The following is a 72,089-nucleotide window of genomic DNA, read 5'->3' on the forward strand; positions in this document are numbered from 1 at the left end:
GAACATCATTTGGCTATCGTTAGTCCATTTAAATAATATTTGGATAATTCTAAGTTAACTATTAAATACAGATGTGATTGAGACACTTAAATGTAACAGTACACAAAAGATTACAATTACTTCTGAAGCAGAAAAAAAACACAGCAATAACTTAACAAGTCAGATATGACATACATTTTAAAAATAAACTTCAGAACTAGACTTTGGGGTAGTCTTGATGTCCCCACAGCCCTGAGCCCCTCATTACTTTTCATGTCTCCTGGAGGACAGTGAGCTGCAGCTACAGCAATCTCATTTAAATTTAGGTAGTTGAATTTTTTTAGAATTAAATTTTATATGTTTTGAGCAATAAATTGTCTTAAGATATATATTTTAGGTCACTTCCAAGATGGCCGAATAGGAACAGCTCCAGTCTACAGCTCCTAGTGAGACTGACACAGAAGACAGGTGATTTCTGCATTTCCAACTGAGGTAACTGATTCATCTCATTGGGACTGGTTGGACAGTGGGTGCAGCCCATGGAGGGTGACCTGAAGCAAGGAGGGGCACTGCCTCACCTGGGAAGTGCAAGGGGTCGGGGAATTTCCCTTGCCTAGCCAAGGGAAGCCATGAGTGACTGTACCTAGGGGAATGGTACACTTCTGTTCAAATACTGCACTTTTCCCATGGTCTTTGCCACTGGCAGACCAGGAGATTCCCTCCCATGCCTGGTTTGGAGGGTCCCATGCCCACAAAGCCTTGCTCATTGCTATCTCAGCAGTCTGAAATCAACATGGGAAGCTAGAGCTTGGCAAGGGGAGGGGCATCCGCCATTGCTGAGGCTTGAGTAGGTGGTTCTTTGCTCACAGTGTAAACAAAGCCACAGGGAAGCCCAAACTGGGTGGAGCCCACTGCAGCTCAGCAAGGCCTACTGCCTTGCTAGATTCCACCTCTGGGGGTAGGGCATATCTGAACAAAATGCAGCACACAGCTTCTGCAGACTTAAACATCCCTGCCTGACAGCTCTGAAGAAAACAATGGTTCTCCCAGCACGGTATTCGAGCTCCAATAATAGACAGACTGCCTCCTCAAGTGGGTCCCTGACCCCTGTGTAGCCTGACTGGAAGATACCTCCCAGTAGGGACTGACAGACAGTTCATACACGTGGGTGCCCCTCTTGGTCAAAGCTTCTAGAGGAAGGATCAGGTAGCAATATTTGCTATTCTGCAGCCTCCACTGGTGATACCCAGGCAAACAGGGTCTGGAGTGGACCTCCAACAGACCTGCAGCTAAGGGGCCTGTCTGTTAGAAGGAAAAAGAACAAACATAAAGGAATAGCATCAACATCAACAAAAAGGACATCCACACCAAAAGCCCATCCATAGGTCAGCGACATCAAAGACCAAAGGTAGATAAAACCACAAAGATGGGGAGAAACCAGAGCAGAAAGGCTGAAAATTCCAAAAACCAGAATGCCTCTTCTCCTCCAGAGGATCACAACTCCTCACCAGCAAGGGAAAAAAAGTGGAGAATGAGTTTAACAAGTTGACAGAAGTAGGCTTTAGAAGGTCGGTAATAACAAACTTTTCTGAGCTAAAGGAGCATGTTCTAACCCATGGCAAGCAAACTAAAAACCTGGAAAAAAGGTTAGATGGATGGCTAACTAGAATAACCAGTGTAGAGAAGTGCTTAAATGACCTGATGGGGCTGAAAACCAGTTCGAGAACTTCATGAAGCATACACAAGCTTCAATAGCCGATTCAATCAAGTGGAAGAAAGGATATCAGTGATTGAAAATCAAATGAATGAAATAAAGTGAAAAGACAAGATTAGAGAAGAGTGAAAAGAACTAGACATTTTTTTAAGTTGAATGTCAGTTTTTCCTCTTATTTTAGAGAAAAGATGAGGGTACACTTTTCCACGAACAGTTTGAATCTCTGCTTCTCTGGGAGTATTGTGCTGTCATTTCAGCAGTGCCATTACCAACCCATTAATTGGTCTTTTGATTGAACTTCTGTACCTGAAAATTCCCAGTGCATCATCCAAAAATCAAAAGCCAGGATGATTTTATACCGCTGAAATATCTGGATTTTGTTAGCACAGAATATTTAAACATGGCCTCTGCTTGTCTCATTAGACATAGCCTTAAATGAGTAGTTTTTATCTGATAATCATAATGAATACTAAAACCTCAGCAAGTAATTATTATAAATACACCTATGTCTTTTTCTTCACATTTTCATCCAATATAATAGAAGGATTACCAAGAAAAATGCTGAAATCAACATTTAAAAATATCCTTTTCACAGCATTCCTGCTGTAGTCTAAAAATCACTGGGCAAGGACTCAAGGTTTAAATTCAAATCCTGACTGAATTCTTTCTAAATTCAGAAATCCTGAAATCCTGAAATCTAAATTCAGAAATCCTGTCTACATTCAGTCCTGACTGAATGCCATCTGGGTCAAGACGGAAGAATAGAAACAATAAATAGGCCAATAAATATTCCAAATCCTAATGTCCTCTGCAGAACTTTTTCCTGAATTAACTTTATTTTGACCAGAAGTGTCTTATCCTCTAGACACATGGCCAGGGCCCCTCAATTCATCCTGCTCAATTAACCAAGCATCTGCCTACAATAAGCACAATACAGATGACATTTATTTCAATACCTTGAATTATAGTTGAATCAACCATAATCTATGAATCTTTAGGGGCAAAAATTATGTTTGTTTCATCTTTGCATTCATGGCATATTGACTGACATATCATTGATCATCAAAAAAATGTTATTGGTTGAATGAATAAACGTATCAGCTCACCCATTCACACCAATAAGGACTATTTGACTGACTAATTCATGATTTGACTGAACCATCTAGCTGGCTTGATTATTTTTCCCTAATCAAGTCAGACAGAGTGTTTTGATCTGGTGTGCATATTTAGACAAAGACTCAGAAGATCTGAGTTAGTCTCTGGCCCATCCTAAGGAGTACTGGATCACGCCTAACACTGTGTCTGTTTCTCTCAAATTCATATTCCTTACCATTATTACAAAGTTAATAATGGGAATACAAAAACAGATCATTACATTTCTTGCAGGCATAATAAAGGTGCTTATTTTCATGCCTGTAGGAAAGTATCTAATTACTATTTCATTTTTCTTCTGAGTTCTTCAAATATATCATAGGCTTTACTTTATTGGTTTTTGGTTTCCTTGTTATAGACAAAGTGTTTCAGCAACATGGATGGAATGAAATTTGCCCAAGGACAGGCATTAGAACTCAGGTGTCCTGGTTTTCAATTCAATGTTTCTTCCTACTTAAAAAAAAATAGGAAAAATCTGCTTTTTCTACAACCAGAGATGCCTGAAATAAAACAGTGGATTTTTAAAAATTTTATTTAAACAATTGTGCTAAGCTGAGAAATTATTATACATGGAGGCTCATGATTCCTTTAAATTTCAAAATGATTTCAGGTTTCTCAGTAGTTATAAAACTGATATTATTATTCTCCTCTTGCTTTTGAAATAACAGGACAAACAAATCATAAGATTATCTCTCTCCATCAACAGAGTATATGACCCTTTCTAGGAAACATAAATCCATAATAATTAATGCTAATATTGTAATTTTGCATAGAGCTTTGTTTGTTATAAGTAAAACAAAAGTATTAAACATAAGGGTATAGTCACCATGGTTTATTTATACATGTGGCAAAAGAGAACCATATACATATAAATAAACCCCTGTGACCGAGACATAGCTGACATATGGTAGCTAAACCAAACCGCTATTTTGAGCCTTGTCTTTTTCTGACATAATCCAGGTTTGACAAATGACCGGATTTATTCACAGGACTTAGTTTTGTTTCAGGAAAGCAAAACATCTTCAAAATGGTATATTGGCATGTTTTCAGAAACTACAGACTAAAACTGAAATTTATACATTAACAACTGTTTTATAAATGTTACATTTTCCAAGAAATGATTTACCAGGATGTTGAGGATCTGGAATCCCTCACACAATGGCATTTTCATTGTCACATTTTAATCTCTAAAAACATATCTTATTTCAGCTATGCAGATTTGAAGATGGTCTCTTAGTATTCTGCCTTAATCTATAGAATAAGTTTCAGTAAGTTTCTTCAGGAATGCTAGCCATAAATATATACTTCAAAGTCATTGGTATTGATTAAGAAACATAATGTCTTATCCGAAAGAATAGTATGAGGCTGTCAGACAAGGAGAACTTCTCACAAGCTAGCATTCCACAAACATTGGAGCCAAACTATGAACCAACCACCTGGATCCACCTGGATTCAGCTTACAAAGTCACTGTTTGGCTCTTACTACCTTCTCAGCACTGTCTGCTTTCTGTTTCCTCCATATGGAGTTAGTAAGTGCTAGTTAGTAAATTCTGGATGCAAATCAGAGTAAGAGGAGATTGTTTTTCACCTTGAGCAGAAGCATATTCAGTAGAAAGCCAGTAGGTATTCTGACACACCAAGATATTACAACTTGTTCAACCTTTATTAGGGCACCCAGAGCATCCAGCTGTGACTGGAATTAGCTATGTGACCTTAGATTGGTCACATAATTTACCAAACAGTTTATCCATCTTTTTCTATGCATAATAATGCCTACTTTCTCACAGAATTGTGTTACTAATGCAGTGAGCTAATACAGATGTGATCTGAGATATCCCCTTATCAACTAAGACAGATCCGAAAGTTAGGGAAACAAAAGTTACTTACAGGTGGAGCGCTCAGGGCTCAGCTGGTGTGGTAAATTTCTAAATTCCTAAGGCCATAAGAAAAGTCACACTTTTGCTAAACTCCCCACAAATAGGAGCTTTCAGACCCCTCCTAGCTCTGATATACAACCCAGATTGCTACAATTATGATGCTTGGACAGAAAACTGGCCTTACAAACAGTCCTTTCTGATAAGCAACTAAAGATCTTAAGCCAGTTTCAGCCAACTTATTGAGGCTCTCCACGAACTGCACATTTTAGTGCTAAAACCCTGGCCCAAAGTGAACGTAGGACGTGTGTTACATATATGTTTACCCATTGCACATGCACTTGACTGCCCTCATGAACATGTATAGCTTTTCCCCAAAATCTACTGAATGTATGTGATTCTATTGCATGATACAGGCCCCGTGAGGCATGAAAACCCAAACTGCCCCTTCCCTCCTCAAAGAGAAATCACCTTCCAGCACACGCTGGAGATTGTCTCTCCCCAGTTTGCAAATGGTTATTGCCAAATAAAACTCTCTTTTCTACTATGTAGCCATCCTGGTGGTCTTTTGGACAACACAGGTAAAACTGCTGTACAAGGTGAAAGGTGTTATGCAAACATCTAGGTGATAGTTTCCTACAGAATACTGGTTTCAGTTTCCACATATACCCCTCAAACGAAAGTGAAAGAATACAGAAATTGAAAGCTCTGTGATAACTTTGACATTTTCTCATTTAATATATTTCTTTCATAAATAAAAAACAGAGACCCGGAGTGATTAAATCATTTATCTAAAAGTCACAGAACTATACAGTGGTATAACTGATACTAACATGTAAATCCTTTGATGCCCACATCAATGCTTAGTTAAGATAGCTCATCCTAGCCTCATATTCAAACATACTTTGTTTCCAAAATATTGACATATTTTTGTAAAAATAAACTATCCTTCACAGAGTTTATCTGATATTTGATAGGAATAAAGTCAACCTCATAAGCAAATTAAAATCAAGAAATGTGTTGTACATAATAAATAATACAATTTTATTTGTCAATTAAAAATTAATTTTAAAAGAGAAATGATGAAATTCGAGCACCAAAAGAAATGGGAGAGGTTAAAAAAGGGTATTTAAAAGTGTATCAGAACACAAATACTACTGCATCGCTTTTCAGAAACACAACAAAATACAAGATCAGTATAAAGAAATGCTCTTCTCTAAGTTGTAGCCAAAGGATGACTTACATAATTTGTTTTTCTTATACCCTTGTGGATCATAATAAAAATTTATTCATTCAGGTTGTAAAAAGAGAGATACCTAGTGTATATGAGGAAGGCAGTCATTATCTTTTTAATTCTGTGAGTGTCTGCCCAGAGGTACTCCCCACTCCTACATATACACATAGGAGTATAGTGAGGGGACTAAATGACATGGGGAGATTTTCAGTACAGCTATCCTGTTAGTCTCCCTTCCATCTCTCCCACAGTGCATAAAATACAAATGCTATTATGTTTCTTTATCAACACAAATATATCTAAAGCAACTAACAAAAATAGTCTGTAATACTGGAGACATTTTTTTCCTTTGGTGGCATGTGATCATTTTTAAATGTTCTTTTTTTTCCCTCACTTTTTCTTTTCCCTAGATAATACCTTCTGTTCAAGTATGTGATTCCATGTCTTAAAATACAGAGATTATACCATGTGATTCTTTAATTATTAATTTGCTTGTTATAGTGTTAATAATACCCAGGCCAGAGATATTCAAACAATTTCATGCTGCCAGTATAAGCATAGGAAGTGATAACATTCTCTAAATTGATTTATACCCAGAAACATAATGTGAGCAATTCAGTAAATCCCACCGGGAGTTCTGAAGCTAAGCTTTGGATTGTCAGTATGTCTTAGAAATAAGAGTTTTAATATCATCTATTAAAATATCATGTAAACATCAATGAAAGTAAATATTATACAGTCTAAATTTGTGCAAACAATAGAATGTGAGAATATTTTTGTAGACCTTTAAGTCATACTTCAATATTTTAGATAAGATTAAAATAGTCTATTTTAGCCAGAAATTTAAGCCACATAATTACAAATTTAGCATTTGCATATTAAACAAAGGAAGGGCTTAATATATTTGCTGTTTTATATTAAACATGCAACTTAATTCAAGTAAATTGAAAAATGTACATTTTAATGTCATCAGTCAATTTTTCTACGTCATTTCATTTCTAACATCCTTCTTAGTGACATTTGTGTTACTCTGTCTTGTTTGTCATCTACACATTTATCTCAAAGGTGATATTCTGGAATAGGAGAGAGTGTGCAGACTGTGGGAGGAAACATTTGAGTTTAAATCACAGACCTAACACTTACTTGGTTTTACCTTGCAATACAATGTTTCATAGGTGTTACCTATGAAATACAATGTTACTGTATTTCATAGAGTTTCAGTTTCACATCTTGAAATGGGTTAAACTACCAACTTCACAGATTTGTATGAACATGACATGAAACACTGACCACAGCATCTGACAAAACCTACATAAAGGTGCTCAGTAGGGGGAACCATAAAAACCTCACTGTGTCGTGTCATGGTTGTTAAAGGATGATACCTTGTTCCTTGTTGCACCAGCTACACTCATAGCATGTCACCTTTCTAAATAATGGTTAAATTGAATTCAATTAAGCTTCTCAGCTGAGAGAGTTGAAGTACTCAAGAGTTATATTGGTTAAGAAGAAAAGTGTTGGAACAAAATAGAGAAACACAAAAACATTAAAGAGAAAACACTACTTACCAGTAATACCAAAAGTAAAAGTACAAACTTGCTAAAGGCAAAAGAAAGTAAAATATGTAAACTCATGTATATCATTTTTGCCTATTACAATTAACAGAAATTTTCTAAAATTATAAAACACAAAATAAAGCTATGGCAAAGTATACACACACAGTGCTATGGACATATGATCAAGCATTCTAAAAAACAAGTTGAAGATTATATATATATATACACACACACACACACACACACAGAGAGAGAGAGAATGTGTGTGTATATACGTGTGTGTGTAGAGAGAATGTGTGTGTATGTATGTATATATACATATTTCACACACACAATATGACATAAATGCTGTGATAGCAAATTTTATGTGTAAACCTGTTTGAATCATGGGATGCCCAGATATCTGGTTAAACATTATTTCTGGGTGTGTCTATGAGGTTGTTTCTGGGAGATTAGCATTGAATTGGCAGACTAAATAAAGAGAATTGTCCTCCCCAGTGTGGTTAGGCACTATCCAGTCCACTGAAGACCTAAATGGAACAAAAAGGTAGAGGAAGGGAAGGTTTTCTAGTTTTCTGCCTGTCTACTTGAGCTTCAGCTGCCGCCAGTGCTTCAAGTTTGCCAGCCCTCAGATTCAGACCAGAATTTACACCATTGACTCTCGGGTTCTCATGCTTTCAAAGTACAACACTGACTTTTCTGTGTTTCCAGCTAGCAGATGGCAGATGGCAGATTGTGGCACTTCCCAGCTTCCATAAATCATGTGAACCAACACCTTATAATAAAGCGCGCGCTCTCTCTCTCTCTCTGTCTCTCTGTATTTGTGTGTGTGTCCCCTTGGTTGTGCTTCTCTGGAGAATCCTGACTGATACAAATATCTTCAGACTTTCAGACTTTTGACTTATTATCTAACATTCTGAATTATTCTCTAAGTTTTCTAACATTTTATTCCTAAAATTTAAAAACTGTCATATTAATGGAAAATCTCCTTCAATGCATAAATTATCATACAAAGGTGAAATAACTTATGCCCAACAATAGAAGAATGGTATAGTAAATTTTTCATTTTTCATTCATTGTATACTTACTGAAACTTACATTTTTCAGAAGCCATTTTAAGGGCTAGGAATACAATAGAAAACAAGACAGAGAAGTCCCTGCTGTCATGCAACTTATATTTTCAAAAAGGAAAGATAGAAATGATATAAGCAAAATTATTTACTATAGGACTAATTACTGTGAATGTCATTATTTTGTGAAGGATAATATGACAGAAATTTGGGGACAAGGAGGTAGGCTAATATAGATTAAATGATTTAGGAAGGTTATGTTTGATTTGAGACTTGAGTAACAGTCAACTAGGTTGCTCTGTGAAGTTCTCTGGAATACTACACAATCATAGAAAATCATAGAAAATATACAGCAAATGGCATAAGCACTTTTTAGAACTATAAAAAATTTATTCTTATGTAGGAAAAATGCATTAAAATGGCAAAAGTAGTGGTATCAATATGATGAAGGTGTGGGTATTTTTTCCTTTATCTACATTTTTTAGTCTAAAATTATATTATTTAATGTTAAAAATGGAAAAAATGAAAATATAATTAAACATGCCAACGAAAAAGTCATGAATCTCATCAACACTTTTCATATCAGAGTATCTCATATATAGCATTTTAGGCAAATACATATTTATTACACATTGTTTTTAATTATAGTATAGTAATTATAAATATATAAACAAACTGAACAAATAATAAATGGAATCATCAAATATCCTATTAGTCATTATTAATCCTTTTAAGATGTTGTTAGCTGATTTTCCTTCTCCTGCTATTCTACTCCAAATTTTGTACCATAATCATCCTCTGAGACACTAACAACAAATCCATCATAATATCCATCCTGTACTTGTTAATATTTCATCATCATCACCTTCTGGAAAGTAGGCATCTTGCAAGAAAGCAATAAGTGCACTTTCAAAATGATCTCTCCCACACATATGTCATTTCACATCTACTCCCTATTCCTTTCTTGCTGCTACACCAAAAATATTGGAAATAAAAATACCAGATTCTTAGGAACATTCATAAACCCACAGGGCATGTCTGTCAGAATATCCTCACATGTAGGTTACAGCCTGTCTAACGTCTGTTCAAAAAAAAATGCAATTAGTTTCTGGAGGTCCAAAGTCAAATACATTGTCTTAGAAAGTAGTTTTAGAGCAAGCCACAAAGCTCTCTACTTGGTAATTTAAATGACTGACCACTCAATTTATGAGCATTCCCAGCAATAAAATTCAGCCTGAACTTAATAATAGCACATTTTATGTGACAACGATGACAATTACAATCTATAGTTACTGCAGTCGCCCTTTGGTCTAGGGAAAAATGACAGTATTAATTATACACACTTGCCATTTATCAGACTTAACTTGGCAGGCGATTGAGCTCAGCACCATCTCTAACTTGACTTCTACATTTACCATTTTCTAATCCACTGAAACGAGGATAATTAGAATAAAGAAAAATGAGTGGCTCCTTCTTTCACTGCCTTTATCTCTGATTTCTTATACAGTATAGTTCTTGAATCATATTAAATTTATGCCACTTGGTTTAAAATCTTGCCATTGTTTACTTTCTAAACTCCATAGCAAAAGGCATAATATTTCATACTGTAGCAAGGTGTGCTGTGGCACACAAAATTTTAGCTGCATGCAACTTTCACATTTTTATTTTATAATTTATTTTTATGTTTTGTCTATTTGGGGATCTTGGGTCCTTGTTATTTTATTTTCTCTATTTTATGTTACCAGCACATTGAGAACTAAAATTATTTTAAAACACGGAAAGCTATCTAAAAGGCTTGCTGTCTGTTTTAGGACATAAAAATGTCTCTTAAACAGTTGCATTTTTATTCAAGCACGTTTTTATAATTTGTATTTAATCATGTATCTATCTTATCCAAGCTTCCTTTTTTTGGCCTCTATGGGTTTTTCAGATATACAGTTTTAATATTTATGACGATTATAAAATCATGCTTATCTGCTTCTGTGTTCAGGACTCTACAACCTCTTCTCAGAAGGCGTAAAGAATTCCTACTTACTGAACTCCTACTGTAGTTTTAGATGCATTCCTTCATGAATCTTCACAAAACTCTAAGAAATATTATCACTGTTTTTCAATAAGGAAAAATTGGGGCTTAGAAAGTTTAAGTAACAGTGACACCTGAAATTAGTCTAGACTAAGCAACCAGAAGGTGTGGTTAGAGGTGTCATAAAGGTATAGAGAGGCAGGGAGCCTCAACCACTACTATTTCTTTCTGACTCCATAATTACCAGTCCAAAGCACCTGATAGGATAATCCCAATCCAGAGAAAATCAAATAGGTAGATCTTACAGGAGATTTCCCACCTATAAAGGCAGTATGTTATACTGAAAAATTAATTATAAGTATAATGGAGAGTATGGTCTGATTTATATGTGGAATCTAAAAAAGTTGAATGCAGATACAGAGAATAAATAGAATGCTGGTTTCCATGGGCTAGGCAGTGGGAAGAAATGAGGAAATATTTGTCAAAGGACACTAACTTTCAGTTATGAGATGAATAAGCTCTAGGGATCTAATGTACAGCATGGTAACTACAGTTAACAACACACTGTATTGGGTACTTGAAATTTGCTAAGAAAGTTTAACTTAAATATTCTTACCACAAAAAAGGGTAACCATGTGAGGTGATAGATGTGTTAACTTACTTGATTGTGGTAATAATTTCTCTCTCTCTCTCTCTCTCTCTCTCTCTCTCTCTCTCTCTCTCTATATATATATATATATATATATATATATATATATATACACCAAGTCATCACATTGTACACCTGACATACCACATTATTTGTCATTTATGCCTCAATAAAGCTGTAAATGTTATATATATATAAATATATATATATATTTTTTTTCAAGAAAACTGGTACCAGAATTAATTCTATAGTTGCTTCCCACAAAATCTTTGGGAAGATTAACTTAACTTTCTTGTACCTTAATTTCTTCATTCACAAAAGTGATAGGATTGAATTATACATCCTATAAAGTCTCTTTATTTCTTCTGTTCTTAATGTGACTGTGAAATCCTATAGTGAACTATGCAGAAAGGGATATTTTCTAAAAACTTTAATCAGTAGGAGCCCTACTCCTATGTTAAAGTTGTCAGTGGCAGAGTTTTCACAATATAAGCAGCAGGACTTGTTCTTAGATTTTTAATAGTGTGAAAACTGCCGTGGGTGACAGAGGTGTGCTCCTAAACCATTCCTGCATTGTTGAGGTAGTTTGAATCTGTTTGGGGGACTGGTCTTGTCCTTTTTCTGGGAAGGACTAATTAGTTGAGCATTTTGGTTAGGCATAGGTAAGAAAGTCCTTATACAATTTTTTGAGGAAAATTTAAACCAGTGAATGTGGCAGACTGCCCCAGTTACTACTTGAGACCGTCATTATGACAGTTACTACTGTTACTACTTGAGACCATCATTACAAGACTGAATGAAGGGGGACTAATGCAGAAATGAAAACTTTAGACAAAAGAAACTGTTTTTAAAAAGGGGGCCAGGGAAAGAAGAAGAGAACTGCCTGCTTCTAGTGAGCAAAGGCAGCCACCTGAGCCTCTACAGCACCTCGTGTTTATTGGGTAGAAAGAGCAGGAAGGAGGAGGTAATGATTGGTCAGCTGCTTGATTGATCACAGGTTTACATTATTGCTAACAGACTTCAGATTTGCCTAATCACAAGAAACACTTGTGCCTGGGTTGTGACTACCCTCAGCATTCCTTCTGGGCAGCAGACACAGTTTGTCAGTTTGCCAACATCCTGCTTTCATGAGAACAGTTTGCTGTTTATTCATATAGCCTCCAGTGGTAAACTGAGTTGATCATGACCCTCACTCCTTTGAACTGCAACAAGTGAAGTAGCTAACTGTAGATGCTTCAGATTAAGATTTTGGGTATGTTCTCCTTAATGTAAACTCTGTATACACAAATATTCTCTTTTGTACGACTGTGACTTTAGATAAAATTGTCCCTGAAATGAACTTCCATTCACAATTGCTTCAAAGAGAATAAAATACCTAGGAATCCAACTTACAAGGGATGTAAAGGACCTCTTCAAGGAGAACTACAAACCACTGCTCAGTGAAATCAAAGAGGACACAAACAAATGGAAGAACATACCATGCTCATGGATAGGAAGAATCAATATGGTGAGAATGGCCATACTGCCCAAGGTAATTTATAGACTCAATGCCATCTCCATCAAGCTACCAATGACTTTCTTCACAGAATTGGAAAAAATCGCTTTAAAGTTCATATGGAACCAAAAAAGAGCCCGCAGTGCTAAGACAATCCTAAGTCAAAAGAACAAAGCTGGAGGCATCACACTACCTGACTTCAAACTATACTACAAGGCTACAGTAACCAAAACAGCATGGTACTGATACTAAAACAGAGATATAGACCTATGGAACAGAGCAGAATCCTCGAAAATAATTCCACACATCTACAGCCATCTGATCTTTGATAAACCTGAGAAAAACAAGAAATGGGGAAAGGATTCCCTATTTAATAAATGGTGCGGGGAAAATTGGCTAGCCATAAATAGAAAGCTAAAACTGGATCCTTTCCTTACTCCTTATACGAAAATTAATTCAAGATGGATTAGAGACTTAAATGTTAGACCTAATACCATAAAAACCCTAGAAGAAAATCTGGGTAATACCATTCAGGACATAGGCATGGGCAAGGACTTCATGTCTAAAACACCAAAAGCAATGGCAACAAAAGCCAAAATTGACAAATGGGATCTAATTAAACTAAAGAGCTTCTGCACAGCAAAAGAAACTATCATCAGAGTGAACAGGCAATCTACACAATCGGCGAAAACTTTTGCAATCTACTCATCTGACAAAGGGCTAATATCCAGAACCTACAAAGAACTCAAAACAAATTTACAAGAAAAAATCAAACAACCCCATCAAAAAGTGGGCAAAGGATATGAACAGACATTTCACAAAAGAAGACATTCATACAGCCAACAGACACATGAAAAAATGCTCATCATCACTGGCCATCAGAGAAATGCAAATCAAAACCACAATGAGATACCATCTCACACCAGTTAGAATGGCAATCATTAAAAAGTCAGGAAACAACAGGTGCTGGAGAGGATGTGGAGAAATAGGAACACTTTTACACTGTTGGTGGGATTGTAAACTAGTTCAACCATTATGGAAAACAGTATGGCGATTCCTCAAGGATCTAGAACTAGAAGTCCCATATGACCCAGCCATCCCATTACTGGGTATATACCCAAAGGATTACAAATCATGCTGCTATAAAGACACATGCACATGTATGTTTATTGCAGCACTATTCACAATAGCAAAGACTTGGAATCAACCCAAATATCCATCAGTGACAGACTGGATTAAGAAAATGTGGCACATATACACCACAGAATACTATGCAGCCATAAAAAAGGATGAGTTTGAGTCCTTTGTAGGGACATGGATGCAGCTGGAAACCATCATTCTCAGCAAACTATCACAAGAACAGAAAACCAAACACCGCATGTTCTCACTCATAGGTGGGAACTGAACAATGAGATCACTTGGACTCGGGAAGGGGAACATCACACACCAGGGCCTATCACGGTGAGGGGGGAGGTGGGAGGGATTGCATTGGGAATTATACCTGATGTAAATGACGAGTTGATGGGTGCTGACGAGTTGATGGGTGCAGCACACCAACATGGCACAAATATACATATGTAACAAACCTGCATGTTATGCACATGTACCCTAGAACTTAAAAGTATAATAAAAAAATAAAAATAAAAAAATAAAAAAATTTTCCCTGAAAATATTGTTTGTTCTGGGGACATGCATGCACAGAAGGCATGTATGTTGGTTCCCATGTTCTGTGCATACATAAACAGACACACACACAGAAGGCGTCTTTACAGAAGAACATACCTTCTTGGAACATATGGGCTTTCAAGGAGTTGTGAGATCAGAGCCAGAAGTGATTTCAAGGCTTCTTTTTGTCTTCACTTTACATCAAATGTAGACTAAGAGGTCAAGTTAATGCACTCTGTTTAGTAGATTTTGAGTGAAGAGCACAACCTTTTAGAAAGTCCTATTGATTCTGCCTAGAACTTGGAGAACAGAGTCTAATATCTCTATAATCCCGATGATAGGCAGAATAATGTCCCCCACAAAGATGTCTACTTATAACTCCTGAAAGCTGTGACTGTTGCATGGTAAAAGGGACTTTGCAGATATGATTAAGCTAAAAATCTTGAGTTGGAGAGCTTATCCTTGCTCTGAGATCAAAAATAGCAGAGCATAGGTACTGAAGTGAGACACTTCAAAATTAAGGGTTCCCTATCCTGGGAAAAATTCCTACCATATGGCATCCGACCAGAGGCTAAGTCACAATTTTTTTTTTTTTTCCTGTTCCACCAAGACTACAGCAAAGCTTTGGGAAATATCAGAGGGAATTGAGAGAGCAACAAACTGTAAATACATTGTGAGGTATATGAGAGTTATCCAGAGAAACAAAGACAATGGGATATATAGACATTGATACCGATACAGATAAAATGAGAAATCGGTTGACATAATTATGAAGGTTGAGGAGCCCTACATTCTGGTTGTCTGAAAGTTGGAGACCCAGGGAAGTTTGGTGGTGTAGTTCGGTCCCAGTCCAAAGGCATGAGAATGAGGAGAGTTGATGGCATATCAACTCTGAGTTCAAAGAACTCTGAGTTCAAAATCTGAGTTCAAAGAAGAAGAAGACCAATATCCCAACTCAAAAAGTCAGTCATAAAAGGGAAAATTTTCCCTTCCTTTGTCTTTTGGCTCTTGGCAAACTTTTAATGGATCGGATGATGCTCACCCATACTGGAGCAGGTTCAATTCAATAGTTATTTTGTCACCTGGTGGAAGCATTCCTCCCTATGGAACCAAAACCTCTAGGCCAACAGAGCATATAACAAAGTCATAAGAACAGAAAGCAAAAACTTTGCTAGTGAGTAACTAGGAATAATAGTTAGCAGTGCCACTCTCATTTCCACCCATTGATTCCTGGTTCAGTGAATTCTAGTTAGGGGAGAAATTGTACCATACACTGGATCTTGATTCAGAGCATATACAGCCTACTGGAGAAGCTTGCCCCAGCCCTGCAAAAATAACGTCACCCAGTGGGTGCTGTGAGTCTTCAAAAGGCTTTCTACTGCTCTGTCAAAGCAGCTTCTTTAGGATGGTGGGGAACACGTAAAGACCATTGAATTTCAATAACAAAGACATGGACTCAACATAGATGCCCATCAACAGTGAACTGGATAAAGAAAATGTGCCAATATGTTAGGGATAGAAGGTATCCAAGTCACATGGCACCAAAATGTTAGACGTGGTGAATATCAGTATGACTGATGGGTCTGAAGCAACCTCAATTCTTGCCTCCTCTGAAGAAACAATTCAATGAGGGGCATAACGCAGAAAAAGAGACTGAGGCAAGTTTCAGAGCAGGAGTGGAACTTTATTAAAAAGCTTTAGAGAAGGAAAGTACACTTGGAAGAGACCCACGTGGGTGACTTGAAGGACAAGTGCCCCATTTAACCTTGATCGTAGGACTTCATATGCTGGCCCACTTCTGGCATCTCATGCCCCTTTCCCTTCTTTCTTCCCTAAGAGTGAGCCACCCAAAATGAGCTCAGGAGGTGAGCATGCACAGTTCTATTTAGGAAGTTGTACACATACCCACGTGACGCTTTCTTCCCTTTTCTGGTGGAATGCCTCCAATAGGTCATAGTCCCCCATTTTGTCTCTTAATGTGTAAGCCAGAGCTCACTTGTCAAATTACTGAGATTTTTATTGAAAGTTGATTACCAATTTCAAGTGTTTTTATCTGTTTTCGAAATTGCTTCTCCCTGGTGCTCACAATTAATTATCACTTTAGTGTGACAACTGTGGACCATCAGGAAATTGCATCTCCCTGGTGCTGGCTGCCTATTATCATTTTTAGAGAGGCAGTGTGATAATTGTGGAAACATCATTGGTTGCCCGACATTGATGGTCACCTGACATTCCTGTTGGGTGTGTGCGGGGCCCTCTGCTCATGACTGACTAACTACCTGTAACACATATACACCATGGAATACTACCCAGTCATAAATAGCAACGAGATCATATCCTTCACAGCAATGACGGAGTAGAGGCCATTATTGTAAGTGAATTAATGCAGGAACAGAAAACATAATGAGCCTGAGTCTTTACCTCAGCCCTTTGGCATGTAAATAAAATCTCTCTAGGAGGCAGATACTCCCATTTGTCTCAGGTTTTGTGATCTGACAGTGTCTCCAAGGTCTGAAAGTTCATTTTTTCTGAAATGTAAATACCCATGAAGATAGTTTTTTAGTCCCTCAGGCACCCTGAGGCTTAACCTAGGGACCAGTCCCAGCTGTAACTATTTAGCCTGCATGAAAGATATAAAAAAACTATATTATAGTTTTTTGAGATCAGAACAGTGAACTAGACAAATGGCTACAATCTAATTATTATGGTATATGAAAAGTAAAATACTTCTGAAGGAAGTGAACACAAATACTCCCTATTTATATTATACATAGTTCCATGACTCAGGTAGCTAGGGTTTTTTGCAGAAGCACTGAGAAATCCAGGCAATTTTTATTTTTCCACCATTTTCTACCCCTAGCCTGCATCTATTTGTTTTTAATTTTAGGTTTGGGGGTACATGTGAAGATTTGTTACATATGTATAAACACGTCAGGGGTTGGGGTTGTTGTACATGTCATTATATCACCCAGGTATTAAGCTCAGTACCCAATAGTTATTTTTTCTGTTCGTCTCCTTCCTCCCACCTCCCATCCCCAGAGATCCCCAGTCTCTTATTTTCTTCTTTGTGTTCATAAGTTCTTATCATTTAGCTCTCACTTATAAGTGAGAACATACAGTATTTGGTTTCCTGTTCCTGTGTTAGTTTGCCAAGTATGATAGCCTCCAGCTCCATCGCTGTTTCCACAAAAGACATGATCACATTCTTTTTTATGGCTGCATAATATTCCACGATGTATATGCACCACATTTTCTTTATCCAATCCGTTATCGATGGGCATTTAGCTTGATTCCATGCCTTTTCTATTGTGAACAGTGCTGCAATGAACATTTACATGCATGTCTTTATGGCAGAATCCTAGCCTACATCTGAATCACCTGAAGGGCCTGTGAAAATTCAGATTGCTATTCCCTCCTGACCCCCAAACCTAATTCAGCAATCTGGAGGTGGTGCCTGAGAACCTGTATTTCTACTAAGTTGCCAGGTCATGCTGATGCTGCTTGTCAAGGACCACACTTTGAAAACTACTTATTTACACCAATCATAAGTGGCTTCAGGTTTCATGGGTACTGAAATTTGTAAAAACTTAACAGCCATATTTGTTTATAAATGCAAGGCTAGATTTAGGAACCGAAATGGGCCTTTGCACATTGGGAACCATTACTCCATAGTAAATGTTCTGACAGTGATGAAATACAAAAGAGGCTTTAAAACTTTAACTAATTTACATAAATTTAGTAGGTATACCTGAGATTCATTTTGACAACATAAATACGAAATAATAATATGCATGAAATAATCACTTGTTTACTTGAAGAATTTTAAAGAAATGATTAATGAGAATCATCTTGGTCTTTAGTAAACAAATGAGAGACAGATCTTTATCTTTGGTCAATGGAATTTTCCTGATTGTACAGTGTCTAAAAATATTTATACATCATTGGCTGGAAAACTGTTACACGGGCATAGGAGAAATAGCAGCAGCTAGTGGCTCAATTGAGGGCACTTGAATCTTATTCACAGTATCACCATGCCCAAAATATTGACCCTTTATGAAGTTATATTTCTTTTCACTATAACCAGGCTCAAATACTATTTTAGAATAACAACATTAAACAAGAAGTTTTGAGCTTTCAGTTTACCAGTGTGAGCTTCTAATATACCCCCATTTTCTAAAATTGAAAGATGAAAAAAACCTGTATATCATTTGCCCCAAAATGGTCTCTCTTATATAAGAAGGAAAGAACACAGAAATCATGCCTTAAATCATTTATGTTTTTAATTCTAGAGGCCAGTTAAAACAGAAAGAAAAATGTATTGAAATATGTGCTGGTATTTATATTATTTTCAAAAGCATGTTTAACACATCTTCTAATAAATCCCAACCATTCTACAGAAGGTCTCAAAATGTCTTTATACTTGTAAAAATATCAGCTGAAAAATCAGCTTTTTTTTTTTTTTTCTCGCCCAGTTCTCAGAAAAATGTCTTGCAAAAAACAAGCTAACCTCACTTCTTCAAATGTTTCCTGCCAATCCCATTGATTTCATGGAGGGTCTCTGGGTTTGGAGAATAAAAAGCAACCCAGATGGTTTTTAAAGGTATGGGATCTGACTTTTAAGTGTCTAAATTAGATGAGTGAGATGCATCCTACCCTCTACACTGAACAAAGAACAAATCAACACAACGATTTCATGAAACTTCAAAAGCCTGCAGCTTTCACTCAAGCTACAGGTTTTCCCACTACAGAATGAAAACTACATGTGTCCAGTTATGGCAGAGTTCTAGAATAAGAAATAGAACGGACAGAAAAGTCAATTTATTGAACACTCTGACCCAACTTTGAAGTGCAATGCAGCACAAGCATTTTAGTACAAACCTATAACAAAGGTCTCTGATCAGCCTATGGACTGTCTTTGGGTGTAATATGGAGCAAAAAGGAAAGGGATCAGGAATTAGTGGTTATCTGACTGGTTTGACCTATACAGATGTCGCAGATTTTAATCCAAGTCAGAGTTAAGCTGTTTGGGTTTTTATTTTTTATCTGAAAAATTTTCCACCATGAAAACAGAGGCAGATATATTCTTGTGATTATTTTCTGCCCACTAAGATTATGTGGTTTTAAAGTCCTTTCAAACAGTAATTGAACTGGTTGTCGCAGTAAACACACTCAGACTGTAAGTATTCCCATCAGACTTGAACTTCCTCGGAGGTTAGGATTATATTTTATTAATTTATCTAAAAGACTTAATATTACCTGGCACAGAAATGGGGGAGAGTAATTATTTAAAACGTGAATAAGTAAATACATAAAATATTGACTAAATTAGAATGAGAAGAGTAACTTATGCAAATAAAATTTTTAAATTCCAGGAATAGGTTTTTTGCAGAATGGTGGACAAATAAATGTTGTATCTACACACAATGGAATATTATTCATCCATTAAAAGAATGAAATGCTGTCATTTCCAACTATACAGATGGAAGTGAAAGATATAATGTTAAATAAGCCAGGCAAAGAAAAACAAATTTTGCATGTTCCCACTCATATGTAGGAAATAAGCTTTTTTGTAAAATTTGAACTCAAGGAGGTAAAGAGTAGAATGATGGTTACCAGGGACTGGGAAGGAGGGCAGGGAGAAAGGGGTAAAGTGGGGATGCTTAATAGGTACAAAAATATAGTTAGATAGAGTGAAAAAAATCTAGCATTCGATTGCACAATAGGGTGGCTATATTGATAACAATTTATTTTATATTTTAAAGGAACTAAAAGAGTGGAATTGGAATGCTCCTAACATGAAGAAATAATAAATGCTTGAGGCTTGAGGTGATGAATACCTCAATTACCCTTATTTGATTATTACACATTATATGCCTGTGTCAAAACACCACATGTAGCCCATATATATATATACACACACACACACACACACACATACACACACATATATATATACACACACACATATATATAAAACTATACATATCCTTTCAACCCTCTGCCATAAGTACTATTTTTATCCTCATTTTAAGAGGGGGAAAATGAAGCACTGAGAAGTTGAGAAACTTGCCTAAAATCGTATGTTTAGCAAGAGACAGAACTGAGACTTAAATACAGGCAGTTTGGCTTCAGAGTTTGTGCTTTTAACCTAGACTCTGATTTCCACAGCACAGTGGGTTATACCCTCTGAGAAGGCAGGAGGAAGGGCCCTCCATGAAATCAATGGGGTTGGCAGGAAACATTTGAAGAGGTGAGGTTAGTTTGTTTTTTGCAAGACATTTTTTCTGAGACCTGGGCAAGAAAAAAAAAGCTGATTTTTCAGCTGATATAAATATATACAACCATATATATATAACTATATATAACTATATGTATATATAAAACTATTATGTGCCAGAATAATTAAAAAGTAAAATTTTTAAAAAATAAAACATAAGTTCCAGAACAGTGGAGGATGATCAGGATAAGTTCTCTAGTCTCTGATTTTTATTATTCTAATAATCAATCTGAGGCCCCTTCAATTGCAGTCATAGGCCCGGGAAGAGCAAAAAGGGAGTAAGAGTTGAAACGCAACTGGGATGGAACAAAACAAGTTCATTTGTTTGCATGCTGGTTAAAATCCTTGTAAGCATTTCTCAACCCCAGACATTTCTATGGAATTATCTTTTAAAGTGAGTTTGCTGTATACTTTTTACCTCAGTATCTTGAACCCAAAAATATTTTTAAGATGTCCCAGTTGGGACTGACGAACTCATTTTCCATTCAAAAGGTATGCAGTTTTTATGTGTGCACGCACATATTTGCACATACATACACACACATACATACACACACATACATACACACACGCATAGTTGAGGTTAAGGAACAAACATGAGAGAGAAAAGGGAATAGAAATAAACAAATAGAATTTAAAAACAAGGGAATTTTGAAAGACTCATGGAGAAAAGATTCCATTATTATGTCTTAGGTTAATAATAACAAGGTAGTTGATTCCAAGGTTTATAATATTATAAATTTCAAAAAAACCTGAGGCTCTATAGTTGGATCCTAAAAAGCATCCTTACTATAAAAAGCATAATCAGTGTTCACTGCAGCAGTCTGTTATTAAAAATAATTTGAGACTTGTGTTTCTATGATCACTATGAAAAACAGATTAAAAACAAATATTAAGAAATACTTTATTGGTCTGACCTCAACTGATTTTCTTAATTGGTGCTTCTGAGAAGTATTTATTTATGTATTTAGCTATTTATTGCTTTGTATATTTGAACAAGGTATTTCCAAATATTTATGAAGAAAAGCAATTTAGATTTGTTTTGTTTTATTCTTTGGTAAATATAGATGTATCTTCATAATGAAGTATTAGAATATTAGTTGGCATAAAGAAATGTAATCAGCATTAACTAAGGATTTGATATTCTCATTGCTACCTAACCAAATGTTTACTGTCTGAGTTTGCATGTATTGGTGTGTGTTGATTCAGTAAGATTCTAGTGCCTTGGCAAGTAGAGAACTGTTGGAGACCACACAGTCTGTATGTCAGTCTTTTACAGTTGATACAAATAGGGTCTTCCTTACCCAAGAGAAAATTTAAGTATCCTTTGTGACACTTTATGATGTTCTCATAATATGCATGCAGTACTTTAATGGGATGAATTTAAGGGATTTGTTTTTAGTTTTACACTTATCTTGTGTTACAAAGTATGCATTTTCACAGAGATAATCATAATTAAAAGTTTAAGGCATAATCATGACCAAAAACATTTTTGGTATAAGAAGAATACTGGATACAAATTAAGAGAAAAATATGCAACTGAAAAAGTCTTTGTTTTCATAAACCCATACAGCTTTCTAAGGAGAGTTGGCCTTAGTAATGAAAAGATTATTTGTTTGTTGAACACGGAGCTGGATAAGAACATTTCATAAGGGGGATAAATTGTTCTCTATAATAAAAAAGCAGAATTTCTAACGCCCTGGAAAAATCCAGGAGGCAAAGATGCTGAAGCCCAGGGAGTCAAGATACCCTTCTCCCACATACTCTATCCCATCTCCTCCCCCAACACACCTCCCATATGATGGGTGGGAATTAAAAGAGATTTTGAAGAGCAAAACGATTTTAAGCCATTTTCTATGTGATATGTGATATAAGCCTCCTTGTCTATGTCATCATCAGAAAACAATACATTTCTCAATTCATGTTCCCATTTTATTGGTTTCTCTGGGGGTATCCCAGAGTGGAATGAGGTGACCTTTGACCTGTAAGTTTTATGTGTATTACAGAAATTCTTACTTGATTTTTTTACTAAAAGAAACTGGTTATAAATTACTAATAGCTATGTAACAGACGTAAACAAGCTTGAGCCTTACCTGACATTTAATTAAATATTGTGAACATGTATTAACATATTCAAGTGTACACATACCAAATTTTTTAAAAGACCAATGCAAAGTGATAAGCTTAATAATTCATGTCACCATGCACAAGTTCAATTATATGCATGGAAAGGGCAGGAGAAATTTCATTTCAAGGTCTGGGCAGTGTCAAAGTAACCTGTCAGACCTTCTTAATGCACTGATAGTTTCCAATGTATAAAACTGTGATATATCAATTTCAGGTATCTCGATTTTAAAATAATTTTTGAGACAATTCAGTTGTATCTGAAAATGTAACCCAAGACTTTTGTGGATTCCCTCAGACATGGACTTCCTGAGACCAGAATTTGAAACAACTTTGCTCAGTGATGCAGGCAATAAAGGGTATTGCAAGACATGCAAGTTCTCAGAGGCCAAAACCCACTGTGCTGTGGAAATCAGAGTCGAGGTTAAAAGCACGAACTCTGAAGCCAAAAACTACCTGTATTTAAGTCTCAGTTCTGTCTCTTGCTAAACATGTGATTTTAGGCAAGTTTCTCAACTTCTCAGTGCTTTATTTTCCCCTTCTTAAAATGAAGATAAAAATAGTACTTATGGCATAGGGTTGAAAGGATTCAATGAATTAACATGTATAACACATTTGGAGAAGAGCCTGGCACATTTTAAACACTAGATATACATTCTTACTTGATTAATAAGTCATAGTCACTAGCTTCAAGCTCTACAGGGACACTTATTCCCCTTCCTCTCTCCTTGGTATAGGATTAGGGTCTCCAGGGTAAACTCTTAATGTTTTTCAGTGCCATGGAGAGACAGGAGTTATAAGGACTACTATCACAAAAAGCAGAGGGCAAAAGACACTTTCAGAGAGCTCATCAACCTTAATCTTATGTAATTTACATTTAAACTATGATTTAGAGATAAAACTGTTTAATTTTAAAAGACAAGCAAATGAAATTACAATTTAGTTCACAAAGCTACTCCAGAGTCAATTCATTCTACTAGAGAATTACTAAGCACAGAACATTTTATTAGTATATCTCTCTAGTTTAATACGCATCCAAACTTACATATTTTCTGCCTCTTTGGAAATAAGCTATCTTCCACCTGGAGTTTACTTGGGGTGAGCACAGGACCCAGCCCTGACTAGTCAATAGTATAATCTCCCGGTCACAAAGGTAAATTCAGAGTTGGGCATATGACACAAGGCCTTTCAGAATCCTTTCTGGGGCCTTCGCAACCAGGACTATCAAGAAATCTCATCTATCTCCTAATTTTCCAGAATTTCCAGAAAACTGGAAAATTTTTCTGCAAAAGCTGAAATTATTTTTTAAAAATTCATTGATATATAAACAAAATGAAAATTATAATTGAGAATGTGTGAAAATTTTATAGCATTTATGCAGAGCAATTGTGATAAATTTTAGCAGTTTTCTCCACTTACAATGTAGTGTTAAAACTACTAACACAATATTCAGTCCAAAGCAAGGATCTAGAAATAGAAATCACCATATGCAGATTTTTGATGAACATGTAACACATTTAATATCCATTATATTGTGATGTGATGAGTTCATTATGTATTGGTGGAAAAGAAACTGTAGCCAGAGACAACGAATGGATCTCTTCAGTGAGTTGGAAATCTTACGACAAAATGTACACTGAAAACTTGTTCTACCCTCCTGAAATTCATAGAAATTAGCCATTCAGAAAGTACTGTGTAAAAAAACCAATTCAAATAAAAGAGTAGATTTCATAAAACAATCAGGACAATTGACCTAGACTTTATAAAATAGTAACACTAAGGTCACTAAATATAAGTAACTTTATCTACATCTTTTTATTAGAAGCATTCAAGACCAGCGTGGCCAACATGGCAAAAACCCGTCTCTACTAAAAGTATACAAATAAGTCAGGCATGGTGGCAGGTGCCTGTAATCCCAGCTACTCAGGAGGCTGAGGCAGCAGAATCGCTTGAACCCGGGAGGTGGAGGGTGCAATGAGCTGAGATCGCAACACTACACTCCAGCCTGGGGGACAGAGTGAGACTCTGTCTCTAAATAAATAAATAAAAATAAAGTAATTTGGACTGTAAGCAAATGTTGGTCTGAATATGCTGCTACGATGTTGAGGGAGAAAAGTTCCAGAGAGCTGATTTTGTTGGCTTTTTAATGCAGCACCCGTCATCCTGCTTCTCTGTACGCTCTGGCTTTCCCCTCAAACATCTGGGAAGTGGCAAGCAACAATGCCCCTGACAGTAAGTTTGAGTTCATGGAGCTCTCTCATGGACCTGCTTGCTCATATAAGAGTTCTCAGGCAGTTCCTCTGGAAATTTCCCAAGAAGATATGTATTTCACATCTACTTATTGTCTATCTACTAGATGTCAAGCCCTGTATTAAGTGAGAAGACAGACATGGAATGTGACATGGCACATGCTCAACTAACCAGTTTACTATAACGTGAAATAATAATCAGGGTTAATACTTACTAAGCACCTATTAAGCCAGTCATTTTGTTAAAGGTAGTTAGTTAGGCATGAGCAGGGCAGGAGAGGACTCTCCCCAAACCAATAAAAATGCGATGGTTTGGCAATTTTCGCACTGCCTCTCTAAAAATAATTCGGCCGCCAGGGAGAGAGAATCTCCTGACAGTCCACACCTGTTAACATTAGAAGTGTTAATTGAATACAAGCCCCAGGGAAGAAGTTGCTTCTTGGGCGTGCGTGTTAAGAGACATAATGACGAAGTATGACGTTCCAGGGGCACGCACCACTGGAAAAAGGGTAAAAAGCCTCTGATGGGCATGCCTATAACCCCCTAAACATACACGCGCTCAATTCCGAAGGGTAAAGAAAGCACTGCGCATGCGGGAAGCTCAACCTAAGGGAAGAATCATGGGAAAGAGGCGGGCCCTTGACTAGGATCAAGGTTAAAGACTCTCTTTTTCTCTGCTCTTTTTTGCTATCGTTTTTCTCTCTTTGATCTTAGGGCGCCCACTTGGACCTCTTATAAGGGTTCCTTTCTTTCTTTCCTGTTCTGAAGTCTTTTTAAATACACTTCCACTCCTGCTCTGAAACTTGCCTCTGTCTGAAAGTTGCCTCAGTCTCTTTTTCTGCTGAATGTCCCTCAGTTGAATTATTTCTTCTTGAGGAGGCAAGAACTGAAGTTGCTACAGACTCATATGGATAAGCCACCAGTAACTCTGGGTAACTTGGATCTCTTCCCCCCACCGGTAACAATTTTACCAAGATCTTTACATGCATTAACTTTTTCAATCCTTTGCAATAATCCGATGAAGTAGACACTATTATGATTCCCATCTTACAAATGAGAAAAACAAGGAGCAGAGGTGTAAACTACAAAGTTTTCCATATTTAGAAGGGGTTGGAGCTGTCATTTAAACCAGAGCATATACATTCTTAAACTCAGAAGCCTATGGAGTGTAACTATCTCTTCCTTAGGGCAATGTCCAACCTTGGTCCTCAAGGGATCTGGCCACAGAATACAATTCATCTACATGACCTCCATGGAACACAAAGGGATATATGCCAATCAAAAGAAAGGGAAGTAACATTTCAAGTACCTATTGAGAACTGTAGGTAAAACAATGGTCCAGGTTTGACATCATTTTCTCTATTTTACAAATCAATGAGCAGGGACTCAGACAAATTGGCCAATCTAATTCTAATAATCAGGTCTCTTACATCACAATGTGATGACATCTCTTTCAAAACCCCTCAGCAGTCATAAATAATGATGTAAATAAAACTCTTAATGAGAAAACTCCAGTTACCCATAGAAAAGAATTAATTATATTCCTCAAATTGCCGCTTTTACAGCAGAGCTCTGAGTTGAGTAGACATGCACTTACACCTTGGCACTTGAGGAACAAAGTATGTCACAAATGAGGGGCAAGTGAAAACTTTGATTTTGGTCATTTCTATAGCTTTGCTATTTTCTAAGTGTAAAGCTTCCCAAGGACTCTGGATATGCTTAAATAAGTCTACTAGCCTCTGGTACTGCTGCTTGCTCATTCTCTGTGTATTCTCAGGAGTGTGCCAAGCTTCAGCAAAGAAGCAGTCAAGCTTCCAAGACAAACTACCTCATACCAAAGATACTAATGCCCAATCTCTACAGGCTCTATACCACTCAGGGTTCCAGAAAAAGGCAGAATCCTACCCAAATTGTTCTATTAAAAAGGTTTTAATGAAGGATATTTACAAAAGTGTGGCCAAGATTAAAGAAACCCACAAGAGAGTTTGAAGTGCCCAGAAACTTGTAGCAGAAGAAAGAAATCAATAACATCCATTCTTGGGCCTAAAGGAATAAGAAATTGTTTTATATTAATAGGATCCCAGTGAGAGCTGGATAATGGAGCAAAGGCCCCAGTCAGACTGATGGAAGGACAGAACCACAGTCAGAGACATAGAACCAAAGAGAAAGACAGCAAGGAAAAATAAATTTCTTCTCTCTCTTCCAGTCCTCTCACCTGCCGTTACCTTCCATTGGCTGAAAAATAGCCACTTGGCATTAGAACCTGAGGAGAACATAAAATGTATAGGGCAGGAGAGCTGAGGAGGTTAACAGCATGGCTCCCTAAAAAGAGCCTGGTTATCAGAATACTCATAACCCAAATCCTGTTCCTTCAGTCTCAGGAAAATTAATCTCATCATCTGTAGTCTTCAGCTCCAGGCTGAAAATTCCATCTTTCTGACCTAGAGAGTGAAGCTAGCCTCTACCTTTAGGATCAATGTTTCTCTTCACCAAGAAGACGACCTTCTTGGTGGCTCTTAAAGCAACAATAAGTTGTAAATTCCCTGTGGCACAAGGAACCCCAGAACAGAAATACCTATTCATTTATCTTAGTGAGTAAGTATACAAGTGTAAGTGTGTTTAGATTGAGATGTGAATTAAATTTTTTAAAAATTTTCCTAGAGAAGTGAGAATAAGACAATTGTTATCTCTCAATATGTTAAAATTGTCCTGCAGAAGAAGTTTCACAGAGGCCACTATTTACATAAGGATAAACAGTTAAATCTATACATGAAGTTAGAAACCCATATGGTAGAATATAAAGAAACACACAAGGGAATGACTGCACAGTTCATATTCTCCACGAACTTTCTGAAGTTGTTAAAACATGAAAAGCCTATTCCTAGCACTCTCAGGCAAATGTCTTACATGGAGAGTTTTGTTGATTGACTTTCTTGAAATACTTACATTGTCGTGCAGAGTTGGCAACAACTTATCATTTTATGTGTTTTATTGTTTGACCAATTGGCTTTTACCAGTATTTTGAAAAGTATCAAACTCTGATCCAAGGAATTTTAAAATGTTTTTTTCTTGTTATTCTGTATTCTCTATAAAAATACACACAGACCTGAGATACTATGGTCAAAGCATAACTGGCATTTGTGACTAAAGTACTGAGTCCAAATCAGGAATGAATGCAAGAGAAAAAAACAAAGTTTCCATGGGCTGTCACCAATACCAGGGCTGAATTTCTCCAGAATTTTAAAAATTAATGACCTTGAATCATTGCAAAGATTTTATTTTCAAATAGATACTTAAGACTTAAAATTATAGATCATGTTTCTGTGAATAAAAAGTGACCTTTTATGGCTTCTTTTCCAAAACTTCACTACTTTATTATTCCAGTGGTCTCTCACCCCATGAGTAAAAAGTCTTTAACTGTGTGCGCCATTATATTTATAAATGATTTGTGAGTGATTAACACGCATAATCATTTGTTAATAATATACAAAGGAAAAATATTAATTTAGGGTGGGAGCTATTGTACACACATTCTAGTGATTTTAAATCATATAAAATAAGTACTAATTTTAATTAAGAGGGAGGCAAGTGTGTCAAATCCTATGAGATTGCTACTTATTTATTTCTTAATAAGAAGCTGCCTAATAGCTTATACCACAATTGAATTTGTGAGCTCTGCCTTTTTTCACGTTTTTGTTTACTTATGTTTCATTGCATTCTTTTTTTTTTTTTTTCTGTATAGGAATGTTTTCAAGTCATTGGCCCATACCTGTGAGGGTTAATTTAGTTAGTGATATACAATGATTTGTAAGTCCACTCAATCAGGCACACATGGGTTTCAATAGATCCCCAAATATTCACTGACTGAATATGAATATCACTACCTACCACAAACTCCCAAGCACACAAGCCAAAAAAAAAAAGAGAGAGAGAGAGAGCTTTTGTCATATTTCAAATATTAACATATTTTTAAGTATATATATAGCTGCTTCTTCTTATTTATGGTAGTTATGTCTTGTGAAGTCTGAATACTACATTAGCAAATACTGAACCATTGTTCTTATGGGAAACAAAAGGTTAGGTTCCTGTAAGTCTGTTTACAGTTTCACCAACTAATCAATACATAACCTTGTTTTATGTGTGTTTCATTTAAAGACACCTTATTTACTATATATTGTTGGTTCATGAACAATTGAATTCACAGTCAACTCACTGAATCCATGACAACACATCTGAAAGAAACTTATCTAACAAACAACAAATATTTTCTCTGTAAGGCATATCACAGCCTACTTACACTTAGGAACAACACACAGAACTTCAGCTTTTACATTCGGGGCCATTTTAAACAGCAATAACCAATAAGAAGCACAAAAATACAAAAACGTGGCACCAAAAAGACTGCATAAAGTACACTTGCTGACAGTATGACAGCTGAAATGAGAAGGCTAACCATTGCATTGTCTGACTTTAGCTGGGAATAGACATGTCGGGCAACTCAAAACTTTTGTGACTCTGTACATGTCTGCAAATAACCACAAAAGCACTTCAACTGTTGATTGTGGGGTCACAAATAAGAAGATATGATTCTATACCTAGAAAATCCTACAGTCTCTGCCCAAAAGCTCTAGATCTGATAAATGAATTCAGTGAAGCTTCAATACAAAATCAATGTAAAAAATCAGTAGCATTGCTATACACCAATGACATCCAAGCTGACAGCCAAATCAGGAACACAATCCCATTTACAATAACCACAAAAAGAATAAGATACTTAGGAATATACTTAACCAGGGAGGTGAAATAGCTCTACAATGAGAATTAAAAAACACTGCTCAAAGAAATCAGAGATGACACAAACAAATGAAAAAACATTCCATGCTCATGGATAGGAAGAATTAATATTCTTAAAATGGCCATATCACCCAAAGCAATTTATAGATTCAATGCTATTCCTACCAAACTACCAGTGACATTCTTCACAAAATTAGGAAAAAAACTATTTTAAAATTCATATAGAACCAAAAAAAAGAGCTTGAACAGACAAGGCAGCAATCCTCAGCAAAAAGAACAAAGCTGGAGGCATCACATTACCAGACTTCAAACTATACTATAATGCTACAGTATCAAAACAGCATGGCATTGGTACAAAAACAGACACATAGACCAACGGAACAGAATAGAGAGCCCAGAAATAAAGCTACACACCTACAACCATCTGGTCTTTGACAAAGTTAAAAAAAAAAAAAAAAAAAAAAAGAGCAATGGGGAAAAGGACTCCCTATTTGATAAATGGTGCTGGAATAAATGGCTAGCCATAAGCAGAAGTTTGAAACTGGATCCCTTCCCTACACCATATGCAAACTCAACTCAAGATGGATTAAAGACTTAAATACAAAACCTAAAACTATATAAACCCTAGAAGATAACCTAGGAAATGTCATTCTGACATAGGACCTGACAATGATTTAATGACAAATGCACCAAAAACAATTGAAATAAAATTTGACAAATGGGACCTAATTAAACTAACGAACTAACTTCTATACAGCAAAAGAAACTAACAACACAGTAAACACACAACTTACAGAATGGGAGAAAATACCTGTAAACTATGCATATGGCAAAGTTCTAATATCCAGAATCTATAAGGAACTTAATTCAACAAGCAAAAGACAAACAACTTCATTAAAAAGTGGACAAAGGACATGAACAGATGCTTTTCAAAAGAAGACATATATGTAGCCAACAAGCATTAAAAATGCTCAATATCACTAATCATTAGAGAAACACAAATCAAAACCACAATGAGAAACCATCTCATACAAGTCAGAATGACCATCATTAAAAAGTCAAAAATAACAGATGCTGGTTATGTTGCAGAGAAAAGAGAATGCTTATACACTGCTGATTGGAATGTAAATTAGTTCAGCCATTGTGGGAAGCAGTTTGGTGATTTCTGAAAGAACTCTAAGCAGAATTACCATTCGACCCATCAATCCTACTATTGGGTATATAGCCAAAGGAATATAAATCACTCCACCCTAAAGACACACACATGTATGTTTATTGCAGCACCATTCACAAGAGGAAAAATATGGAATCAAACTAAATGCTATCACAGATATACTATCACAGAATAAAGAAAATGTGATACACATACACCATAGAATACTATGCATCCATAAAAAAAAAAAAAAAAAGAATGAGAGGCCAGGTACGGTGGCTTACACCTGTAATCCCAGCACTTTGAGAGGCCAAGGCAGGAAGATCACAAGGTCAGGAGATCGAGACCATCCTGGCCAACACGGTGAAACCCCATCTCTACTAAAAAAAAAAAAAATACAAAAACTTAGCTGGGAGTGGTGGCAGGCGCCTGTAGTCCCAGCTACTCAGGAGGCTGAGGCAGGAGAATGGCATGAACCTGGGAGGCGGAGCTTGCAGGGAGCTGAGATCGCGCCACTGCACTCCAGTCTGGGCAACAGAGCAAGACTCTGTCTCAAAAAAAAAAAAAAAAAAAAAAAAAAAAGGAATGAGATCATGTCCTTTGCAACAACATGGATAGGGCTAGAGACCATTATCCTAAGTGAGCTAACATGAACACAAACCAAATACTGCATGTCCTTACTTATAAGTGGGAACTAAACGTTGAGTACATATTAAAACAAAGAAGGGAATAACAGACCCAGGTCCTACTTGAGGGTGGACGGAGGGAAGACGGAAAGGATGGAAATACTACCAATCAGGTACTATGCTTGTTACCTGGGTGGTGAAATAATCTGTACACCAAACCTCTGTGATATGCAATTTACCTATATAACAAACCTTCACATGTACCCCTGAACCTAAGGTAAAAGTTTTCTTTATTTTTTTAATTTAGCTAGTAGGTAACATAATCCATAAATAATGACAATTGACTATATATATATATTGAATTTTTATCATGGCTAATATAATTGCAGTTCACTTTGAAAATCCCTATACTACTCTATTAGTCTCCAACAGGTGTGAATGACAAAAAAAAAAAAAAACAAACAAACCTGGATAGTTGCTGCAAAACATACCTCCCTCTCCCTTTCCCCTTCATATATCATGTGATTACGCACATTACTGTGCATAGAAGGATTTGTTATTTCACTTAGAAAAAAGAAAAGAAAATTTGGTTGATTGGGGTCTGCAGAAGGGATAGTGGATAGAGGTTCAATGGATTACATAAAATTGTTTACACATAGTTTTCCCATGTTTAGAAGAGAGTGATTTCTGAGAGTGATGGCAAAAGTATTTGCTAGGACGGACTGTGCAAGGTGACATGCTGGGCAAAGAATGAATCCTGGAAGCTGAGAAGAGCTTTCCAGAGAGATTTTGTCAACTCCGCATACAGAGCCAAGTGATAAAAATGGTGTAACGTGGCCAGGCGCGGTGGCTCACGCCTGTAATCCCAACACTTTGGGAGGCCAAGGAAGGCAGATCATGAGATCAGGAGATAGAGACCATAGTGGCTAACGTGGTGAAACGCTGTCTCTACCAAAAATACAAAAAAATTACCCGGGCATGGTGGCACACACCTGTAATCCCAGCTACTGGGGAGGCTGAGGCAGAAGAGTCGCTTGAACCGGGGAGGCGGAGCTTGCAGTGAGTAGAGATCAAGATGGCGCCACTGCACTCCAGCCTGGGCGACAGAGTGAGACTCGGTCTCAAAGAGAAAAGAAAAAAAAAAGGTGTAACATTGGAGAAAAGGTCGTTTTTGCCTGTTCCATCTACTTCTGCTGAAACTCATTAGAACTTCCACACTCTGAGAACTGGATGTTTGGGAGCATCTGGAATAAGCACCTTGGAATGAACATTGGCTTTGTCAATGCAAACAAGGAGAGTAAGGAAGCTACCCCGAGTCTTCAGTGAGACAAGTGAGAAACAGAACAAGAGGAGAAAAGCAGGTAGGAGGCAAAGTGGTAAATCTTGGTTTTCCAAATTCATACCTAGACAGATAATCCTTTGAGGACACCCATAAATAATTGTAAACACATTTAAGTTGATGATTTTCTGACAACCAGGGCAGTGGGAGTTTGTGCTATCATTATTTGGTCCTTCAAGTAAATACAGGGTTTGTTTGTTCCAGAATACACAGATGGAGTTGGATCAGGACTGAGAACAGGTCTTTAGAGTTGTCGAAGAGAATCTCATGTTAAATATTAAGAAAGTTATTTTGATGGATGTTAGATCAGGCACTAAAAGTCACACAGCTGAGAAAAATGAAGCTTGCAAATGACATCCTTTCAAGAAATTTGGTAAAGCCAAGAAAGACACATCTATTGACTAACAAGAATTCATACTCAGAAGGAAAATTGTACAAATTAAAATTAGGACATTCTAAACCATGTCTCTGAATGACAAACAGCAAGTTGTTGATAGATAAGCTGAGGTTAAAAATGTTAGGAAAAGGAAATAAAGAAAATAATTAACAGATTATCTTATATTTTAAGTATAAGTTTGTGTGTATTACATATATTTATATTTTTGCCTTGTTATTTGTTTTTTCCTTCCCCTCCCCCACAGCTTTACAGAGGTATAATTGACAAATGAGGATTGTATATATTTACATATACAAAGTGATATTTTGATTTATGTATACATTGTGAAATGCTTAAAATAAGTGAATTAATATATTCGTTTTCTCTCATACTTATCAATTTTTTGCAGTGAGACCACTTAATATCTACTCTGTTACCAATTTTCAAGTATATAATTAATACATTAATGCTAATTATAGTTACCATGCTATACAATAGATCTCCAGAATTTATTTAAAAAATGGAATCTTCATGAATTTGAATGTCATCCTTGTTCAGGGGCCATGCTAATCTTCTTTGTATCATTCTAGTTTTAGTATATGTGCTACCAAGGCAAGCACAAGTATATATATTTTAAACTTGGTAGAATTTCACAAGGATGGATCATTTCATTTATGTATTCACTCATTCAAGCAACATTCACAGGGCACTAATCTGTGCTAGACATAGTGATACCAAAGTGAATGAGACAGAATCCCCACCCCATTAGAGTTAACAGGTCACAGAGCAATAAAGAGCTATGTGCAATGCAGTGTGAAAAGTGTTGGGATGTGGAAAATACCAGGCCTTAAAGCAAATAGGAGACATGCCTATTTACTCTGGAGAACCAAGGAAAGCATCACGGAAGAAACATGTAACCTGTATCAGGGACAAAGGTAGGGCTGATCCAGGCATGAAGAAGGGAAAAGAGGACTCTGGATAACAAACATGCAGTAGCTTGGAGGGGTGAGGCCAATGTGTACAAGAAGAGCAGGACAGTTGTTGTTTCTGAGAGAAAGAGCTCTAGGATTGAATGGTAAGAGATGAGTTTATAAGGCATGCAAGGCCTTATAAACATATTAAGGAATCTGGACATCAGTCAAAGTGCAATGAGGACCTCCCAATAACTTTTAAGTAGGGAAATAACATAATCAGATTTGGGTTTTAGAAAGGTCACTGTCTGCAACTTCATCACTGCAGTTTTCCATTTAGGAACCTTTGTTGAAAGTGATCCTTCATTTGAAAGTGCTACATGTCAGAAGCATATTCTGGCTCAGTCAGAAGCATATTCTGGCTTAGGGACTCCTCATCAACAACCCATTAAGAGTGGACTAAAGAAACAAAGCCAAGGAGACACTAGTGATTAACAAAAGAGTCACACTTAAATTCCCAAAGTCCCTACACACTACAGGAGAATCAAATGTGAATAAATTTTCCTGATAGATTGCTACAGTAAAGCATTTTTTTTTTTTTTTTTTTTTTTTTTTTTTTACATTCTCACAGCAGCATGATGCCAAGTTTTGCAAATTTCCATTATATGACCCTGACCACAAAGTCAGGTCCTTGAGAATGAAACAATACAGAAAAGGCAAAATTTTATAATACATCAGCCTTAAATGGATCTTAAAAAGAAAAATAGCAATGTCTTTTTTGAGTTGAAGTCTTTAGGAAATTTTCTAATCCTGGGGCACTGATCGAGACCCTTGGATGTAGTTTCCTGTTGTCTTGACTATGTAGTCCTCCATGTCCTGCTATTTTTTTTTTTCCTTATTAATTGTTTGATACACGGAAATCAATATGGGCAACTCACAGACCTTCAGAAAGCCAAAACTACTTGCTGGGACTTTTTGTAACTATTCAAAGTTTTTCATTATTCCTGCAGTCCTCCTCTAGAAGGTTGCTTGAAAGGTCTTGTTACTTAGGGGGCTGTGTATGGACATGTACATTTAACAAGACTTGTTACCTCATTTACATTGCAGTTCTTTCCTGGTACACTCTCTTGCCCCTCCCTTTCCCCACTTTGTCCCCTCCAACACACACACTAAAACAAACCAATTTCACAGATAACTCACAAAAATAAAAGTATTTCTGTTACATTTCATTTAAAATCAAGTTATTGAAATAGAGAAAAGGAATGGAGTTACACTTAAACTTTTGAAACATAATATTTCTTCTACCTCTGTATTGAAGGTTGAGAGCCACATATATATATGTAACCAATAAAAATTTGCACAGGAAAATGATGTGTTAGCAACTTCCTTAGGCTGTGTTCTGGAAATGTTCACATATATATACACATACATACGTACATATATACATATACATACACATACATACACATATGCATACTTATATACATATAACACATATATAATACATATATTACATATACATATCACATATATGTGTATATATGTAAGTATAAGTGTATATGTATGTATGTGTGTATACATATATACACACATCTACTTTTTCTAATATCCTGACCATTCCATTGAATGTTTCACATATTCTTACCTTAATCTTTAGGCCTAATTTAGATAATTGTCACATTATGAATATATGTATTTTTTTGCTTTAGGCCTGGAGACTTTTAGTTATATGTATTATCTATATAGAGATTGACCTAATTGTACTTCAACTTCAATAACCATTGCATTTCCCTAAGTAGATATAAGCAACATTTTAAAAGCGTGCCTTTATCTTAAAGAAGTTGCCAGGCTGGTAACTGTGTAATAAAATTTAAATAACCTCTATGGAGGCATTATTTTGTTACTTACCAGTTTGAGTTTTAATTGAAGAAAACAGCTAACTAAATTGTTGCCAAAACCATTAATGGGACTATTGCTGTTTGATGAAATTTCATTCGTGTGTGTGTGTGTGTGTGTGTGTGTGTGTGTGTGTGTGTGTGTGTTGCCTACAATGTACTTATTTTCCTCTTTTTCTTCTGTAAAACATGACTGAGAACACAAAAAAGTCGGATTGGAAGAATAATATTAATAACAATAATCATAGTTACCATATATTTGATGCTAACCATGTGTCAATTCATTCTCCACCTAATTTTCATAAAAATCGAAACTCATTTTCATAACCTTCAGTGTCACACCTAATCCGACCCTAACACCCTCACTTTTTGACATACTCTCAGGCCTTGAAGATTATGTTTTCCTGGTAAAGGACACTAATTTTTTAAGGGGCCAAAGACAGAGGTTAAAGGGGAAAGGCTGTTTCTAATCTGTTAGGTCTCGACTTAAAGGATGACTAATCTAATCATCCCACCTGACATAGGGCTTTATAGTTGCCATTTATCTCAAGACCTCGTGTTTTTCTTTTAATTTATAGCTATTAAAAATTAATGATTGTGATATTTGCACCTTTACTTTCTGTTTCCTATTTCCAGCCAGACTCTAAGCTCCACTGCAGTATCACAGTGCCTAGCTTCATGTGTGGCACATTAGTTAAGTGCTCAATTACATCTGCTGAGTGTATAAAAGTGCCCTGTTCTGGGCACCTTTCACATAGTACACTGTCTGCAGATGAGAAAACTGAAGCACAGAGGAGTACATTATGTGCATTATATTCTGGTTAATGGGCAACAGAGATGGTATGAGGGACTACAGGTCTCTGCTCCAAGGCCTTTGCTCCTCTGACTCCACCAGACCACCTCCAAGAATCAAAGCCTGATAATGACAGCCAGTGGAAATATGGTTTGGCAAGAATATTGTACAGTTGGATTTTGAACTCTGCTAACTTGCCAATCACTATTGCATACTGAGAAGTTTAATTGCTCTTTCATTGTACATCCTGATCTATAATCAGACATGGAAAGAGAAGGATTCTTGAACAGCTCTTTACCCAGAGTTTTGAGCTAGGACAATTCCTGACCCTTACTGACCTCCCTTGGACTTTTTATTCTGTACTAAGGCAGAGGCAGCTATTAGGCCAGCCAAGACTTTGATCTGAGTCAAACCCAGCTATCAGGAAGCAGATGGATAGGAAACACATCCAAACTGCTATGCTTTGTCATGACTTGATTTAAGCAATAACTAATGGTTTATTTACCAATTTCCAAACGGTGTTTATTCAAGGAACTAAATTGTCTTATATTCTTTCTCAACTTCACATTTCTTCCTTCCCTAATACTTAATGCATGGTCCATGACCGTTATCAAAAGCAAATACAGCCCTGTAAGTACAACGTGGTAAGGCAGGATTCAAACTGGCTTACTAACAATACTTAATCCTATGAATTAAAGACACAATGAAATGATATTTGACAAACATGTATTGAGTTATTCTCAAGGTTACCTGTGTCAGAGGAAACAAGAGCTGGAGAGTAGTTAACGGCTGCATTCAGAAACAACTGCAATGGGGTGAGGGAGACCTTAGCAAAGAACTAGGCTCCATTCCAAACACAGCAAAGACAAGTGGGGCTTTACAGTCAAGGAGCAGGCTGAGGATCAGTGGACAGAAAATTACTATGAGAAAACATCACAGGCCAGGGGTATTTTTTGGCTAAACCTACTTGACAAGATTCTTGCTGAAGGTAGGCCTGGGTGATAAGATATTAAGTGTGGGGAATGAAGAAGTTGATCAGATATTGAGGATAGGCAATTATGGCTAAAATGACTTAGCAACATTCTTGCTAGAACAGGGCAATGCAAAGATGAAAATGGACACCCTATAAGGCCTAGCTAAGAAGAAAGTTCAGAGAAGTCTGACTAAAGGTAGGTTAAGGAGAGAGTCTTTATCACCCAGTTTGTCTGCACGCCATCTAATACAACTTGCCACAGCAATAGGGGAGTTTACCTCTTCATAGTGTCTAATTGTCTTGATTTTATAATTTGCCTTTATTACTTCATATAGAAAGATAAAACTTTTAGTATTTACATATGCTTGGGCACTATGTTAGCTATTTTTGACACTGTAAACCTAGCTCAATGGCCATTTAGAATTTACTTTAAAATATTGATTGCTATGATCCAAATATTTTTAAAAGGTAAGTTGTAAATTTTAAGCATAATGATTGAAATCAGGCTTCCTAATGAACCCATGTGATCCTAAATTGCCAACATAGATATTCTTTTCTTCAAAAGGATTTTATTTCTGGAAGCTCATGGCTACTCTCTCTGCCCCTGGGCCTTTGTCAGGGACATGGGATGGACACTGGCTCATGTCCCTAGGCATAAGTACTAGGGAAAAAGTTAGGATATTTGTTCCTTCCATTTCAGAAGACTGCAAAGTTGTTTAATTTGAATTCTCTCTTCCCAGAATTCAACATACTTGAGCAAGAGGAATTTTTATCAAACCCCATAAGATAAAATATCCAATTATTCTTTCTTCCCTGACAAAGAATGACTACTCGGCTGAAATGTGCACGGTCAGTAAAACCACACTGGAGGTCTTTCAAAGGACAAAGACTCTCTTCTCTGAGACGGAAGTGACAAGACTACTTTAAGCTAGTTCTATATTTTATAAGACAAATTTTTGTTGAATGTAGAAGCAAGGAATGCTTATTCCTTTGATAATGATCACGATAATTCCTTTGTGGGAAAAAATACTCATTTTAAATGGAACAATCACCTTCTAATTTTTATATTCAATACAAGCTGAAAATTCTCTTTAAAATAAGGTAAAGCATAGCAGTAGTCATCTAGAAAGCAAAGAACTAAATGCAAAAGCTTATCAGTTGTATAAAGTTACCTCCTATCATAAAAAGAATCCTCATAAAAAAAATCAGACCTAGTTCCTAGGTCAATATTCCAGTCTTCTAAATGCAGATATACTACCAACAGGAGTATGACAAAACCCCATCTTAGTACTTGAATCCAGATTCACCATAAAGCCCAACAATTACAAATGGGTTCATAGCACATTATGACTAAGAAGTAATAAAGGACCCAAACTTCTGATTGTTACCTTAAATACATTAATAAACAGGAAAAAAGTAAGCTTTTTTCTTAGCATAAATTAAAAATATTTTTTCAATGAAGTTCTTCTAATACCTAATACCCTCAATATTGCGGGGGAAAATTTTTAATTCTGTCAAAAGTACAGCTTCTAGATACAAGTAAATATTCTCGATACAAGTTAATATTTAACTCTCAGGGAGAGGCTTCAAGATGGCAGACTAGTGACATTTTGTATTCACTTCTTCCATAAAGAAAAATCAAAATAGCAAGTAGATAACCACACTTTGGAAAAACCATCCAAGAGAGAACACTGGAATTTAACAGATAAGCAATAGGCAATATCTAAAGCAAGAAAGAAGAAGGAAGTGAGGTAGCCTGCTCAGCCAGGATCTGCTGGGGGCCAAGAGAGGTGCTCTAATAAGGGGAAAGTGTGAGAGACCCTCAGCAGTCTACATTCCCACCATGGACTCCTGCAATCCTGCTCATGGGAGAGCCCCTTGACTCTCCTCGACCCTCAAGCTAACATAGAGAGCTACAGAGAGATCATACAACCACAGCTCTGCCTGATGGAGGAAGCTCATGCTGGATTTCTCACATTCCCTGAGACCTTAGCAACTACAGCAAGGTGCCCTTTTAGAACTCCACCCCTAACACATAGCACACTGTCCTGGAGCCCAGTGGTGCTGTAGCTGAGGTGTAAGACAAGCATAGGCTGTGGCCCGAAGGGCTGAAGCAAGAGTGACCACAGGCTACCACACAAGGGACAGAGGTGCAACAGAGGTCTGGGATACTGTCTTTAGAACTGAGGTGCAAGTGAAACACAATTCTAGAGCCCTGTCCTGTATGCTGAGCACTGTCTTGGAACCCAGCAGTGCTGGGGTGGAAGGCCAAGAGAAATGACAGCTGCTGCCCCCAGGACCTAGGCATAAGCAAATGTGGGCTGCTGTACATGTGGTGGAAGTGTGACCAAGGTGAAGGCTGCCACCAGGGCTGAGCAAGGTGCCATTTAGGGTCCCACCCCCAACAGACTGAGGACTATTCTATAGCCCTGCAGTGCTGAGACTGAGACTCAAAAGAAGATCTAGCTACTGACTTCAGGGCTGAGGTGCATACAGCTGCAGGCTACCACATCCAGGCTGAAGCATGAGTGCTCCCAGGAATGAAGTATAAGTGACATGTATGCTCCCCACCTGACAGCCCAGCCACTGGTGTCCCCCACCCTAGCATTCCACTGGTGGCCTGAAGATTGCCACATCCCTGCCTATCATGGCTAGTACCTATACATATCATCAGGAAAGCTGAGAGCAAGCCTGCCTGGCACAGCTTCACCCCTTCCCACTGTGCCAAAGCACACAGTCTAGGGGGCCACACTCACTCAGATCAGTACACCATTGCTGGCACTGGAACAGTCCTCCCATGGGCCTACCCACCCAGCCACTACCACCACAGCTGGAACCTACCCGCACACACCACATGCAGGCCTGGAGACTCGGCCACTCAACCCATTGCAGCCACAGCCAACGCCAGCCTGCACAACTCAGGAACCAGAGGGTTGTCTTGCCACTGGCACTGTCACTGCCCATGCCACATGGGATGCCCAAGGGCTCAAAAACCTGCCCACTTCCCAGCCCAACCTGCCATACTGGGATCTGAGTAAGCCACCTGGAGTCCCAAGAATCAGCCCACCTGGACCCTCAAACACTAGAGTTACCTAAGTCATTCTGGGGCCCACGAACAGGCAAGCTCAGTCCACTGGCGCCACCACTAAGGTCTGAAGCCTGGTCTACCTGGCATCTCAGTATCCAGCAAAACTGTACCATAGCCTCCACTAATAATTGCACCCTAAGCAACTGAGGAAACCTCAGATTCTACTGATGCTATTTACAGTCAAAGAGCGTATACAGAGTCTACACTACTACACTCATGTAGCATCAAAACCAAAGTGCACTACCCTATTTACACCATAGATTCAAAGGAAGTGGAGGGTATGGGAGATGAATAAAAGGATGTTAGTGAGTACTAACATATTGTTACATAAAGGTATAATCTCTGCCATTCAAAAGCAGGGTAGAGCAATAACATATTATATATTTCAAAGTAGTGAGAAGAGAATTCAAATTGTTCCCAACACATGCAAATGGCAAATACTCAACGTGATGGATACTTCAAATACCTCACTGGATAATTACACATTCTACATATGTAACAAAATATCGTGTCTATCGCATAAATGTGTAAAATACTGTGCATTAATTTAAAAAGTAAACAAAATAAAAAAGATATTTAATGTATATACCTTTGAAAAATAGTAAGACAAATTAGACAAATAGTTCATCTTAAATCTTTTAGTTCTTTTTTCTTTAAGAAATACAAGTGCTTACACTAAGCAAAAACAATACTGGATTTGGCTTTTATAGAATATTACCAAAGAGTTATCCTACCTGGAAAAAAAACATTAACTTGTAGGTGGTCACCCAAAATATTTCACAATATTTCTGTTGCTGATAGAGAAAGAAGATTCTTAATGTTTGTTAGCATTTAAAAGTTAGAAACTAGACTTTAGAAATATCAATTAGCATATCACTCCATGAAATTGGTTTCTGGGTAGCTGGTGATTTTGTGCTACAAATTCCATGCTGAATCCTACTAATTTTATGTCTCTTTCAAAGATCAGAGAAGCTTTCATAGACCTCCCCAGGGATGTATTTTGACAACAAAATGAGAAAATGCTTCTGATAAATTTTTTTAAAAAGAATATTGAGGCCCAGTGTAGACCAACGTTGAAGAGGAACATTACATAGCAAGTCCACTACAGCTTCCTCTCAGCTATAATACAGTCAACAAGATGGATTTGTCAAACTTCTGCCAATCAGTGAGCTTCTGGACTGTGTTCATTCCTTAGATATACTCCTTTGCAAGACACAAAATTAATCACTACAGACATTAAAACACTGTATCATGTTTACATAGCACACACTATATGGCAAGTGTTGTAAATCTTCATGTATATTCATTCATATGATCCTCATCACAATTCTATGATATGAGGTTAATAGTAAGACTATTTTATAGATTATTAGACTAGACACTGAGAAGTTTTAGCAACTTTCTCAAACTCACACAGCTAATAGGTAGCAGAGTGGGTATATTTTTCCCAGGTAATTTGGCTCCAGTACCCATGCTTTTAACCAGTATATCAATATAGAGTGTCTTTTCTGAGCTTGCCTTTTTAACCCTTGTTCCATTCCTCTGTTCCCATAGTCACCTTCTGGTTCCACACTTGCTGCTCCTTGGTTTGCCTTTTCCATTTCACCTCATTTGCCTTTGAAAATCCATCTGTTGCCAATCATTATGACTAGGGTGATGATACATCCTAGTTTCTCCAGTATACTCAGGTTTTATGCTTGTTGTACTGATATCATAATTCATAACACACATCCCCTCCCTCATTAACTCAAAATTTTCAGTGTGATGATAAATTTTATGGCCACCGTAGTCATGACTGACTCAAAAACTTAATTAAAATGTTTTGGCTGGAAGCTCCTATCAGGCTGCAGGCTTTATAACTGGGGCCACAAACCACCACCTATTGCCAGGATTCCCCAGTATTGACAACAGTGTCCCTGAAAATGGGCATGCAAATGATAGTTACTTCTCTTGTCTATAAAAATGAGATATTAAATCAGGAGAGGACAGTGTAAGGTATAGCATATTATTCAATCTAACTCTTACACCTAAAAAGCCAAAATTAGATAAAACAGATTGAGTCTGTTTGAAAAAAAAGGGGGGGGGAGCTGAGGAATAGGGAACATCTAAGAGATGGAACTATTACAACACTCAAAGCCTTAGATTCCCACAAAAACCCATTATAATAGAATGAATAAACAATTTCATATATATATATATATATACACACACACACACACACACATGTGTGTGTATATATATGTGTGTGTATATGTGTGTGTGTATATATATATATATATATATATATATATATAGAGAGAGAGAGAGAGAGAGAGAGAGAGAGAGAGAGAGAGAGATGGAGTCTTGCTCTATTGCCCAGGCTGGAGTGCAGTGGCACAATTTAGGCTCACTGCAACCTCCGCCTCCCAGGTTCAAGAAATTCTCCTGCCTTAGCCTCCAGGTAGCTGAGATTATAGGTGCCCACTACCACACCCAGCTAATTTTGTATTTTTAGTAGAGACGGGGTTTCACCTTGTTGGCCAGGCAGGTCTTGAATCCCTGACCTCAGGTAATCCACCTGCCTCAGCCTCCCAAAGCAATGGGATTACAAGCATGAGCCACCGTGCCTGTTGTACAATTTCAATAACATTGAAGGACATGAGGTCAGTTCTCATAAATCAGTTGTATTTTGATGCACTGTCAATAAACAATCTAAAAATGAAATCAATAAACAATCACACAATAGCATCAAAAAGAATAGAATTCTTAGAACTAAGTAATGGAGGAAGTATAAGACTCAGACATTGAAAACTATAAAATATTGAAAAAATTGTTAAAAATGAACAACTATTTATTAGTGTTGTTGAATTAGAAGACTTAATATTGTTAAGATAGCAATAATCCCTAAATTGATCGACAGATTCAATGTAATCTTTATCAAAAGCACTGCAGCCTCCACCTCCCAGGTTCAAGCTATTCTCTTTTGTCGGCCCCCCGAGTAGCTGGGACTACAGATGCACACCACTATGCCCAGCTAATTTTTGTATTTTTAGTAGAGACAAGGTTTCACCATGTTGACCAGGAGGGTCTCGACTTCTTAACCTCGTGATCTACCTGCCTCAGCCTCCCAAAGTGCTGGGATTACAGGCATGAGTCACCACACCTGGCCAAAAGCTGATTCTAAAATTCATATGGAGTTACAATAATCCAGAACAGGGAAAATAATTTGAAAAAAAAAAAAAAAGGACAGATTTGGAGAACTCACCATTCCCAATTTTGTAACCTAGCTACAAAGCTACAACAATCAAAACAATATGGTATTGACATAAAGACAGAAATAGAGATGAATGAAATGGAATTGAGAGTACAAAAATAAATCCTTACATTTATGACTGATTTTTGACAAGGGTGTCAAGACAATTCAACAGAGAAAGAAGAGTCTTTTTAACACATGGTGCTGGGACAAATGGATACTGATATATAAAAGAATAAAATTGAAAAAGCTCCCTCACACCATAAACAAAAATGAACTCAAAGTAGATGGTAGACTTACATGCAACTTCTAAAACTGTAAAACTCACAAATGAAAATGGGTAAATCTTCGTGACCCTGATGTGTCAACAATTTCTTAGACATAACACCAAAATCACAAGTGATAAAATAAAAAAAAGTGAATTGTGCTTCAACAAAATTAAAATATTTTGTGGTTCAAATGTCACTATCAAGAAAGTGAAAAGACAGTCCATATAAAGCAATAAAATATTTGAAATGCACATATCTGGTAAGGAACTAGTACCCAGGATATATTAACAACTCTTACATCTCAACAATAAAGACAAATAAACAAAATGGGATTTGAATAGAGGTCTTTTTGAAAAGGATTTGAATAGACGTTTTTCCAAAGAAAATATACAAATGGCCAATAGCACCTGAAAAGATGCTTAACATCATTAGTCATTAGGGAAATGCAAATAAAAATCACAACAAGGTATTAACCACTTATCAGATACATGGTTTGTAAATATTTTCTTCCATTGCTTTTTCACTGTGTTGTTTCCTTTGCTGTGCAAAAGCATTTAAGTGTGATATAATCCCACTTGCTTATTTTTGCTTTTATTGCCTGTGCTTTTGGTATATACCCAAGAAATGATTGCCAAGACATGGTCAAGAGGATTTTCCCCTATGTTTTCTTCTAGTGGTTTTATAATTTCAGGTCTTATATTTAAATCTTTATTCTGAGTTAATTTTTTTGGCATAATGTAAGATAAGGATCAAATTTTACTCTTTTGTAGGTGGATATTTGGGTTTTCCAAAACCACTTGTTGAAAAAACAATCCTATCCCCATCGGGTATTCTTAGGACACTTGTTGCAGAATAGTTGGCTATATATGTGTGGATCTATTTCTGAACTAGCTATTCTGTTCCATTTGTCTACATATTGTCTTTATGCCAGTACCATACTGTTTTAATTACAGTGGTTTTATAATATATTTTGCAAACCATATTTCTGAAAAGGGATTAATATCCAAAATACATAAAACTCTCATAGCTCAATAGCACAAAACAAATAAACTGATTAATAAACGGACAAAGAACTTGGATAGACATTTCTCCAGATAAGACATACAGATGGCCAACAGGTATATGAAAAGGTGATCAACATCACCAATCAATTATCAGGGAGTTGCAAATTAAAGCCATAATGACATACTCCCCCACACCTGTTAGTATGACTATTTTTTTTTTTTAAGAAAAAAGTAAATGTTGGTGAGGATGTTGTGAAATTGGACCCTCGTGCATTGCTGGTGGTAATGTAAAACAGAGCAGCCAATATGGAAAAATTGTAGAGAAGTTTTTCAAAAAATTAAAACCAGATATACCATATAATCCAGCAATCTCACTTCTGGATATATATTAAAAATAATTGAGATCAGAATCCTGAAAAGATATCTGCACACCCATATGTATTACATCATCATTCACAATAGCCAATATATTGAAACAATGTAAAAACATCCATTGACAGATACGTAAAGAAAATGTGATAAAAACATATAATGGAATATTATTCAGCCTTAAAAAATAAGGAAATCCTGTCATATGTAACAACTTGATGAACCTAGAGGACGTTATACTAAGTGAAGTAAGCCTTTCACAAAGGACAAATACAGATATACCTCATTTTACTTGTGCTTCACTTTTTTTCACTTCACATATATTGCATTTTTTTTTTTTTTTACAAATTGAAGTTTTGTGTCAACCTTACTTCAAGCAAATCTGTTAGCACCATTTCTCCAAATATGTGCCCACTTCATGTCTCTCAGTCATGTTTTACTAATTCTTACAAAACTTCAAACTTTTTCATCATTAGTATTATATCTATTATGGTAATCTGTGACCAGCGATGTTTGATATTACTATTGTAATTGTTTGGGGACACCATGAGCTGTGCCCAAATAATATGGTGAACTTAATAAATGTTGTGTGTGTTCTCACTGCTCCATTAACCAGCCATTAATCCATCTCCCTCCCTCTTTTCGGTCTTTCCTATTCCCTGAGACACAATATTGAAATTAGGCTAGTTAATAGCCCTGCAATGGCCTCTAGGTGCTGAAGTGAAGGAAAGAGTCACACATCTCTCACTTTAAAACAGAGGCTAGAAATTATTAAACATAATAAGAAAGGCATGTCCAAAGATGAAACAGGTTGAAAGCTAGGCCTTTTGCACCAAACAGCTAACCAACCTATGAATCCAAAGAAAAGGTCCTTGAAATAAATTAAAAGTACCACGCCAGTGAACATGCAAGTGGTAAGAAAGTAAAACAGATATGTAGAAAATGTTAGTGGTTTGGATAGAAGTCAAACCAGCCACAACATTCCCTTAAGCTAAAACCTAATCCAGAGCAAGAACATAACTCTCTTCAATTCTATGAAGACTGACAGAGGTAAGGAAGCTGTAGAAGAAAAACTGGAAGCTAACAGAGGTTGGTTCCTAAGGTTTAAGAAAAAAAGCTATCTCTGTAATATATAAATATAAGATGAAGTAGCAATTGATGATGCAGAAGCTACAGCAAGTTATCCAGAAGATCTAGCTAAGGTAACTGATGAAGCTGGCTACACTAAATATTTTTCAATGTAGACAAAATTCATATATTGGAAGAAGATGTCATCTAGTTAGAGAGAAGTGAGCCTGGCTTCAAAGCTTCAAAGGGCAGGCTGACTTTCTTATTAGTGGGTTAACGCAGTCGGTGACTTTAAGTGGAGGATAATCATTCCAAAAATCCTAGGAGCTGTAATAATTATGCCAAATCTACTCTGTCTGTTTTCTATAAGTGGAACAACAAAGCCAGATGACAGCACATCTGTTTGCAGCGTGGTTTACTAAGTATTTCAAGTCCACTATTGATACCTATTTCTCAGAAGAAGATGCTTCCTAAATGTTACTGCCCATTGACAATGCACCTGGTCACCCAAGAGCTCTAATGGAAATGTACAAGGAGATTATTGTTGTTTTCATCCCTTGTAACAAAACATCATTTCTGATGGATCAAGTAGTTATTTTGACTTTCAAGGTGTATTTTTTAAGAAATACACTTCATAAGTCTATAGCTGCCATAAATAGTGACTCCTCTAACAGATCTGGGTAAATTAAAAATCTTCTAGAAAGGATTCACCATTCTAGAGGCAAGCTGGTCAGTGAGCAGTGACAACACACATGACTATTCATCATCATTAAGAACATTCATGATTCATGAGAAGTCAAAATATCAACATTAACAGGAATTTGATTCCAATTTGGATAGGTTCAAAACTTGAGTAGACAAAATCACAGCAGATGTGGTGGAAAAAGCAAGAGAACTCAAAATAGAAGTGGTGTCTGAAGGTGTGACTGAATTGCTGCAATCTCATGATAAAACCCTAACAGATGAGGAGTTGCTTCTTAAGGATGAGCAAAGAAAGTGGTTTCTTGAGAGGGAATCTACTTCTGGTGAAGATGTTGTGAACATTGTTGAATTGACAACAAAGGATTTAAAATATTATATAAACTTAGAGGATAAAGTAGTGGCAGGGTTTGAAAAGTTTGACTCCAATTTTGAAAGAAGTTCTACTTTGGGTTAAATTCTATCAAATAGTATCACATGCTACAGAGAAATCTGTCAAGAAAGGAAGAGTCTATCAATGTGGCAAACTTCATTGCTTTGTTTTAAGAAATAGCCATAGTCACCTCAACCTTCAGCAGCCACCACACTAATTTGTCAGCAGCCATTAATATTGAGGCAAGATCCTGTACGAACAAAAAAATCCTGTGACTTGCAGAAGACTCAAAGAATCATTAGCATCTTTTAGCAATAAAGTATTTTAAATTAAGGTACATATTTTTAGGCATAATGCTACTGCACACTTCAATAGACTACAGTATAGTGTAAATATAGCTTTTACATCCACTGGGATCCCCAAAGTTCATGTGACTTGCTTTACTGCGATATTCACTTTATTGTGGTAGTCTGAAACTGAACTCAAAATATCCCCAAGATATGCCTGTACTGCATGATTCCACTTACATGAGTATTTGCAATAGTCAAACTCATAGAAGCTGAGAGTAGACTAGTGTGCCATGGGCTGGGGGGAGGGCCAAATGGGGAATTGTTTAATAGGTGTAAGGTTTAGTTATGTAAGATAAGCAAGTTCTGGAGATTTGTGTACTAACATAGTGCCCATACCTAATAATACTGTAATGTGAATGTTAAATTTTTTAATGAAAGTAGATATTAAGGGTTCTTACCACAAAAGGGTGGGGCCATGAGAAACTCTTAGGGGTGATGGGTATGTCTATTACCTTGATTGTTGGGATGCTTTCAAGAAATGTGTTCATATGTCCAAACTCATCAATTGCATAATATTAAATATGTGCAGTTTTGTGTATATTGATTATTCCGCAATAAAGCTATTAAAATCACAATGATATACCACCAATAATAAGAGTTGCTGAGAATGTAGAGAAATTGAAGCCCTCATATACTGTTGCTGTAAATGTAAAGTGGTGCAGCCACTCTGGAAAATAGTTTGGAAATCCTTGAAAAGTTAAACATAGAATTACCATATGACCTACTGAGAGCAGTTCCACTTTTAGGTATATACTTAAAAGAACCGAAAACATACGTCCAAAAAAAAAAATCCTGTAAATGAATGTTCATAACAGCACTATTCATAATATCCTCTAAGTGGAAAAACCCAAATGTTCATCACTTAATGAATGGATAAACAAAATGTGGTACATCTGCAGAGTGGAATATCATTTGGTCATAAATGGGCATGAAGTAATGATTCTATACTAAAATATGGCTGAACCTTGAAAACATCATGCTAAATGTAAATTTCATTTATATGAAACTTCAGAATTGTCAAATCTAAGGTGGCAACAAAGATTAATGGTTGCTAGAGGCTGGAGTGGGAGGGGAATGGGAAATGACTACTAACGGATATGGAGTTTCCTTTTGGGGTAATGAACATATTCTGTAATTAGATAATGGTGATGGTTGTACAACTTTGTGAATATACTAAAAGCCACTGAATTGTACACATCAAAAATAAAACGTAAACAAAAAATCTAAAAAATTATGGAAATAAAAATAAGCTTTTACATAAATAGCAAACTATCAGTTAGGATCCAGGAAGACCAAATTAGAGCCGGTGACAAAGTGTTTGAGTTTGTCATGTACTTTTGTGGACCTCACAAAAACTCTGGAAGAGGTCGTTTTTTCCCAAGATGATGGTAAGGAGAATAGTCTGTACAAAACAATGTACCCCAGTGGCTCCCGGGGTTCAACTATTTCAAATGAAAGCACCCTCCCCTGCTTCAAGCATTAGGCATCAGTGGACTTCTCTCCTACACATGGCCCTTAGGAATATCATTTTTGCCTTTCAGTTCAGAATCCTACTAATGCAGGGGACCATTCTCTTATTGTCAGGAGAATCATGTTTCTTAAAGTCTAAAATCTTATTATATCACAGAATTCAGTGAGAATCTGAATATTAAAGAGAAATAAATGGATTTCTAGAAGAACAAAATAGTGATCATTTCTTTAATTACACTTTTGACTATGAAAACATTTTAACTCTCTCTTTTTAACAGAACCACCTGACAATATATTTATGGTGAATGAGTCACCACAACCAAATTATTCAGCTATTCCTAATTAATTTTTCATACACCCACATTTGATTTTACTATGTATATATTTTTTCTATATATATATACTTTTCTATAAAAGGCGGAAAAAGTAGTACAGGGGAAAGAATCTCTCTGACTCCTGTTTTTCAGCTCTTCAGCTCCCCACACTGGAGGCATAAAGTATTTTTAGATAAGCAAAATTACTTTCAACTTTAGTCTAGGGTTTGGAAACCTAAATATACAGAATATCTGCGAAAAAAATAAATCTTATCAGGTGACTAATAGGAAAAAGTAATATGTGCGTGTGTGTTTACATTTACCTTAAATGTATATGATTTGGCCAGCTAGTAGAGTCATTAAGAAGCTGTTAACAGTCTCCTAGGCAGCCAAGTGAATCATGATGCTGGCAAAACAACCCAGATCCTACAATCTTGTAAATTGCTCTTGGCTGGGAAGCTACATGCATAGAGATATTCGACTTCATCTTCAGGAGCATTTAATTCAAGATACTTAATTAAATTTCAAAATCGTTCCTTTGCTAGTTTTATAGATCAATAAAAGTTCTTTCATGTGAAAATTGGCTAGCTATAAAGACGGAGAAGAATTCCTGAATCATGGTTATACTTTGACCTAGATTGTACTTTGAGACTGAGCAGAAGATTCAAATACTTATTTATAAACACCCTCTAGTAATCACTGATGGTGACTGGTAGAAATATCAGGTCTTGGGTCTGCTGCAAAATTGAAATACAGAAAATACTTAAACTGCTGTAATTAGTTAAACCCAAGGAGAATTATCTATTCAAAACATTCTTAATGTTATAGTTTGAAAACATTTAGAACTATCCCACTCAGAGTTTCAGAAGCTGAGCTTTCCCAATTTCTACATTAAAAATTCTCATATGACTAGGTAAATTATACAAGTTTCTATTCCCTTTTTAAATGAGAATGTCATTTCCACTGGTAGCATGTATATGAGAATTAATTTGGCAAAAATTAAATTACTCAGAAGTCATGTATGGCAACTCTCTAATAAGATGACAATATAATCACTATATTTCTCTAGAAGATGAAGAAATTGTGCATCACATTCAGTGATGTCCTTCATCCCAGTGTGAGTATCCATAAATTCATGAAATTGAACACATTTTGTTTTTGAAACAATAGCTAATAATTACTACAGAATAATATTATTTGAATCATTAGGATTTCAGTTAGACAATAACATCAAATCAGCAGTCTAGAGAAGAAACCAAAGAAATCCTGAAAGTATACAGGTCAAACGACCTTAGCAAATATTTCATTTCACATATAAGGAATTGAAGTCAAGGAAGTTGAATGATTTACTCAAGGTCAACAAGCTGCTTCACGACTAAACCAGATTATTTAAATAAATAAATCAACCAAAGTGAGCAAAGCAACTCTATAAACCCCAGGTTTTTAGGGTGTGGTAGATACACATTAAGTGTGATTATTTCGATCCTACTTTGTCATCAAGTTGTTTCTTTTTCCATTCTTACTGAAAACATACATTTTAAAAATACACTTCAGTACAGTACAAATGATATTCAATATCAGAGTAAAATTATTCCATTGCCCTTTTAGGCTTGGCTCAGTTTTGAATATTGCCTGGTAGGCAGTGGATGCAATAAAAATTCATTGAATGAAGAAATGCAATATTTTAAGCAATCAAATCTTCTTGATTCTGATTGTAACTATTTTCAATAGCTTGAAATAATGTAAGAAATGCAATTCAACATAATTATTTTTGTTAGTTTAATGTGAGATTATTACAAAAGACAAAATCTCTATAAACAGCCTTTTCTAAAATGACTATTTGATATGAATTCGGTCTTTAAAGACTACACAATTTAAACTGCAATATAAATGTGCCAAGGGTATCAGCAATGGGGAAGGAAAACATTTTTAGGTGTGTTCAATAGTAAACAAATTATACATTTTGCACCTGCAAAATATATAACAGTCGAAAGTTACATTTTCTCTGTGCTTCGAAGTAAGCCATGAATGAATGAAACTTCATTCATTTGTCTTTGTTCTTTCTTGTGTCAGATTGTACTATATATGAAGTTCCATCAAGTAATTAGTAGTTATTTAAGTAGCAAAATACTTCTTTACTGAAATGACAATATTTTATTTTATTTTATTTTATTTTATTTTATTTTATTTTATTTATTTTATTTTATTTTGAGGCAGGGTTTCACTCTGTCTTCCAGGCTGGAGTACAGTGGCATAATCTCGGCTCACTGCAACCTCTGCCTCCCGGGTTCAAGCGATTTTCCTGCCTCAGTCTTCCTAGAAATAGGGATTACAGGTGCCCACCACCACGCCCGGCTAATCTTTATATTTTTAGTAGAGACAGGGTGTCAACATGTTGGCCAGGCTGGTCTCAAACTCCTGACCTCAGGTGAAATGGTAATATTTTTGTCAACCTAGACAATGGATGTGTGAAAAGATTTGAACATGAAAAACTTATTCAGCAGGAGTTTGTATTCCTTTTCTAATCAAGTCTAATTTAATATGGTGATTTCTAAACCTCAAGATCCTGTAGCTTCCAAAGAAGTGAAAAGAAAAAAAAATTGAGAGGCAAAGCATCTTTACTGAGGCCTGTCAAATTAGCATAATTGTATGCTCTCCTTATTTTTTTGACAAGAATACTTATGTTTCACAGGCATACCATATTAATGGAATGTCTATCACTAAAAATCCAGTGGTGACGTAAGTTTCATAGACATTTTCATCATGAGTCATCAGACATCTTTCAGAAAATAGGCTTGTCTCTCTTTTCCCTGGGAGCAAGCTCCTTAGAGGATTCTCTGAAAGGCCAACTATCTTTCCATGTTGGATGCTGGCATGATATAAAGACATAAAGCAACCATTGCCAATACTCAGTTGATGTTTTTTGTCAGTCAAATTATTTTCAAATGCTACAGTTCTAGCTCTCAGTAAGCAGTGTAATAATGACATTAAGAAATATTAAGGATCAGGAAACATACCGGCAAAAGTAATTCATTTCAGATTTTAATAAATGAAATATTTAGGATTTTATTCTTTTCTATGTAATTGGTTATAATTAAAATCTGAAGACTAGTTAAGATCAGCTATCTCTTGTTACCTTGGCTGTTATGAATTGCATTTCATTTAAAAAAAAAAAACACACACTTTTGTTATCTAATAGTTTGCACATGTATATTCTCAGGTAATGCAGAAATCTTGCTTAATGATTTTGTATTTTTAAGAAATTAAATTTTCTTAATTTATTAGAAGTTTAATTTTATATAATTTTATATTAATTTTAATTAGTTTAATTTTATATGACTTTTATATTCATTTTAGTTAATAGTTTAATTTTATATTAATTTTATACAATTGAGGAGATAAAGAAATGTATTATCTGTAATAATTCTCAACTTGAAAACAATAGTATTGCAGAGTTTTAAGAAAATTTGTATTTTTCCTACACGAGAATTATATTAAAACTTAAAATATCCCAGGGTGTTACTTAGAGTATTTGAAAAAGCACCCCAGTGGACATTAGAAGACATAATGAAGACATATTAGACATATCAACTTTAGACTCTGATTCTATAACCATAACTAATTATACAAATTCTTCAGTATCCTTAGGTAACATTCAGAATGGAAGAAAAGTAGAGAATGACAAGCCACACTTCATTGATCTCATATCACTTTTCAGGCTTCAAATATTGCAATGAGAAACCATTTTAACCAACTTTCATCTGGAAATTACTTATCACCCTTCAAGGACATAATGTAAAATTCAGTAGAGTTAATATTGTTAACAGGGCAACAGTTTCATGAACATAAGTTTTCAAATGACCAAAGACAAGGGTTATGCTCTTGCTGTAGAAACTACAATAACACAGAAAAAAAGAATGTGGAAATTGATTAGGGAATCTTTTTGTTGTTGTTTTACTTGCTGTTTTGTTTTGGAAGATTTCAGACTTACAAGTTCAAAGAACTAAATAATGAACTCCTATATACTTTTCACCAACTGTTTATATCACACCATACCCTCACATTCTATCTCTATGTGTTTGTGTGTATACACACACGTTTGTGTCCATAGGTATGTATGTGTATACATGTATTACATATATGTTTAAAATTTATATGTGTTTTATATATACACATATAAAAATATATAAAGCATATACATATGTATGTATATACACACAGAAAGAAGACAGAGAGAGAACATGAGAGAGAAAGAGAGAGTTCATTTTTTTCAAATCATCCTTAAGTGGGCTATGGACATCATGAATTTTTAGCCCTAAATACTTAAGCATAGATTCTGAAGAGCAATGACATTGTCTATGTAACCAGAAAACCATTATCAAACCTAAGAAAATCAACATCAATGCAATATAATCCAAGGAAAAAGTCTATAATAAAAATGCCTATATTGTTTCAAAAATGTTCTTTACTACTTTATTTTTTTCCATCTGGAATCCAATCAATATTATACTTTGGATTTAACTTTTATTTTTCATTTGTCTCCTTAAATTTAGAACAATTCCCTGTACTCCCTTTGTTCTTTATACTGAATCCTTTCAAAAGTTCAGGTCAGTTGACCTGCAGAAGGCTCACATTTTTTATTCATCTTGTGTTGAAATTCAGGTCAAAGTTTTCTAGCAAGAATGATATATTTATTGGTGGCATTGTGTATCATTGAATCACGTCAGAATCCTCATTTCAAGCTATGTTCCTACTGGCAATAAAAAGCTTGATTACTTGTTTAAGGTTTCCATCATAAAGGAAAAATTACCCTTTGTAATCGAGGAGTATTTTGTGAGGTGAATAAATTGATTATCTATGTTTGAATCAAATCGGGAGTTACAAAATGGTGATTTTCTAATTGCATCATCTTTTCTATTAATTAACTGTCATTCTTCTGTAAAAAAGAGTTTTTCACCTTTCTCTGTCTTCCTTTCTCTCTGTCTTTCCTGTTTTCATTTATTGCTTTTCTTTAATATCAATATGGAGTCATGTTTTTAAAAATTTATTCAATATGTCATAATTCATTACCATCAGAATTTTGCAAAATTTAGACTGCTTCAAGCTGGCTCCTGTATCCTTTTAGCCTTATCCCATCCTTGCGTATTTCTTCATGTTTTCTGTCACAAGAAGATGTTTCAGGCTCAATTTGTACTTTCCTTTGCCCAGATGTGAAAGCAGCTATTTTTCCAATGAGTCAAAATCCTTTTTGGTAGGAAATTATATTTAGAAATCTAGATGTTTCCCTAGGTTATACTGCTAGCTGCTCATTGCCACTAGGGTGTCATTGTTTCTAGACACTTTCAGGGACAGATCTAGGAAACCACACATATATACCACAAATACACAGTTGAATTATAGATGTATAATTATGGATGTATTATTCAACACATAGGTGAATTTTTATATATATAATATTGCATTTTATTTATAATTGTTGCAATATATAGGAATATATATGAATAAATATATATTTTTTCAACAACATAAAATTATTTTCACCTTTTACCACTACATATTGGCATCTCCCTTTACTCACAGTACAAGTTTAACAATATCTTTATCTTACACATTTGCTTTTTCCTAAAATACAAAAAAAATGCTTTTAGAAATACAACACCAATATCACTACTAACATCAACCATACTAAGTAAAGACTAATATTCTTTATAGTGATTCGGAAGTTTTGTGCGTCCCAGAATATATTCCATTAAAAGCATACAGCAAGAATACGATATTCAATAGTTATTTGAATTAATTATATACTCTGGTTTCATTGTCCATTTGAAAATATTATTTTTGTGTATTTCTCATGTGTTTTTAATTCTTTTTAATTTTTTTGTTTATTTTTGTCTATGGCCATATCACTCTAAATGTGTCTGATCTCATTTTTTTAAAGTGAATCATTTTTTACATGATTCAAAATGTAAAGCTACCTACACAAGGGTAGTCAGAGAACCCTCAATTCTCTCCTTACATCTTCCACATTCTGACATTCCTATCCATAACTTCCTGAGTTTCTCTATGCAAAAACAAGCAAGCATGCATATATTAACTGTCCTTTTTAATTTTAAAAGGTAACATTTTATATATAATCTTGCATACCTTGCCATTTTGACTTATCACTATATCCTGAAGTTTATGCCACATCGGCATATAAATGGCATCCTCATTTCTTGTTACTGCTGCCTCACTTTCAATTTTGAATGTAAATTCATAACAGACATGTGTCTAAGTTGTCACCAATATTTTTCAATTGACAAAAAACATTGTATGTTTTTATTATGTGCAACATGATGTTTTGAAGAGTATACACATTGTGGAATAGTTAAATCTAGCTAATTAATAACTCTTTGCATATATTGTTGCATATTTGTGCAGATGACCACCACCATAAATAACTAGGGGTGGATTTACTTGTCAAAGGGTGTGCATATGTAGATTTGTTAGATATTTGCAAATTTACTACCATAAATTTGTACTATTTTGCAGTTCCATTTGCAATGAGTAAAAATTACATACTTCGTTAAGATTTCCCTAGTTTTAGTTTTTATTTACCTTTTTCTCCAAGGTCCCATCAAGATACATGTTTAACTGTCATGTCCTCTTAAATTCCTATTGGCTGTTAGCAATTTGTTTCTTACTTTTCCTTGTTTCTGATGACATTGACAATTTTGCAGAATACTAGCCATATTTTCCCTTGACTGAGATTCATCTGGTGTTTTATTCATGGTTAGATCGAGATTATAGGTTTTCAGGAAAGAAGACCACAAAGGTATATATGCCAATTCCATAAAATATAACATCATATAAAGGGAACAATATCAGTATGATTTATCATTGTTGATGTCAACCTTGGTCACTTGGCTAAAGTAATGTTTATCAGATTTCTCCACTGTAAGTTTACTTTTCTGCTTCTTTATCATTCTTATTGGAAAGAAGTTGCTATGGGAAGCCCACACTTAAGGAGTAGGGAGTTATGCTTCATCTCTTTGAGGGCAAATTACATAAACATTATGTCTTTATCCTATACTTTGAATTTTAATCCAATACCACTTCATATCTTGTTGCTCAAATTGTTCCAATTTTGGCCATTAGGAGCTCTTTCATTTAGTTCCTGTGTCCCTTATAACATACCCCATCATTGTGGGTTTTTTTGCATGATTTCTTACTTTTTGGTTCCACAAGATGCTCCAGACTCACCCTGTACATTCTTGTCCAGCCATTTTTCCAAGAAATCTAGGCTCTTTTTATTTTATGGAAAATCATATTAGAAACCAAGATCTGGATGCTAGGTATGTTCACTGCTATGACAGTATCACTTTTTCTAGGTCCTCTCAGATGAGAAAGTAAGGAAATATACATGTATACTACTCTGTTTACATTTACATATCTATAAATATTTTACAAGTATCTATATCTGTCTTAAGCTGAAAATGAATTCACATGAATGTCTTCAACTCAAATCCATTACCACCTGGATAAATCTAGCTTTCTGCATTTGTTTATCTATTTTCTCCTATACCAACAGTGAGAAACCTGGCTCCCTTGATCTATTTATGTAATTTTTCAATTTGTGTACATGAAGTGTTAACCCATATTTCTGTGGGATTATGACTATTATCAACTAGAGTACAGTGCTTATATAGAGCTCTTTTTGCCTTTAGCCTCACAGACTTCACTAATTTCCAAAATTACTTATGTCAGTACTCTTTTCCTCCACACCTTTCAGTGAGGTTGTTTCATGTCCTTGTAATATAGTTAGATTCTCACATCATACTTTGCTTTCCATCCTGGGATCCCCTATTATATTAAATGAATTTATTTTAACTTGCATATATTAAGATTCACTTTTTGTGCTGTAAAGTTCTTCACATTTTTATTTATTTTTTATTTTTGAGATGGAGCTTCCCTCTGTTGCCCAGACTGAGTGAGGTAGCATGATCTCGGCCCACTGCAACCTCCACATCCCAGGTTCAAGCAATTCTCCTGCCTCTGCCTAAGTAGCTGGGATTACAGGCACCCACCAACATACCTGGCTAATTTTTTTAGTCTTTAGTAGAGATGGGGTTTCACTATGTTGGCCAGACTGGTCTCGAACTCCTGACCTCAGGTGATCCACCTGCCTTGGCCTCCCAAAGTGCTGGGATTACAGGCATAAGCCACCGCATCTGGCCAGTTCTATGCATTTTAACAACTGCATAATGTCAGGTAAGCAACATTACAGTACCATACAGAATAGTTTCACCATCATAAAAAATCCTCTGTGCTTTATCTATTCAACTCTCTCCTTTTCCCCCAGACCATCATCGCGACTGAACTGTTTAGTGTATTCATAGTTGTGCCTATCCCAGAATGTCATATAAATTAAATCATACAGTATGTGATCTTTTCAGATTTTTTTAGCAATATATACTGAAAGTCCCTCCATGTCTTTTCATGGTTTGATAGTCATTCACTTTTATTGCTGAATACTATTCCATTATGTGGATGCATCACAGATTGTTTACCCTTCCCCTATTGAAGGATATATTGGTTGCTTCTAGTTTTGGATAATTATTAATATGAATTAAATTGCTATAAGCATTTGCATGCAGTTTTGAAATGTGGAATATGGATACAAGTTTTTAAGTAATAAATATATTGAATGAATAAATATATAAGTGGACAATTGCTAAATTGCGTGGTAACACTATTGATAGGGACAGGTGGCAGAAAAGTTATGCAGAAAAGGGCAGGCCCTCAGCAAAACTCCACCCTCCAGCTGAAAAGCCTGAAACTGTGGCCCAAAGTAAGAACTTATATCCCTGTTTTCCCACTGGAATGTTGCCTTTTCCTAAACCACCCATGGCCCTGCCCTGCCCTGCCCTGCCCCAATCCTGTGCCTATAAAAACCCCAGACTCAGCTGGCAGACAGGATTATGGCTGGATGTCAGAGAGAAGTAGCTTCACTACAGAGGCACACATTTTTGGCATAACTTCAAATAAGAATCTGGCTCAAGACAGCCGGACTTCAGCGGAAGATTATCTACCAACTTCATCCCGTTTTCATCCCCCCCTTCCCACTGAAAGCCACTATCATCAGCTATAAAATACCTTGCATTTATCATTGCTCTATTCATTTGTGTGACCTTATTTTTCCTAGATGCTGGACAAGAGCTCAGGAGCAATGAATACAAACACAAAATGCCACACTGGCCCTTTGCCCTTGCTGGCAGAAAGAAGCTGCCTCACATGAAAAGGCAAAGGCCCACTGAGCTGCTAATGCTTAAGCCATCCGTGAACGGCAGAGCTAAATGAGCACTGTAACACACCCTCTGGGGCTTTGGGAGTAGCAGGCACCCCCGCCTGGATGCTGCCACAGGGACTGCACAGAGTTCACTGCTGCTGGCACCCAAAAGTGACCAGCCAGAGCCTGTACTCATTCACCTACTTATTCCCTCCCACAAGGGGATGAGCATGGTGAGCTGAGTAAATGGAGTTTGTTCCTGCCAGCAGCCAAAAGCACTCGCTCTGTTTCCTGCACTCATTTGCCCTCATGTTCCCTCCAGCGAGTGGAAGACCAGGACAAGCTAACCAAGTGAGGCACGCCTGTTGCGAGTCCCATGAAGTGGTCAAGAAAATATTCTGATTCACTATGTTTAACTTTAAAAGAAACTGCTTCAAGTCTATATTATTTTGCATTCTCACCAGGAATGAATGAGGTCCAGTTGTTCCACATCCTCACCAGCAAACACTATCGTCTATTGTTTGGCTTTTAGCCACTCTTAACAGGTGTATAATGGTGTCTCATTGTTGTTTTAATTTGCATTTTTCTAATGAAAAATTATGCTAAGCATGTTCTCATATGATTATTGGTCATTTCATGAGTGAGATGTCTGTTCAGGTCTTCTCACCACTTTTTAACTAGGCTGTTCTTTCTTACAGTCGAGTTTTAAGAATTTTTAAAGTTTCTTTGATGCAAGTTCTTTATCAGATATGTGATTTCCAGTATTTTCTCCAAGTCTGTGGCTTTTCTTTGAATTCTCTTAACAGCGTTTTTTGTGGATCAGAAGTTTTAAATTTTTATTCAGTCCAACTTATCATTATTTTATGAATTGTTCTTTTGGTGTTTTATCTAAGAATTCATCAGCAAACCAAAGGTCAAACAGATTTTATTCTATATTTTCTTCTAAAAATGTTATAGCTTTCCACTATACATTTAAGTCTATGATTCATTTAAGCTTATTTTTTGTATAAGATCTGTGTCTAAGTATATAGATGCACAATATTTTCAGCACAATTCTTAAAAAGAATATCTTTTCAGAGCTGAATTGTCTTCATGCCTATTGACTATATTCATGTGGGTTTAGTTCTGGGCTCTCTATCATTTTTCACTCATCTATTTATCTACTCTTTTACCAGTATACAACATCATCTCAAATGTAGTAGTTTTAGTTTAAATCTTGAAATCAAGTAGTGTGAGTCTTTCAACATTGTTTTGCTTCTTCAGTTTTATATTCTAGATCTTTCACTTTTCCATATAGACTTTAGAATCAATTTGTTGATTTCTACAACATAGCATGCTGAGCTTTTGATGGTTATTGTGTTTAATCTAGAAATCAAGTAGGAAAGAATCAATATACTGAGTCATCCAATACACAAACATAGAATACCTTTTCATTTATTTAAATGTCTGATTATTTTTGATGAATGATTTGCAAGTCTTGACATAAACAGCTTGTATATATTTTGTTAGATTTACATCTATGGTTGTTTTTTTGTTTGCTTGCTTTGGTGCTATTGTAAATTGTAATCATTTTAAATATCAGAACCCACTTTTTCATTACTGATATGCCAGAAAAGCAATTAATTTTGTGCAATGACTTGTTGTCTAATAGTCTTATTATACTAGCAAGATCATGAGTTTTTTGTAGAGTAATTGATATTTTCTACATAGACAATCTGTCATCTGCTAATAAAGAGTTTTATTTTTTCTTTACAATATGTATATCGTTTATCAGATATGTGATCTTTTCTTTTATTTCATGAACTAGGACTTCCAGAACAATACTGAATAAGAGGGATGGAAGAGGACATATTTGCTTGTTCCAAATCTAAGAGGAAAAGGATTCAGTGTCTCACCATTAGTTACAGTTTACTATTTTTAATGTGCTTTGGATTTTGTTTGTTAATATTTTATTGAAAATTATTGCATTGGTATTCAGTTTATTTTTTAGACAATTTTTGTCAGTTCAGGAAAAGTGTCATACTTCACTCATAGCAAGTAATTTAGAAATTTTATATCTTTTTAAATTCAAATAATTTAAGTAGAATTGAGACCTATTTCTACATCTATAATCATATCACCTGCAAACAGGGATAGTTTACTTATTCTCTTCCTATTTGGATGCCATTTATTTTTTTCTCTTGCCTGGTTGCTCTGGCTAGGATTTCCAATACTATGCTGAATAGAAGTGGTGAGAGAAGTTGAATGCTTTCAGCTTTTGCCCATTCAGTATGATGTTGTCTGTAGGTTTGTCATAGACAGCTCATATTATTTTTAGATATGTTCCTTCAATACCCAGTTTATTAAGAATTTTTAATATGAAAGATGTTGAATTTTATCAAAAGACTTTTCTGAATCTTTTGAGATAATCATGGTTTTTGTCTTTAGTTCTCTTTATGTGAGGAATCACATTTCTTGATTTGCATACCAAACTTGCACCCTGGGATAAAGTCTATTTGATCATGGTATATTAGCTTTTTGCTGTTCTGCTGGATTCAGTTGACAAATATTTTGTTGAGGACTTTTTATCGATGTTCATCATGGATATTGGCCTGAAGTTTCGTTTCATTGTCATGTCGCTGCCAGATTTTAGTAGCAGGATGATGCTGGCCTCATGGAATGAGTTGAGAAGGAGTCCCTCCTACTGAATTTTTGAGAATAGTTTCAATAGACATGGTACCAACACTTATTTGTACATCTGATAGAATTTGGCTGTGAATCCATTTGGTCATGGGCTTTTTTGTTATTAGGCTATTTATTATGGATTCAATTTTGGAGCTCATTATTAGTCTGTTCAGGGAATCAATTTCTTCCTGGTTCAGTCTTGGGAAGGCGTATGTGTCCAGGAATTTATCTATCTCTTCTGAGTTTTCTAGTTTGTGTGAATAGAGGTGTTTATGGTAGTTTCTGATGGTTATTCTTATTTTTGTGAGACAGTGGTAACATCCTGTTCATAATTTCTAATTGTGTTTGTTTGAATTGTCTCTTTTTTTGTTTGTTTTTTGTTTTTTGAGACAGAGTCTCACTCTGTCACCCAGGCTGGAGTGCGGTGGCGTGATCCCAGCTCACTGCAGGCTCCGCCTCCCAGGTTCATGCTATTCTCCTGCCTCAGCCTCCTGAGTAGCTGGGACTACAGGCGCCCACCACCACGCCCGGCTAATATATATATATATATATATTTTTTTTTTTTTTTTGTATTTTTTGTACTTTTTTAGTAGAGACGGGATTTCGCCGTGTTAGCCAGGATGGTCTCCATCTCCTGACCTTGTGATCCACCCGCCTCGGCCTCCCAAAGTCCTGGGATTACAGGCGTGAGCCACTGCTCCCGGCTCTTTTCTTTTTTTATTATTCTTACTAGTGGCCTATCTTATTAATTCTTTCAAAAAACAAACTCCTGGGTTTTTTGATCTTTTGAATCGTTTTTCGTGTCTCAGTTTCCTTCAGTTCAGCTCTGACTTTGTTTTTTTCTTGTCTTCTGCTACCTTTGGGGTTGATTTGTTCTTTCTTCTCTATTATTTCAGTTGTGTTGTTTGTTGTTAATTAGAGACCTTCCTAACTTTTTGATGTAGGCATGTAGTGTTATGAATTTTCCCTTTAACATTGCCTTAGCTGTATTCCAAAGATGCTGGGATGTTGTGTCTTCATTCTCATTAGTTTCAAAGAACTTCTTGATTTCTGCCTTAATTTCATTATTTACCCCAAAATCATTCAGGAGCATGTTGTTTAATTTCTATGTAATTGCATGGTTTTGACTGATTTTCTTAGCCTTGGCTTCTATTTTTCTTGCGCTATGATCTGAGAGTGTGTTTGATGTAATTGATGTTCTTCGGCATTGGGTGAAAAATATTTTCTGTCCAATTATGTGGTCGATTTTAGAGTATGTGCCATGTGGTAATGAGAAGAATGTATATTCTGTTGTTTTGGGGTGGAGAATTCTGTGAAGGTCTATGAGATCCATTTGGTTTAATGAGATCAAATACTAAATATATTTGCTAATTTTCTGCCTAGATTATCTGTTTAATACTGTCAGTAGAGTGTTTAAGTCTCCCACTATTATTGTGTGGGAGTCTACATCTGTTTGTAAGTGTCTAAGAACTTGCTTTATGAATCTGGGTGTCCCTGTATTGGGTACATATATATTTAAGATATTTAGGTCTTCTTGTTGAATTGAACCCTTTACTATTATGTGGTGCCTTTTTCTGTCTTTGAAATTCAGATTGCAACCCTGCTTTTTTCTTTTATCCATTTGCTTGGTAGATTTTCTTTCATCACATTACTTTGAGCTTATGGGGGTCATTACAAATGAGATGTGACTGTTGAAGACAGTATACCATTGAGTTATCCAGAACACCCCATACTCTCAGCCCAAAAGGTCCATCAGCTGATAAACAACTCCAGCAAAGTTTCAGGATACAAAATAAATGTACAAAAATCCCTACCATTCTTATAAAGCAACAACAGACAAGCCGAGAGCCAAACCAGGTAGGCCATTCTAGTCACAATTGCCACAAAAAGAATAATATACCTAGGAATACAGCTAACCAGGGAGGTGAAAGGTCTCTACAATGAGAATTACAAAATACTTCTCAAAGAAATCAGAGATGGCACAAACAAATGGGAAAACATCCTATGCTCACAGATAGGAAGAATCGATACCATTAAAAAGGTCCTACAGCCGAAAGCAATTTATAGATTCAATACTACTTCTATTAAATTACCAACTACATTCTTCAAAGAACTAGAAAAAAAACTATTTTAAAATTCATATAGAACAAAAAATAGCTTGACTAACCAAGTCAACCCTAAGCAAAAAGAACAAAGCTGGAGGTATTACATTACCTGACTTCAAACTATACTACAGGGCTAGAGTAACTAAAACAGAATGACACTCTTACAAAAACCACACACATAGATCAATGGAACAGAATAAAGAGTACAGATTTTTGGCCTCACACCAGTGATCATTTGATCTTCAACAAAGGAGACAAAAACAAACAATGGGGAAACGACTCCTTATTCAATAAATGGTACTGGGATATTTGGATAACCATATGCAGAAGATTGAAGCTAGACCCCTTCCATATACTGCATACAGAAATCAACTCAAGGTGGATTAAAGGCTTAAAAGTAAAACCCCAAAATATAATAGCCCCGGAAGTCAATCTAAGTAATGCAATCCTGGACATAGGAATGGGCAAAGATTTCATGACAAAGATTTTATTCTTTTTATGGCTATTGTGAATGGGATTGTGTCAGTGATTTTGTTGTCAGCCTGAATGTTGTTGTTGAATACAAATGCTACTGATTTTTGTACATTGATTTTGTATCCTAAAACTTTGCCAAAGTTGATTATCAGATAAAAGAGTTTTGGGGCACAGACTATGGGGTTTTCTAGGTGTAGATTCATATCATCTGCAAATAAGGATAGTTTGATTTACTATCTTCCTGTTTAGATACCTTTTATTTCTTTCTCTTGTTCAGTTGCTCTGGCCAGGATTTACAGTTCTATATAGTATAGGAGTGGTGAGAAAAAACATCCAGGTCTTGCTCTGGTTTTCAAGGGGAATGCTTCACACTATTGCCATTCAGTATGATGCTGCCTGTGGGATTGTCATAGATGGCTCTTACTTTGTTGAAGTTTGTTTGTTCAGTGCCTACCTGTTGAGGGTTTTTAACATGAAACAATGTTGAATTTCATCAAAAGCCTTTTCTGCATCTATTGAGATTATCATATGGTTTTTAAGTCTCTTTATGTAATGAATCACTTTTATGGATTTGCATATATTGAACCAACCTTGCATCCCATTGATAAAGCCTACTTGATCATAGTGCATCAGCTTTTTGATGTGCTGCTGGATTCAGTTTGCTAGTATTTTGTTAAGGATTTTTGCATGTCTATCAAAGATAATGGCCTGATCTTTTCCTTTTATGTGTCTCTGCCAGGTGTTGGTATCACGATAATGCTGGCCTCCTAGAACAAATTAGAGGGGAATCCCTCCTCCTCAATTTTTTTGGAATAATTTTCATATAAATAGTACCAGTTCTTAACATATCTTACAGAATTCAGCTGTGGATCTGTGTGGTCATAGGTTCTTTTGGTTTGGCAGGCTTTTACTACTGATTCAAACTTGGAATTTTTTATTAGTCTGTTCAGGAATTCAATCTCTTCCTGGTTCAATCTTGGGAGATTGTATCATTCCATGAATTTATCCACTTCTTCTAGGTTTTCTAACTTGTGTCATAGAGGTGCTTGCAGTAGTCTGAGGGTTTTTGTATTTCTGTGGGGTCAGTGGTTATGTCCCCTTTGTCATATTCAATTGTTTTTATTTCTATATTCTCTCTTCTTTAAGTCTAGTTAGTGGTCTATCTATTTTATTAATTCTTTCAAAGAACAAACTCCTGGAATTGTTGATCTTTTGTTTGTCTTATTTTTTGCACCTTAATCTTCTTCAATTAAGCTCACATTTTGTCTATTTCTTTTCTTCTGCTGGCTTTGGCGTTGGTTGCCCCTCGTTTCTCTAGTTTCTCTAGCAGTGATGTTAGATTTTTAATCTGAGATCTTTCTAACATTTTGATGTGGGTGTTTAATGCCATAAACTTTCCTGTTAACACTGCTTTAGCTGTGTCCCAGAGATCCTGGTATGTTGTATCTTTGTTTTCATTAGTTTCAAATAATTTATTGATTTCTATTTTAATTTCATTATTTACCCACTAGTCATTTAGGAGAAGGTTGTTTAATTTCCATGAAATTGTATAGTTATAAGTGATTTTCTTAGTATTGATTTTAATTTTCTTTTTTTTTTTGTTTTTTGCATTGCAGTCCAAGATAATGTGGTTGGTATGATTTCGTTGTTGTTGCTGTTGTTTCTGAATTTTTTAAGAATTGTTCTATGGCCAATCGTGTGGTCAGTTTTAAAGTATGTGCCATGTGCAGGTGAGAAGAATGTATGTTCTGTTGTTTCTGGTTGGAGAGTTCTGTAGATGTCTATTAAGTCCACTTGGTCAAGTGTTGAGTTAAAGGCCTGAATATCTTTGTTATTTTTCTGCCTTGATGATCTGTCTAATATTGTCAGTGGGGTGTTAAAGTCCCTCACTGTTACTGTATGGTTATCTAGTCTCTTTGTAGGTTTACAAAAATTTGCTTTATGAATCTAGGTGCTCCTGTGTTTGGTGCATATATATTTAGAATAGTTAAGTCTTGTTGAATTGAGCCCTCTACCATTAGATAACTCACTTCTTTGTGTTTTTTATCTTACTTGGTTTAAGTCTGTTTTGTCTGAAATTAGAATATCAACCCATGCTTCTTTCTGTTTTCCATTTGCTTGGTAGACTTTTCTTCATGCTTTTACTTTGAGCCTATGGGCATCATTGCATGTGAGATGGGTCTCTTGAAGACAGCATACAGTTGGGTCTTGCTTCTTTATTCAACTTGCCACTCTGTGCCTTTTAATTGGGGCATTTAGTACATTTACATTCAAGGTTAGTATTGATATGTATGGATTTGATCCTGTCTTTGTATTATTACCTTGTTATTATGCAGACTTGTTAGTGTGGTTACTTTATTACGACACTGGTCTCTGTAATTAAGTGTGATTTTTTGTACTGAGCATTGGTTTTTTCTTTCCATAAGCACTCCCTTCAGGACCTCTTGAAAGTTACGTGTAGTGGTAATGAATTCCCTTAGTGTTTGCATGTCTGAAAATAATCTTATTTCTCCTTCGCCTGTAAAGCTTAGTTGGCTGAGTACGAATTTCTTGGTTGGAAATTCTTTTATTCAAGAACGTTGAATACAGGCCTCCAATCATTTCTGGCTTTTAGAGTTCCTACTGAAATGTCCACTGTTACCCTGATGGGGTTCCCTTTGGAGGTTATTTAGCACTTCTCTCTAGCTGCCTTTAACATTTTCCCTTCATTCTGACCTTAGAGAATCTGATAACTATGTGTCTTGGGATGGTCTTCTTTTGTAGTATTTTGCAGGGATTCTCCACATTTCCTGAATTATTACATTTGCATCTGTATTGAGGTTGGGGAAATTTTCATGGATGATATCCTAAAATATGTTTTCCAAGTTGCTTGCTTCCTCTCCTTCTCTTACAGACACCAATGAGTAGTAGATTTGGTCTCTTTACATAAGACCACATTTCTCAGAGGTTTCATTCATTCTTCCTTATTGTTTATTTATTTATTTTTGTCTGACTGAGTTATTTTGGAGAGCCATCTTCAAGTTCTAAGTTTATCTGCTTGGTCAATTTTATTGTTAATACTTGTGATTGTTATTTTGGAGAGCCATCTTCAAGTTCTTGGTTTCTTTTATCTGCTTGGTCGATTTTGCTGTTAATACTTGTGATTGTATTCTAAACTTCTTGAAGTAAGTTTTTCATTTCTATCAGATCAGTTTGGTTATTTCTTAAAATGGCCATTTCTTCTTTTATCTCCCGTAACATTTTACTGCATTGAGTTTTGACTTTCTGCTCAACGTTTATGCTCTTCATTCCTATCCATAGTCTGAATTCTATTTCTGTCATTTCAGCCATTTCAGCCCAGTTAAAAACCATTGCTGGGGAAATATTACTGTTTTTGGAGGTAAGAAGAAACTCTGGCTATTTGAGTTTCCAGAGTACTTGTGCTGACTCTCTCATCTTTGTGGGCTTTGAAGTTACTACTATTCTTTTGACTTTTTTTCTTTTATCTTCTTTGATGCCCTTGGCGGTTTGATTGTGATACAAGATGGGTTCTGTTGACTTGCTTCTTTTCTGGAAGACTTTTAGGGGGCCAAAGCTCTCCTTAGGACTCCTGGACTGCACACTGTCATTCTAAGACACTGGTATCAGGCCCCTGTCTTTGTTCTCTGGCCTTTTGAGGTTAGAATCCTGCTGTGCTGGAGGGGCCAACACGTTCCTGGACCGCTGGTTACAACACTCAATAGGTGGTGTCAGCCAAAGCAATTCACTGGGTGCTGGCAGTGGGATCTATGCATATTCACATATGCCAGCAGCAGTGGCAATGTGGCAGGTTACTTGCTCATTGACTGTGGTGGGGCACTTGAAGACATGAGTCTGGTGTCTTCCCTCTGCACAATCATGCTGCAGCAGTTGCAGCACAAGGAGAGGGGTGGGGCTACTGGTTTCTATGCACATCTTTGCATTGGCAATGGTGCAGCAAAGGGGTGACATGTTCATGCCAGCAGCAGTGGCATGATGGTGTGCATGTGCACACACATGCCAGTGGCAAAGGGGGGAGGCAAGATCCACCCATGTGCACCTGCCCCAGCAAAGCAATGTGGTGGGTGACTGTAGGCAAGTGTGTGCCTGCAAAGTAGCATGGGGAAGGCAGTGGTAGGGGGAGGCAGGTGGGCTAGTGAGCATGGGCAAGGACTGCCCTGCTGGAACTCTCTTACGGTCAGGTGTGGTCTATTACTGCAGAAGCTATGATAAGGACCCTCAAGAGACACCCCAGCTAGGCATCCAAGGCTGCACTGCAAGTAGGCATGGCTAGGCTGGGGCTCCAGGAGAAGCTAGCATATGGTGGGGCTCTCAGGTCAGACCAGCCCCAATTCATGGGCAGGACTGCTCTACTCTGTCCAAGCACCACAGTTCCCCTATGACTGAAGTCTCATAAGGAAGTAAGGCAATCCTCGGAGTATGGGGATCCCTGGCCATGCTCCACTGAAGATGCTCCTATACCAAACCCTCTGGGCTCTGTACCAGCTGGACTTCTGCCAGTACCACCTCACTAAGCAGCTCTCCCAGCCAGTTCAAGTGTCCATAGGGTCATGGGGTCTCCTGCTACCAAGATTCCAGAGGTCCATGGTGAGAGCCAGTTGCTCCTCACCTGCTCAACTCATCCCTTCCCCAGGAGTTGTTGGGGACCAGGGACTAGCCGTGGTGTGTAGTAGCCCTTTGCAGAGTTTCAAGCTTCCTCTCCATTCAGCCTATCTTATTTAACCTCCCTCCATCTACTCTCAATGCCATCCCTCTGAATATGTGCTCAGAATGTACCAGTCTTCTGGATGCCCCATTACACTGTGGCAGATTTTCCTCCTTGCTGCATCTAGTCAGCCATATTGTCTCTCAAGAAATCCTTTAATTTCTTAAAAATGTTTTACCATTGTTACCTATCAATGACTGAAGGATCTGAGATTGAGATATTATTTCCTGGGGAGCTAATAAGGAAGTCAGCTATTGCTTTTATGGATGATGGGAAAAGACATAAGACTCCTGGCCCAGTGACAAAGGGCTCTATTACTCATGCACTGTAAGAAGCATGAATATCAGCATATTTTCATTACTTCCTCTTGTCTCTAAGTCCTACAGCAATGATGCAGGTAGGACCTGAAGGTCTTAATACAGAGTGCTTGTGTTATAGGAAAGAAATCCTGAGCTTAGTAAAACTATACCATTTACAATAGGTGGTAACCATACCTATCCTTTGTCCCAGAGGGAGATACTATCTCTATCTTCCAAGACTATTCACTCTACAAAAATCCTGGAAAAGATAGTCTGGAACAAAAAACAGTCAGTGCCTCTGCTTGCAAGGCATGTAGAAGCACAAGAGATCCATAGGTAATTGTCTTCCCAGATTACCTTGATTTATACAATGACAACCTAATTTTGTTGGTACAAAGAATCTTCAGAGATTTTACTGGCGTCAAGTTTCTCATTTAGTCATGAATATAAGGAAGGGTATGATTTTGTAGTGTAGGTTAAAGAAGACTATTAAAAAACAAAAGGTGCATATGAGTACTAAGCCCCTTCTACTCAGTCACGTCATACATGACCCCAAGTCTTAGGTTTTCTATCTCATTTGACACCATAAGGCTTGGGGTCATGTATGGCATGACAGAGCATTATCATGAAGGTCAGAGGGGTTACCTGGAACCTGCAACTTAGCTTCCACTTATGAGCACTCAACCAATGCCCAGGACACATCTCATAACAATGAATTCTGAAACTGTGAATCTGGGATCCAGATGGCAGGACATTTTAAAGCTTCCCAGGTGATTCCAATGTGCAGCCAAAGGTGAGACTGAGCTCTGATTTCAATGCAAAGATAAAACCTGATTACTGGCCAGGTGCAGTGGCTCACGCCTATAATCCCAGCACTTTGGGAGGCTGAGGTGGGTGGATCACCTGAGGTCAGGTGTTCAAGACCAGCCTGGCCAACATGGTAAAACCCATCTCTACTAAAAAAACAAAAAAACTTACTGGGTGTGGTGGCAGGTGTCTGTAATCCCAGCTACTTGGGAGGGTGAGGCAGGAGAATCACTTGAAGCTAGGAGGCAGCAGTTGCAGTGAGCCAAGATGGCATCACTGCACTCCAGCCTGGGCAACAAGAGCAAAACTCCATCAAAAAAAAAAAAAAAAAACAAACAAACAAAACAAAACAAAAAAAACCCTGAAGGTCTATAGGACATAACACTTATTTTAGGAGAGATTTTTAGTGGCATTTTTCCTTCTTTATGAGATACAGACTTTGAATACTTGTCTTCAAATGCACAACAAAAACTTGAGGACAGATGACTAATTATTTTCTTAAGACAGTTTGTGATATTGCAGGCAAATTCTTCAGTAGTTTAGCTAATCACAAAGATAACAGTATTTAAATGTTCAAACCAAAGTTTCATGTGGGAGGGAAAAACAGATATTTTAAACTTCAAAGTGAATATGATTTGCCCTGGAAGTCACAGCTACTGCAAAGCACTTAAAATTATTTCAGACAGCTAGTCTGTCGGATCACTGCTAGAGCTAGGCATTCCTCACCCTATAATTTGGGGAAAGTGGGTACTGAAAGATAAGAGAATTCACAGGGCTTAGCTTTTACCTTTAGATGAAGAGTTACTTTGTTGCCTTTATACAAAAAATTCTATGTGCTTAAAGCATATCTTACAGAATGCTAGCCAACTCGGTTTGGCAGAGATACATGCGCTAAAATTGCCTCCCTTCTGACTAATACTATATATTCAGCATTTTCCTGATAGGCACACTCTTGGAAGAAGTCCTCAAATATACACTGAATTACTCTGTGAATAAAATATTTGGTCTCATTAGAGCCCTTAAACAGAGCCTTGACTTATCAACTCCAAAGCTGCTGACTTTCCACAGTTCAAATCAGTAGATTTTCCATATGACCTTACCTTTAATGATAAGTAAAGCACTTAGCTACCCCTAGAAGACTATTATAAACTACCATAAAATGTATAAAATGTCTTTTAGGAAGCATAAGTGAAAATGCTGCAAAATCCATTAAAGAAGTGTATCCAGACAATCAAATTTCACTATAAGGTATGAGCAAAGGCTGATAGAATGCTTACAAAATAAAATGCACAGGTCCCATTTAGGGTTTAGCATGTTTAAAAACTATACCAAGGCTACCAAATTAACATGATGGCAAATGAAAAGATCATCTCAAATTGTGTTCATATGCTATTTTTTTCCCAAAGAATTCAAAACATTTTAAAGATCATCAAACTATTAAATCAAAAGAGGTAGATTCTTACTAACCCCATTTTTTTAAGAGAAAGGAGATCATGAGAAATCAATTCATGGTCCAAATGAACTACTACTTGGAGTCAGTCAAATTTTTTTTTATACACTGAGGCCAGGTGATTTGGTAGTTGTCAGTGAAAATC

The 72,089-nt window shown here is 36.4% G+C and overlaps 1 non-coding gene across 1 annotated transcript; it reads right to left on the bottom strand.

Moving 5' to 3' along the window:
• Positions 1-33,859: 33,859 nt before the first annotated feature.
• On the bottom strand, positions 33,860-33,966 carry LOC115898553. The gene has a single exon (XR_004058263.1). It is a non-coding gene; the product is annotated as a U6 spliceosomal RNA (small nuclear RNA).
• Between the last annotated feature and the right edge of the window lie 38,123 nt (positions 33,967-72,089).

The sequence above is a fragment of the Rhinopithecus roxellana genome, chromosome 6 (genome assembly GCF_007565055.1).
Source record: "Rhinopithecus roxellana isolate Shanxi Qingling chromosome 6, ASM756505v1, whole genome shotgun sequence".
NCBI lineage: Eukaryota > Metazoa > Chordata > Mammalia > Primates > Cercopithecidae > Rhinopithecus > Rhinopithecus roxellana.